Source organism: Hypanus sabinus, chromosome 7, assembly GCF_030144855.1.
Source record: "Hypanus sabinus isolate sHypSab1 chromosome 7, sHypSab1.hap1, whole genome shotgun sequence".
In the NCBI taxonomy this organism is placed as follows: Eukaryota; Metazoa; Chordata; class Chondrichthyes; order Myliobatiformes; family Dasyatidae; genus Hypanus; species Hypanus sabinus.
In genome coordinates this window covers 92,623,627-92,684,574 of record NC_082712.1, presented here as the reverse complement: position 1 = coordinate 92,684,574, position 60,948 = coordinate 92,623,627, and the positions used below count along the sequence as shown (strand labels likewise).

Here is a 60,948-nt window from a genome sequence, read left to right as displayed (position 1 = left end):
CTATTGCCTCACTCCCCTTAATGACACTCTTGTTGCCTTTTTATTGTTCTCCTGTTGTCCCTGACTGTGGCCATTGACTCCTCCTTTAGTCCCTCTCGCCACTCTAGTTGCCCCTCTTTTTCGCCTCATTCTGCTCCTGCCCACTTTCCGATCGGATTACCTCTGCGCCACCCGTGAACTCCCATTGGCCAATCGAAGTTCCTCCTCTTCGGGGAAACCCCGAGCGGGGATACAACCCAGTCTCCGTCCGGCTGTACCGGGTGGTCAGTGATTGCTGATCCGCGCTGCCGCGCCCGCCTCGAAGGACATGGCACCTCGGAGGGACAACTTCTACCTGTCCGCCCTCCTGGGATCGCTGCTGTCGTGGTCGGGTGAGAGACAGAGTTTAAAGTTAACTTGTTCCTGTCAACCAGACGCCAGAGGGTGTCCGAGTCGAAAGCAGAATATTTACGGGAAGGGGGAGGATTGTAGGGGGTTACAGAACAGGGAGGGGTGTAGGGGCCAGAGGGGGGTTACTCAGACAGGGAGGGGTGTAGGGGCTGGAAGGGGTCACAGAGATAGGGAGGGGTGTAGGAGCTGGAAGGGGTCACAGAGACAGGGAGGGGTGTAGGGACTGGAAGGGGTCACAGAGATAGGGAGGGGTGTAGGGGCCAGAGGGGGTCACAGAGACAGGGAGGGGTGTAAGGGCTGGAAGGGGTCACAGAGACAGGGAGGGGTGTAAGGGCTGGAAGGGGTCACAGAGACAGGGAGGGGTGTAAGGGCTGGAAGGGTTCACAGAGACAGGGAGGGGTGTAAGGGCTGGAAGGGGTCACAGAGACAGGGAGGGGTGTAAGGGCTGGAAGGGTTCACAGAGACAGGGAGGGGTGTAAGGGCTGGAAGGGGTCACAGAGACAGGGAGGGGATGGAGGGGGTCACAGAGACAGGGAGGGGTGTAGGGGCTGGAAGGGGTCACAGAGATAGGGAGGGGTGTAAGGGCTGGAAGGGTTCACAGAGACAGGGAGGGGTGTAAGGGCTGGAAGGGGTCACAGAGACAAGGAGGGGTGTAGGGGAAGGTGGGGTTTACAGTTAAAATCAGAGTATGCCAGTTCAGTGCAGGAACTCGCAAGGGTTGGTGCCCACTCAGAAACTCTGGGTTAGATGAGACTGTGACAAAAGGGGACCCCTGTCCAGGAGGGGATCTCCCGATTCCTGCCTCAGTTACCACACCAGATCTATGTATCCACAGCCATGGCTTTTAAAGCGGAGGTTCAAGATGAAATATGCTGCAACAAATTCCTTGCCATGAGGTGGAAGAAAAGTGATTATGGACAATTTTTACCAAATTACAGGACCGTGAGCCTGTGCAGCAACCGTCAGTCAGCCTTTCTGTGAGTATGTCTTGCCTGTTTCTCATTAGTGTGGGTTGAATCAAATCCCTCGCCACACATCTGTATGAATCAGCTAATATTCTTTGGTCTGGTTAACCAGTGCCCTTGAACCTGTATCGTCCCAGCCCGAGAGCATGTGTACAGCAGCCTTTCTCAACCTTTTATGCCCTTGGAGGAACCTTTGAAATAACTTTCCGGTTTCGGGGAGCCCCTGTGTTCATTATTATTATAATTAATAATAATATTATACCTAGAGCACACGGTACATTCACTTGATCAGTAAGTTTTAGGTATATTAATACAAAAAATGTTGTAAATGCTCTTTAGAATTAATTAATAATTAATGGCTCCGTCTGTCTAACGGACGATGGATGGGCTCGGTTGGGTGTGGAACAGCGTCGGCTGTGGTTGAATAAGCTGGTTCTTGAGCGGCAGTCCTTGGCACGGCTGCTGATGGCTGTGGCTGGGTAGTCACTCAGCTTTCCTTCTCTCTCTCCTGTCCGACCACAGTCGAGTTCGTTTTTCCTCTGCATTGGTAATGCCTGGACGTGCAGCCTGTCGCCAGGTGCAACTCTCTTATCGGCAGACTTCAGGTCGCGTTTACAAACGTCCCTGTAACGAAGCAGTGAGCACCCTATGGGCCGGGATCCGGCGGCGAGGTCTCCGTACAGGATGTCCTTGGGGATGCGGCCACCCTGCATGCGACGGACATGGCCAAGCCAGCGCAGTCATCACTGTGTGAGAAGGACATACGTGCTTGGCATGCTGGCCTGGTCCAGGACATCCTTGTTTGGCACGCGGTCTTTCTGGGAATTGCCCAGGATCCCACACAAGCACCGTAGGTAGAAGCTGTTGAGGCGGTGCTCTTGGCGGGCATAGGTTGTCCAATTCGTCGGTGAAGGCCCCAGCTTCAGTATCCGCGACCACACCCTGAAAGAGGTAGATGAAATCACCTGCCTAGGATCGACAGTCTCCAGCAACCTGTCTCTCGATCCAGAGCTCAGCAGGCTAATAGGGAAAACCGCCGCTGCTATGAATAGAGAATGAACTTTCAGCCAACATTTCTTGGAGAAAAACAGGTAGTTAAGCTTAGCTTACCTTTCCTGAAATTAATCTATTTCTTTCCCTTTCATAAACGTTAAAAACTCACAAAGCAAACATAATAAATTTTTGCTAAGTATCTGGCTTAAGCCAAAATGGGATTTAATTTTTCTAAAGGTAGGCTTGGTAGATTTACTTTAAATAAAAGTTGTAAATTTATTTTAATTAAACTTATTTACAATATGGAAGTTTATTGAGTAGTAAAGTTACTAAAAACCATAAGCCAAAGCAATATGAATAAAAATATAACCTAAGTCACAAATTTATACAAGAGTTTGAAAAAATATTTTCTTACTAAGTGACACAGTCAGGCTCAAATATAGGCCTAGCACATGAAATCTGTGCTTGTTTTTTGCTGCACAAGTTCACAGATTTCCCATTCCATTGAAATGAAACATTTTCTATCCTTGCTCTTAAACAAGAAGAAGTTTGCTCACATGTAAGAAATTGAAAACTGCAGTAAAATGTTCATTGCTTTTCAATGAATGGTAGGATACTCTTCTGTCACAGAAATCCAGAACTTGTCCAGGACAAGTCAGTAAATCTTATCTTGAGTGCACGATCACAGAGTTCTTTCCCTTTTGTCAAAGGCTGAGCGGAAGATTTAGAGAAGATTCCCTCACCCAGTCTCGTGGTGAAAGGAAGGGAGAGTATTGTTCAATTTTGTTCTTCCAGGGGGATTTCAATAAGACTCCAGACTTTCTGATATCCTTCCTCAATCTCAAGCCCAAGCAGCAGTAGAAACATTTCAAGATTTCCTTTCGCAATATGACTTTTCCAAAGACTGGGTTTCCGTTTACATCCAAGAATCTTGTCTCTTGAGGTCAAGACATCTTTTGCAGGGCCTTGAAGAGACTTGTTCAACTGGTTCATATGATGAAAAATGTCTGCTAAGTTGGCTAGTCTCTGCAGCCATTCGTCATCTTCAAAGCACTCAGCAAAAATTTTCTTGAAAGTACTCCTGCAATTCACCTTTCAGCTCAAACACCCTGTTGAGAACTCTTCCTCTGCTTAGCCACTGGATTTCTGCATGTACCAGGGGACTGGTGTGCCTTTGTCAGGGTATTCACAGTTTTTTAAACATTCTTGAGTGAACTGATCTTTGTTTAATAAAGTTAACTATTTTTGTAGTAACTTTTTTCAATCCATCTCTAAGAGTTTTTGAGATCAATACCTCCCTGTAAAGAAAGTGTGTTGTGACAATGTCAGGATTTTCATTTTTACAAGAGAGACGAACCCTCTCATGGAGTCAATCATTGATGGGGCACCATCAGTACAGATGCCAACACAGTTCCTCCAAGACAGAACTTTTGTTTCCAGATATGAAGACAAAACATTAAATATATCTTGGCTTTTGCTTGTTTTGCACAGCTCTTCACATTAGAGAAAAAGTATTCTTGAATTTCACCGTCATTTACACATCTTACAAACGCCACAAGATGACCTTTATTGGTGAACTCTGATTCATCAATCTGGACAGAGAAGCTGTTTTTCAGATTATCTCACAAAAACTCTTCAGCATCATGTGACATGTCATCAATGCAGCTTATCGTAATGTTTGAGAATGAAACCTTTTCAATTTCTCATTCTGCATCTTGTCCTAGCATTTTATCTGCTATAAATTTACACGCTGGCACCATTAGGTTCTCACGAACTGTGTGACTTCTCCTTTTCTGGGTAATAAGTTCTGCTTTTTTTATTGACTGTTACTTTATTTCCAAAAGCTGTTTGTTTTGAGACTGTAATAACCATTAAAGTAATCAGCACTTTTGCATGTCATATGGCTGTGATTTGTGGTTAAGTGTCTTTTCAATTCTGCTGGAGCCATTGCTGCATCTATAAGTTGTTTGCTACAGACGAGGCACGATGGAACAGGACAACCTGGCTCACCAGTCTCTGTAAAACCCATTGATAAGTAACTTTCATTGTAAAGACGGACTTTTTTGTGTCTGTTGTTGCAGTAGTGCAGTGGAAGGACTCAGAATTCTGTAATTGTTCATCATTAACCTTACATGAATTGTCCATGCGCCTAGAATCCTCCCTTCTTATCTCACATCTCCTAATCAAAAATCACCATATTGGACTGTCAGACATGTCTGCAAAACACATGTATTAATAAAATACCCTGTGTATTTTGCACAGGGACATCACAGCCCAAATTAGGCGAGTCCATTCAATGCTTGGAAAATGCACTTCACGTTCCTATTCAGCCTATCGTCCTCCCCTACGTACAATACAGCCCTCACTAATTATCAGCCTACCGTCCTCCCCTACGTACAATACAGCCCTCACTAATTATCAGCCTACCGTCCTCCCCTACGTACAATACAGCCCTCACTAATTATCAGCCTACCGTCCTCCCCTACGTACAATACAGCCCTCACCAATTATCACCCTACCGTCCTCCCCTACGTACAATACAGCCCTCACTAATTATCAGCCTACCATCCTCCCCTACGTGAAATACAGCCCTCACTGATTATCAGCCTATCGTCCTCCCCTATGTGCAATACAGCCCTCACCAATTATCAGTCTACCGTCCTCCCCTACGTACAATACAGCCCTCACCAATTATCAGCCTACCGTCCTCCCCTACGTACAATACAGCCCTCACTGATTATCAGCCTATCGTCCTCCCCTGTGCAATACAGCCCTCACCAATTATCAGCCTACCGTCCTCCCCTACGTACAATACAGCCCTCACCAATTATTAGCCTACCGTCCTCCCCTTCGTACAATACGGCCCTCACTAATTATCAGCCTACCGTCCTCCCCTATGTACAATACAGCCCTGACCAATTATCAGCCTACCGTCCTGCCTTTTGAACTCAATCAAATAAACACGGTCCAACTGCACACTGTCATACTGGGCTGAGGTTGCTACGGGGCACACTGTCCACCACTGTGAGCACTACCATCATGCAAAGTTAAAAAAAAACATTGTTCACTTTCTTTAATCACAACCTCTCAGTGAATACCCTGGTTGAGAAACCCTGGGGTAGAGGGAGCTTCACGCTGTGAATAACTCTGAGGGTGTGTGATGGGTCAGTGTGAAAGAGATTCCCAACTATTTTTATGTAATGGATCCCTACCATTAATTAAGGCCAGGTTGCAATCTCCTGGTGTGGAGTGAGCTTCACTCTGTGTCTGACCCTGGGAATGTGTGATGGGACAGTGTAGAGGGAGCTTCACTCTGTGTCTTACCCTGGGAGTGTGTGATGGGACAGTGTAGAGGGAGCTTCACTCTGTGTCTGACCCTGGGACTGTGTGACGGGATAGTGTGGAGTGAGCTTCAATCTGTGTCTGACCCTGGGACTGTGTGACGGGATAGTGTGGAGGGAGCTTCACTCTGTGTCTGACCCTGGGACTATGTGATGGGACAGTGTGGAGGGAGCTACACACAGCCCTGCCCTCTGTTTAAAAGACCGTATTCCATTGGGGTGGCTGGCAGTGCCCACCTGACCACTCCGGTGGGTCAATAGACCCTTCGCCCTGGTTGCGGATGGGAAGGGTTGTACCATTTTGACCCCTGTCCGCAGTGCTAATCTTCACCTGTTCTGTCCACAGCGTCGTCCATAAGACACTGGGAAACATCTGCCTGAACCTTGATCGTCTCTGGGTGAAGGATCTTAAGGATTATATCGATAAAGGTAATCATAGCATTACAGCGCAGACAGAAGCCTTTCGGCCCATCGAGGACATCCCAGCTGCTGGTAGAGCTCCACCTTTACCACTGCCCTATGGATAGTTCCTGAATGTGACCATTGTTTTCCTTCCTTCTCGAGCAGGGGTTCCCAACCTGGGGTCCGTAGACCCCTCAGTTAATGGTAATACTCCAAAGCGTAAAAAGGGGACTGAAATGGTTATCAGATTGTTGCTGGAGTTTGGTAGCATGCGTGGGCTGAATGGCCTAATTCTGCTCCTATGACTTTTGGCCTTATTGAAACCTACCAAATATTGAAAGGCCTAGATAGAGTGGACATGGAGATAATGTTTCCAATACTGGGGGAGTTTAGGGCCAGATGGTACAGCCTCGAATGGAAGGACATCCATTCAGAATGGAGATAGCCAGAGGAATGTGGAAGCCAAGTCATTGGGTATATTTACAGTCGACAGAGTCTTTTTCTGCGCTCTGAGTTCCAGTGCAGATAACTGAATCAGCCCACTAGTTACTGGATGGGAATCGGGAATGGTTCGTGTATCTTTTCTGTGCCGTGCTCCACTGCACCAGTCAGTGATGGGGAGCCACATTCCCTTCATGTATGAGATGCGTGGAATGGCCCAGGATGCTAATGTGCGTGCTGAGGTAGGGAGTGTCGCTCCGCGGGAGGGGCAGTGAGGAGGGAGTGTCGCTCTGCGGGAGGGGCGGTGAGGAGGGCGCGGCGCTCTGCGGGACAGGCAGTGAGGACGGGGAATCGTTCTGCGGGAGGAGCGGTGAGGAGGGAGAGTCGCTGTGCGGGAGGGGTGGTGAGGAGGGAGAGACGCTCTGCGGGAGGGGCGGTGAGGAGGGAGACTTACTCTGCGGGAGGGGCGGTGAGGAGGGAGTGTCACTCTGCGGGAGGGGCGGTAAGGAGCAGGAGTTGCTCTATGGGAGGGGTGGTGAGAAAAGCACTGTACTGTGGGTGAGATAGTGTCAGGCTGACCCAATTTGTCTTCCGCAGCTCGGAAAAGTGCCAGTCGTCCGACAGCAGTAAAACAACTTGGCAATAACCACATAACCACGGAGGCACATCCGAGATCCCTGCACTCCACAGCTGACTGGGGTTCCACTCACCCTACCGAGACAACACTGGGTAAGGCCTGGTGCTGTGTGGAGGCCATGGTCACCAGGCATGGTTACGTTCTGGTTCGATGCCCACCACTGTGCCAAGGGAGTTTCTATGTTCTCACTGTTATCGCGTGTTTGATCGGAATGCTCTGGTTTCCTCTCACGTTTCAAAGGCGTGCTAGTTAGCGTGGCGGGATGGCAATACGTCTCTACCAAATGAGGTGTAAGGCACTCCTTTCCCTCCTCTAGCCTGCAGGTCACCCTTGGGCAAGGTGTAGCACCCGATTAGCTCACCCTCCCGGATCAGGGTCACATGAATCCATGGGAGCAGGTGGTGGATGGACATATGAGCAGCCAGTGTAGATCACAAGTCCTGGGTATGCGACCACTGACACCAGGCAGACAATCTCTGAAGAGTGTTGATAATGGTTGGGATCTCCCGTCTTTATAGACACTGCCCAGAGGTCAATGGCAAACCACTTTTTTAAAAAAAAATTGCCAAGAGCAATCATTATCATGGGATCATGTAGAAAGATTCTCTGTTGCACGTAACAATTTTGTTTTATCAGTCAGGGTTGTTAGCCCTCAGCTGAACCCCCGAACCTGGAGTACTGGCCTTTGTCTGGCCTCTACCCCTTTAACCCTCAAGAGCCAAAGCTTAAGGCCCTTACTCCAGCCACCATATTCCTTGGAACATAAAAGACTGAGATGAGATTTGGTATACAAAATTATGAGGGGTATAGATAGAGTAAATGCAAGCAGGCTTTTTCCACTGAGGTCAGTGGGACTAGAAATAGAGGTCAAGGTTTAAGGGTGTAAGGTGAAATGTTTAAGGAGAACATGAGAAATTTCACTCAGAGGGTGGTGAGAGTGTGGAACGAGCTGCCAGTGGAAGTGGTGCATGCAAGCTCGATTTCAATATTTAAGAGAAGTTTGAAGAGGTACATGGAGGGCTGGAGTCCTGATACAGGTCCATGGGAGTAGGCAGTTTAATGGTTTCAGCATGGAGTGGATGGGCCAAAGGGACTTTTATGACCATACAAAATTTGCAAGTAATGTCCTTTTTTAAACAGAAGACAAACTGTGCAAATGAAAATAATACTGAGAACACGAGTGGTAGGAAGTCCTTGAAAGTAAGTTTGCTGGTTGTAGAGCCAGACTGCAGGTTTGACCATCTATCACTTCATCCTTTTCCGGTTTCAACTCCATCTGCCAATTCTCAGCTCATCCTATCAATATCCCAGTGTAACCAATGGCAGCATTGTCACCACCCACAACACTACCAATCTTCGTGTCTTCAGTACTCTGAACAGTGATGAGGAATTGTTTTAAGCTAGTGAATCAGTGAAATTCATTGCCATGGGGTGGGGGGGGAGTGGGCTATGGGTGTCAAGTGCATTTAAAGCAGAGATTGATATGTCCCTGATTGGTAAGGGGGTTAAGGGGAGATGGTAGAGCAGACTCGATGGGCCAAATGGCCTAATTCTCTATCTCTGTTTTATGAACCCCCTGTACAGGCAGTACAGAAACTCCGACGTGGACCCTGCTGGATCGTCAGCCAGTGACTGCGACCTCTGACCAAACCCCAGCAGTGAAACTGCCAACACCAGTGGTGGAGACATCTGAGGGGATCTCCCCAGTATTCCCTGGATCCACCCAATCTTTGGGAAAGGCAGGACAGAACTCCGGATCCGAGATTCCGCACAACAGTAGCTCCGTGCCGCTCACATCTCCTTCCCTCGCCTCCGGTCAGTATTCCATTCTGGAGACTTCTTCCTCCTCCCTCGCCGCCCATCTCGCCACCCCACGGTGCTTGCTCCTCAGTGCCTTGCGCAATTACTTGGCATGGCTTTCCAATTCAGAGATTTGAGATAGGGAGGTGGGGGTGGTAGAGAGGGGGAGAAAGAGAAAAAGAAGAGAAAGTGTGCGGGGGGAGATAGGGAGAGAAAATGTGGGGTGGGGAGAGAGAGTAGAGGGACTGAGTTGGGGAAGAGAGAGGGAGGGAGAAAGTGACAGAGAAAGAGGGAAGGGGGAGGAGTGGAACATTAATGTACTGCTTAGCACAACACTTTAACGTACCTGTGACCTGGGTTCAATTCCCGCTGTAGCATATAAGGAGTTTGTACATTCTCCCTGCGATCGCATGGGTTTCCTCCCATAGTCCAAGGTCTTACTGGTTGGTCACTGTATATTCTCCAGTGATTAAACTCCAGATTAAATTGGGGTCTGCTGGGCAGCACAGCTTGAAGTGCAGAATAGGCCCTTCCAGACCTCTATCTCAATAAATAAATAGTGTTTCTCTGTGTCTCTCACTCCATTCCTGCCTTTTTCTTTCTATTTCTTTCTCTAATTTTGCCCCATTCTCCTTATTTTTGTCTATCCTGATCTCTTCCTCCTGCCTCTCTTGCTTCATTCCTTATTCCCTTTCTCACACTTTCTGTCACTGTCACTGGCCCAACTCCCGGAGTTCCCTCCCTGGCAGCGGTGCAGGAGAACCCTCACTGGAAATACAGTAGTGGCTCAGCCTCCCTTCCCAAGGGGGGAGGGGGAGGTTAGGGGTGGGCCTGCCAGAGGCCGTCCTGATCCCTGAGATTATAAACCAAACACTAGGTAGAGGGAGCAGAGACAAACACGAGGAACTAAACAAAATTTTGATAGTAGCATCTGCAGCAGGCTTCAAGGCAAGTTGTGCCGAGTTCAAATCCAGCCGGCTCCTTGCAAGCTTACCATCCATGCTAGGTTAAGCGTTGAGCTAGCACTCGTTTTTAAAAAAAGACAAAAACGCCAAAGAAATGGCGGGTGTTATCCTTGCATGCCAACCATTTTAATTCCGATTCCCATTCCCATTCCAACATCTCGGTCCACAGCCTCCTCTACTGCTACAATGAGGTCTCCCTCGGGCTGGAGGAGCACCTCATATTCTGTCTGGGTAGCCTCCAGCCAAAAGGCATGAACGTCGATTTCGTTAACTTCTGCTCAATTTCCCCACTCCCTCTTCCATTCCCCACTCCAGTTCACCTCTTGCTTCTTCTCTTCTCCTCACCTGTATATCACCTCCCTCCCACTTCCCTTTCTGCCATGGTCCACTCTCCTCTCCTGTCAGATTCCTTCCACTCCAGTCCTTTACCTTTTCCACCTCTTCTTCCCCCTCTCCTTCCAGTCCTGACGAAGGATCTGAGCCCACAACATCAACTGCTCGTTGATTTCTGTAGGTGCTGAGTTCCTCCAGTGTTTTGTGCCGGTTGCTCTGGACATCTAGCCTCTGCAGAATCTCTTGTGTTTATGATTTACCCCTATGCCTACCTTCCATTCACAGGATGCAACCATTCTGAGGAGGGATGTTTGGAGAAAAGGGCATTTTCTACTGTGATTTCACCAGAGATTCCTGAGAGACACATGGGACAAATGAACCAAAAGATGGTTATCCTGATCCTCATCTCCATCATCATCATCCTCTCTCTCTTGGCCTTTGCCATCTATAAAGGCTGTAAGAAGTCCACATCCGGAGGTGAGGGGCAACTTTTTATTCAAAGTACATTTATTATTATCAAAGAATGTATTAATTATATAAGCTTGAGACTTCTTTACTTGCAGGCAGTCACAAAGCAAGAAACCCGAAAGAACCCAATTATAGATAAATAAAATAAAGACCAACACACGATACGGGGGGGGGGGGGGGGGGGGTGGGCAGGATGGTGGGGCAGAAAACAAATCATGTAAACTTCAGAAGCAAACAACAACATTTCAACCCAAAATATGTCCTTAGCTCCAAACCCTGGAGTAGGCCCAAAGCCTGGGTATCACAGACATCCCACCTCTCCCGGGAATTCCAGGAGTCTCCCACATATTGATAGCGGCTCCCTGATGCCCACAAATTATATACAACATCATGGAAATTGATTTTTTTTGAGTGAGAGTGAGTGAGAGAGAGAACCAATTGGTCTCTCTTTGTGCTAAATAAACCTATCAGTTTTCTCTGTGTACGGGCTTTAGTCAACCTCTCTGTCATTCATTGCCCATCAGTTCAGTTTAGTGTCCTGCAGCGCCATGGCAGAGTTTTCCAAAACAAGAGAATATAAAACGTACTTCACCCCAGACTACGCTAAAGTGTAACCCTGCCTAACAGGGGTCAAAAATGATGAGTGTTGCCATGAGGGGTGTGTGTGTGTGTGTGTGCGTGTGTGGTTTCAATATAACCATATAACCATATAACAATCACAGCACGGAAACAGGCCATCTTGGCCCTCCTAATCCGTGCCGAACCCTTAATCTCACCTAGTCCCACCTACCCGCACTCAGCCCATAACCCTCCACTCCTTTCCTGTCCATATACCTATCCAATTTTACCTTAAATGACACAACTGAACTGGCCTCTACTACTTCTACAGGAAGCTCATTCCACACAGCTATCACTCTTTGAGTAAAGAAATACCCCCTCGTGTTTCCCTTAAACTTCTGCCCCCTAACTCTCAAATCTTGTCCTCTAGTTTGAATCTCCCCTACTCTCAATGGAAACAGCCTGTTCACGTCAACTCTATCTATCCCTCTCAAAATTTTAAATACCTCAATCAAATCCCCCCTCAACCTTCTATGCTCCAATGAATAGAGACCTAACTTGTTCAACCTTTCTCTGTAACTTAATTGCTGAAACCCAGGTAACATCCTAGTAAATCGTCTCTGCACTCTCTCTAATTTATTGATATCTTTCCTATAATTCAGTGACCAGAACTGCACACAATATTCCAAATTTGGCCTTACCAATGCCTTGTACAACTTTAGCATTACATCCCAACTTCTGTACTCAATGCTTTGATTTATAAAGGCCAGCGTTCCAAAAGCCCTCTTCACCACCCTATCTACATGAGACTCATTATCCTCATTATCCACACCTCCTACCTTAGTATCATTCGCATACTTACTAATCCAATTTACCACCCCATCATCCAGATCATTTATGTATATTACAAACAACATTGGGCCCAAAACAGATCCCTGAGGCACCCCGCTCGTCACCGGCCTCCATCCCGATAAACAATTATCCACCACTACTCTCTGGCATCTCCCATCTAGCCACTGTTGAATCCATTTTATTACTCCAGCATTAATATGAGATCAAATAAATTGTGTTCTTTCATAATCAAATGTCCTGTAGACACACACCCTTGGAGGTCGACCGAGGTGGGGGGAATATGGGTTGCAGGGGTCGGGGGTGGTGGTGCTACCTCCCTGAAATGAGTTTTTGCAGGGTGGGATGTCTGGTATCAGTCCATCTTATTAACGGGCACAGAGTATGGCAGCAGTCCCATGGCCTCGGTACCATGGAGAGAGGAGTGAACCCTGCGAGAGAGCGAGTGAAATCTGCTCTCATCTCCAATCCCAATACTCTCTCCATTTAGATCAGGGGTGGCCAACCTTTTACAATCCATGCGCCAATTTTTTCATGCATGACTTCATATGCGCCATTCAATTCTTATAAAAATATGTTAATATAGATATATTTAGCATTTTACATGATATTGTGGCGACCCACTTTCTGCGCAGGTGAACTGACTCACAAATAGCCCGCGCACGAGGAGAGATTTTGGTAATGCACCTCTGGCGTCATTTCCGCCTGGAGAGGGCGGGAGCTAGCGATTAAAAGCTAGTGCCACAAAGTTTGAATAAACTAGTCTCGCAACGACTTACCAACTGCGTGTCGTTGTTTCTAGCTCTGTATGTAGTACATTGCTTCAATATATTGATTTAATATAAAACAAGATAAACATTACTTACCTTATTGAGACTTTTAACAAATATATTTTGCCTTCTTTTGATTTCTCCCTTTTTCTTAATCACATATTCTTTCCATAACTCATATCCACGCACTAGCTTTAGTTTTCCTTCTATTTCAGTCCGATGTTGTGATTTGTAGTGTCTATTAAGATCATGTCTTCTATTATGTGAGAAAGTCGTTTCACAAACAATGCACAACAGTTTTCCTGTTATAAACTGTTATAGAACTCATTTTCCCACTGTTCATTGAATTCACACTTACTATCACTTTCTGATCTTTTGGTTATTTTCTTTTGCACTGTGATGGGTAACTGAATGTAAAAACAAGGCTTAATTTTCAAAAGAGTACAAAACTACAAATGTTCACAAAGGACGAACAAAGCACAAGTCTGTTGCGAACGAGTGTCAATTGTAAACTGACTGGCAAAAACCTGCGATGCAGCACTGGTGCAGACGCCTGGCAAATCAGGATCATACAAGTATCAAACGTGTATCGAACAGTTATGGAACGACTGCAGAACAAAAGTCTTTCTTTCCTAGTTTGACTCATTGAACATTTTTTAAAATTGAAAAGAGATTAATATGAAAGAAGAAAACATTCACCAAAAGGTGTGCACGAAATAATAAAATTGCTAAAAATAATTGCTAAGTTTTAGATTTATTCTCAGTAAAACCCATTTCTAGCTCTAAGCTACTTGAATTCCTGTTTTAGATTTTTTTTCTACAAATCGGTTTTTGGTTAATACTTCTGCATGAGTAGGCTTACTTTTTTATTATCATCACTGTGGTGCAATGCGCCGCTTCTCGTTATCCAGTGCGCTACTTTTGCCGCATGCACCACAGGTTGGCCTGGTCTAAATTGTCCAAGCAGCATATCATTCCTCGCTCGAGGACCCGGGCACTGCTGCAGCAAAAGGCTCTGGGCCAAGAACATACCACCCAGAGACACATTCCGGGTGCAGGTTTCACTGCTCAGCCCAAAGCCGCTCTCAATTTCTCCCAATCAGCTCAGCACCCAGAGCAATCCAACCTCACACCGGGCCAATTGCATGGGTAACGAGACTCCTCAGCCTCAACTTCTTCACTCTATCTGCATAAAAGTTGCGAACAGTTCTCTCTCTACCACATGCCGAAGGCGCAGGACAGTCTGCCCATTCCCCCCCCTTCCACAGACCTGACCCATTTGGCCCCATTGCTGCCTGATGTCGAGTACCCTTCACCTAGGTCTTGTAATGTACAGAAACAACCTCCAACCAATTCAGAGTAGGTCACATTTTGGACACATTTCTTATTTTCCTTGCAAAGGAAGTTCTATCTGCAGGCAAATGTCATGAAAATATCTTCAATTTTGTGTCTCAAACGAAACACTCATAATTTTTACAGAATTGGGGGGGCTCCTTTCCATAACATTCCTCCATTATCTTGTTTTGACATTCGTTCTTTAAAAGCTGTATCCTGTTTACCTCTGTTGTCAAAACATCCCCTTCCATAAAGCACGCATTCTTCCTGTCATAAAATTGTTCTATTGAGAAATAACACAACTAAAACAAGTTCAAAGTAAATGTATTATCAAAATCCATATGTCACCACATACCACAAAACCATAAGATATAGGAACAGAGTTAAGCAATTTGGCCCATTGAGTCTGCTCTGCCATTTCATCATGGCTGATCCATCATCCCCCTTAGCCCCAATCTCCTGCCTTCTCCTCGTATTCCTTCATGCCCTGACTAATCAATAATCTATCAACCTCTGCCTTAATTATGCCCAATAACTTGGTCTCCAAAACTTCCTGTGGCTACAAATTCCACAGTTACCCCACTCTCTGGCTGAAGATTCCTCCTCAGCTCAATTCTAAATGGATGTCCCTCTATTCTGAGGCTGTGTTCATGGGTATTGTACTCCCTCACTGTAGGAAGCATCCTCTCCACATTCGCTCCATCGCTTTCAATCAGATCAAATTGAGATTCATTTTCTTGCGGGCATACTCAATGAATCCATAATAGAGTAATAGCCATAACAGAATTATTGCAAGATCGCACCAACTTGGGCGTTCAACCAGCGTGCAAAAGACAACAAACTGTGCAAATACAAAAACAGAAATAAATAAGAACAGTGGCTGCAATGTCTAAAAATGCACCATGGTTCCTCACTACTCTGAGAGCCCCTCCCGGAGGGGGTGGGGGGAATATCACCCTCCGGATCCCATACTGTCCCTATCGTATAATATCTCACCAATCCTCCGCCTCACTGGGTCCAAATTCGAGACCACCCTCCCCAGAGCAGGCCACCCACTCCACACCTTCTCAGGGGACAGTTGGGGACGTGTGACAAATGCTGGTATTCTCAGAATAAATATTGATAATCAGTGGGAGAGTGGGCGGCATACTAAAACTATTCCCGTTCCCTCTCCACAGGCTTCAACTACCATCCCACGCAGACCAGCAGCGATGAGATGGGGGTACCAAGGTGGACTCAGCCGGTGTGAGACTCAACACAAAGTGTACGCCGTCTCAGTCCTTGTTCACTGCTGCCCACCTTCATCCCGTCCCTGTGACCTGCGCCAGCCCTCCCTACTCAGCAGCGCGGCCTCCCTCGGTCCTGCGTCTTCTGCGTGGTGCAGCCATCTTGGTACTACCACTGTAACGAGTTGCATTCCCTCCTCACTAACCCTCCAGCAATGAGGCACACTCCCCTCGCCGTCCCCTTCCGCACTTGCAGTCCTCCCACCCATCGTGTGGACCGCCCTCCCTCACTGCCTGTACCCCAATTCAGCATTACTTCCTCATCTTCCCTCCCATGCCATAGCGCTCTCTCCTCACTTCCCTACCCACAGTGAGGTGCTGCCTTCTTGAAGTCCTTTCTCAGCACAATACTCTCTCTCACAGTGTGTCGCTCCCTGCATATGACACCTCCCACAGCATGATGCTCCCTCCTCATTGAACCCCCCAAAGTGCAGAGCTCCCTCAACACCCCTCCTGTTATGCATGCTGCCTCCTCACCGCCTGACCACCAGCACTTCCTCACGGCTTCACCAATCTACTGTTGTGCAATCAAGCTCGGATCCCTGGAGAGGAACTCAGATCCTCGACCTCCATCCTTCAGGGCAGTCAGCCATCACGTTGGGCCCTGCCAAGTTTTTGATTGCTTGAAACCATATAAAAGGAAGTTTTGAAATTACTCAGCAATTGAGCAGAAACTTTCCCTTTCTGTGTAGAGAGAGAGAGTAAAACAGTCACCATTTCTGATAAGGGACCTTTCCTTGTGAGGAAAAGGGAGAGGGAAAGAGAGAGAGGGGAAAGATAAAGAGAAAGACAGCAAGGGAGAGGAAGGGCAAAAAAAAGGCTGGGAGGGGGAGAGACAAACAAAGAGAGGAAAGATAAACGAGAAAGGCAGGGAGGAGAGAAGTGACTCCAACAAAATGCTGGAGGAACTCAGCAGTCCAGGCAGCATCTATGAAGAGGAATAAACGGTCCATAAATAAGCCGATTTGGGTAGGGAATCGGGTAGAACAGAGGGAATTTCTTAGTAATGGCACATAATGACTTGTTAAATGTGAACGTGTGTATAGTTTGATACTGACAGAGTGGGATCGAATTGAACACAGGGAGGGGTAAATAAACAAGGACAGTTGTCTACAATTTTACAATTCAACATGGACTCCTGAAGTCTACAATGTGTTTGGACAAATGAGGTGTCGTTCCTTCAGTTTGTTATTGACCATCGCTAACAGAGCAGGGAGACATGGAGAAACAGGTGGGAGTGGCAATTAAAGGGAGAGTCAAAAAGAGTGCTGAGGATCGCTCCTGTGGACTGAACACAAAGCGATCACGTGGTCTGTATGGGGTTTCTGCTGTGTGGAGGAGGTCACCGTGTGACACAAGCTCCTGGATACTCTGAGATGAGGGGGAGATTTTAAGGTGGGAGGTGAGTAAGACTCAGCAGGAATTTGAGGGGCAGAGATCGGGTGAATGTGACATTTCCAATAGGAAAGAAATGGAATACTGGAGGGCACAGGCTGAAGGTGAGAGGGGAGAGATTTGAAAGAAGCCCAAAGTGTAACTTCAGCCAGAGGGTGGAGGGATAGGGGGCAAATGCAGGTAATGGGTCTGGAGTCAAAGGTCATTTTGGTTCATGCTCTGTAATGCCACTGGGGGGAGACTAGACTGTAGTAGATCATCTGCAGGCCTGGAGCTCTGCAGTTGTTTAAATCTGTAAATGTTGTGCAATATTTTGTCATTAAATGATTATTTTTGAATGACTTTACCGTGTGGGTGTACTTTCTTTAAAATTTTCTTTTGTTTCCCTGTCCCATTGAATACGGGCTCTTCTGGTGCCCAGCGCACCCCCACAAACTTTGTCGTCCCTTGTGCTGACTCACACTGTTTATCTTGGAAAGGGCACTTTGTATACGGTCCCTCGTTTTGATCAAGGACGGGGCACTTTAAACACAGTATCTCTCCTCCTTCGAGAAGGGGCACTTTGACCCTACCCTCACTTTGTGTGGTCCATGAGGTAACTCGTGTAACTCCATTTCCACCCCAGAAGAAATCAAACACAGGCACCTTCTGTTCTGAGGCTGGCAGTGACTTCTCAATCCCGGGGGAATACGAGGAAGCCATTTCTACAGAGAATGTCTGATTCTGAGCTCTGGTAAAGGTCAGAATTCCACTTGTAAAGACATTGCCCAGAAGAAAGGAAACCATTTCTGTAGAAAAATTTGCCAAGACCAAACATGATCATGAAGACCATGGTCACCCACGCCTTATGACATACACATGAATGAACAAATGCCAGTTTGGTGATTTCAAGGGTTGAATCAACATGAGACTTAACAACAAATGTTGAACTTGTGTCCAAACTCTGGGGATCCAGAGATTCATCAAACCGAGAGCCTTTGTGCTTTATATTCCAGTAACATTAGATGAAGTTAATCTCTGGATTTGATAGAATGCTTCCAACCTGATTTCCTGTCCAATGTGATTTCTGATCCAGCACAGAGTTTGGCCTGGCGTGGTTGGCCAACAGCCCTCACACATCTGCACTGTGTGATATTCTCAGGGCGGGACTTCAGCCCTGACAAGGAGAGAGCTGCCACAGATATGTGTTCAATCCTGACCTCTGGCGCTCTGTGTCTGTTTACTTGTTTACTGACAAGCCCTGACAAAGCCGATTTAACCCAAACTAACCACAGGACTGTTGATAATGGCCAATTAACCACACGTTCCACGGGGATGACGTACAGAGGTCACTGACATTGAACTCTGAGCTGTAATAGGACTGCGCTAACCACTACTCAAATGTGTGTGTGAAATTTGCACACCCTCCCTGTGACAGGTTCAGATTTGTACTTATTTCTTACGTGTACACTGAAAGGTGCGCTGTTTGTGTTAGCACAACGCAGGGAAGCGCTGGGGGTGAGAACAGCCCACAAGTGTGGCCGCACACTTGGACTACATGGGTTTCCCCTAGAAACAGGCCCTTTGGCCCATCTGCACCATGCTAGACTGGTTTTACCTCCTCCCATCTCCCTGCAGCCTCCATACCCCTCCCATCCAGGCACCTATCCAAATTGCTCCTAATTCTTACAATTAAACTTGCATCTTCCACTTCTGCTGGCAGCTCATTCCACAGTCGCATCAGTGAAGAAGATCCCCCTCAGATTCCCCTTAAACGCTTCAGCTTTCACCTGAAACCTCTGCCCTCTATTTCTACTCTCACCCAATCTGAGGGAGAAAAGCCTATCTGCACCTATCCTATCTATACCCCTCAACCAGTAGCGGGGCGGAGCCACATCCCTACCAAAGGAGATGTGAGGTACTCCTTCCCTTCACCAGCCTCACCCTTGGGCGAGTTGTAGCCCCTGCCCAGCGCCCTCACCCCCCATGTCAAGGCATGGGAGGTGTTGTATGAATCTGTCCTGCTTGCTCATGTTTTTTTCCCTCCAAAAAACTCAACGGGTTTGTCTTTAAGTGCAGGGCGCTTGGACTCAAGGTACCGAAGCAGTTCTGAGGCTTCATTGCCTCATTCGACAGCCTCCCGCCCGCCGCCCGAGGCCTTGGCCAGGTGCGGCTGGTCGTGGGTGGGGTGAGAGGACGAGGTCAGGGCCGGAGCCGCAGCGATCGCAGTCCGGAGAGAGTGACCGACCGAGCGGGGAGAGCGGCAGGGCGCCCGCCCGACCGCCCGCCTCGCTTGTAGGATCTACCGGCCGAGGGGTGACTTTCAGTCCATCGCAGCGAGGTAGCTGCTCTGCTACTTCCGAAACCCTGAGCCCGAATTCGGTCGTCTGCGAATATTTTAGCACCGGGTTCCCCACGACCATTCGGTGTGGTGAAGAGGTTTGGAGGCGGCGCCACCCGTCCGCGCTCCGGGCCGGTACCAACGGCGCTTCCCGCCGGCCGCGCGAGGCGCCGGTTGCCCGAGGCCGACCGGTGATCCTGGCGCGAGGGTGCCGCTGCGGTTAGGCGGGTAACGACCTGGCGTGACCGGCAATGAGGGAAGGTGTTGCTGACTCGTACCGTTTCATATCAACAAATCATATAGCTGACCATCATCCCATTCCTGCCCTGACTAGCCTGTGTGGATAACGACCTGCTGTGAATAATGTCCTAGTGTGTATTTACCAGTGTGACAGGGAATGAGGGAAGGTACAGCCTTCCTCGGGGCCTGGTAGAACATGCTCTGCTTTGTTCCTCCAACATTTTGTGTGTGTTGGTCTGGATTTGCAGGATCTGCATAAGTTTGTGTGTTTATGAGATGTAAACTCCTTGGAAGTGAGTCTGTAGGTGGTGGAATCCGTGTAGAGTTGTGGTAAGTGAAGTTATAGCCTGATGGTTCTGGGGTAATTGTGTTCCTGAGGCTCCTGTGCCGGGACATCTCAGATCGGGTGCAGGCTATTCTTGAGAATGAGGGCATGAACCCAGATGTAGTGGTCCATGTAGGGACCAACGATGTAGGTAAGGTGAGTGAGGGGGTCCTGCTTAGAGAGTTCAGGGAGTTAGGAGTGAAGCTGAAAGGCAGGACCTCCAGGGTGACAATCTCGAGATTGCTACCTGTGCCACGTGCGAGTGAGGCTAAGAATAGAATGATTATGCACATTAATACGAGGCTGAGAGCATGGTGCAGGAAGGAAGGGTTCAGGTTTTTGGATAATTGGTCTTTGTTCCAGGGACATTGGGATCTGTTTCGAAGGGACGGTCTACATCTGAACCGGAGGGGTACTAACATTCTTGCAGGAGTGTTTGCCAGTGCTGCTCGGGGGGGTTTAAACTAGATGTGCAGGGGGCAGGGATCCAGATCCAGAGGGTTGGTCAGAAGGAGCATGGGGTTAAATGTGTAGAAGGTTTGGGTGATCTTGAGAAGGTCATCAAAATTCAGGGTGCAATTAGCCCGATGGAAGTTCAAGGAGCTGGGTTAGGTACAGTAGACAGTGTTTTAAGCAAAGAGAGGAGGAATGGGCTAAGAATTCTATACTTGAATGCGCGTAGTGTCAGAAATAAGACAGATGAGCTTGAAGCTCAGATGAAAATGGGGAACTACGATATTGTTGGGATAACGGAGACATGGCTGCAAGGGGATCAGGCCTGGGAATTGAGTGTACCAGGGTATACATGATATCGTAGAGACAGAAATATGGGAAGAGGGGGTGGGGTGGCCCTGTTGGTGAGGAATGAGATTCAGTCCTTAGCAAGAGGTGACTTGGGAACAGGGGAAGTAGAGTCTGTGTGGATTGAGCTGAGGAACAGTAAGGGTAAAAAGACCCTAATGGGTGTTGTGTACAGGCCCCCAAACAGTAGCGTGGATATTGGGTACAAGTTGATTAGGGAGTTAACATTGGCATGTGCTAAAGGTAATGCAGTCGTTATGGGAGATTTCAACATGCAGGTGAACTGGGAGAATCAGGTAGGTGCTGGACCCCAGGATAGGGAGTCTAAGGGATGTATTTTTGGAACAGCTTGTGCTTGAGCCAACCAGGAACGAGGCTATTTTGGACTTGGTGATGTGTAATGAACAGGAATTGATAAGTGATCTTGAAGTAAAGGAGCCATTAGGAAGTAGTGATCATAACATGATAAGTTTTTATCTACAATTTGAGAGGGATAAGGGCAGATCAGAGGTGTCAGTGTTGCAATTAAATAAAGGAGACTACGGAGCCATGAGGGATGAGCTGGCCAAAGTTAAATGGGCGGATGCCCTGGCGGGAAAGACAGTGGATCAGCAGTGGCAGATATTCTTGGGCATAATACAAAAGATGCAAAAGCAGTTCATTCCAATGAGAAGGAAGGATTCAAAGAGGGGGAAGGGGCCACAGTGGTTGACAAAGGAAGTCAGAGATTGTATAGCATTAAAGAAAAAGAAGTATGACAGGGCTAAGATGAGTGGGAATACAGATGATTGGGAAAGTTTTAAGGAACAGCAGATCTTAACTAAAAAAGCAATACGGAGAGAAAAAATCAGGTATGAGCTCAGTCTAGCCAGGAATATAAAAGGGGATAGCAAAAGCTTTTTTAGCTATGTGAAGAGAAAGAAGATAGTTAAGAACAATGTTGGCCCCTTGAAGAATGAGTTGGGAGAAATTGTTATGGGAAACAGGGAAATGGCAACAGAATTTAATGCATACTTTAGATCTGTCTTCACCAGGGAGGACACAAGCAATCTCCCAGATGTATAGATGGGCCAGGGTCATAAGATATCAGAGGAATTGAGACAGATTGACATTAGGAAAGAAACTGTGATGAGTAGACTGGTAGGACTGAAGGCTAATAAATCCCCGGGTCCAGATGGTCTGCATCCGAGGGTTCTAAAAGAGGTGGCTCAGGAAATTTTGGATGCATTGGTAATCATTTTCCAATGTTCCTTAGATTCAGGATCAGTTCCTGAAGATTGGAGAGTGGCTAATGTTATCCCACCTTTCAAGAAGGGAGGGAAGGAGAAAACGGAGAACTATCGCCCTGTTAGCCTAACATCAGTCGTGGGGAAGATGCTTGAGTCCATTATTAAGGACGAAATATGTGGCACATCTAGATGGCAGAAATAGGATTAGGCCAAGCCAGCATGGATTTACCAAGGGCAAATCATGCTTGACTAATCTGTTGGAGTTTTTTGAGGGTGTAACAAGGATGTTAGACGAGGGTAAGCCAGTGGATGTTGTGTACCTAGATTTTCAGAAGGCATTCGATAAGGTGCCACATAGGAGATTGGTGAGTAAAATCAGAGCTCATGGCATTGGGGGCAGGGTTTCAACATGGATAGAAAACTGGTTGGCAGATAGAAAACAAAGGGTAGCAGTGAATGGGTGTTTCTCGGACTGGCTGGAGGTGACTAGTGGGGTACCACAGGGCTCTGTATTGGGACCACAGCTCTTTACAATTTATGTCAATGATTTAGATGAGGGCATTGAAAACTATATCAGCAAGTTTGCTGACGATACTAAACTGGGTGGCAGTGTGACATGCGAAGAGGACGTTAGGAGAATACAGGGAGACTTGGATAGGCTGAGTGAGTGGGCAGATACTTGGCAGATGTCATTCAATGTGAATAAATGTGAAGTTATCCACTTTGGAAGCAGGAACAAGAGGGCAGAGTATTGTCTGAATGGTGTAGAGTTAGGTAAGGGAGAAATGCAAAGAGACCTAGGAGTCCTAGTTCACCAGTCAATGAAGGTGAATGAGCAAGTGCAACAGGCAGTGAAGAGGGCAAATGGAATGTTGGCCTTTGTTACAAGGGGAATTGAATACAAGAGCAAGGATGTCCTTTTGCATTTGTACAGGGCCCTGGTGAGACCACACCTGGAATATTGTGTACAGTTTTGGTCTCCAGGTTTAAGGAAGGACATTCTGGCAATTGAGGAAGTGCAGCGTAGATTCACTAGGTTGATTCCTGGGATGGCAGGGCTGTCTTATTCAGAGAGATTGGAGAGATTGGGCTTGTACACGCTGGAATTGAGGAGATTGAGAGGGGATCTGATTGAAACGTTTAAGATAATTAAAGGATTTGATAGGATTGAGGCAGGAAATATGTTCCAGATGTTGGGAGAGTCCAGTACCAGAGGGCATGGATTGAGAATAAGAGGTCAGTTATTTAAAACAGAGTTGAGGAAGAGCTTCTTCTCCCAGAGAGTTGTGGAGGTGTGGAATGCACTACCTCGGAAGACGGTGGAGGCCAATTCTCTGGATGCTTTCAAGAAGGAGCTGGATAGATATCTGATGGATAGGGGAATCAAGGGAAATGGGGACAAGGCAGGGACTGGGTATTGATAGTGAATGATCAGCCATGATCTCAGAATGGCGGTGCAGACTCGAGGGGCCGAATGGTCTACTTCTGCACCTATTGTCTATTGTCTATTCTCCAGGAGGACAGCAGTGAGAAGAGAGCCTGGCCTGGGTGGTGGGGTCACTTGATGGTGGATGCTGTTGTACGGGAGGTGCCTAATAAAGTGGCCACTGGCTGTTTATCACCATAGACTTGCTTGAGGTTCATTTCCTTGCCGGCATTCATGGGAATGCAGAGAAAAACATTAGCACAAACAGAAAATGACAAAGAACCAATGTAAAAAAGAAGACAAACTGCACAAAGAGTTAAGTAGATAGACAGATAAATAGATAGATATAAGTAATGCCTAGAACATGGATTGTATAGTCTTTGAAAATGGGATCAGAGGTTGTGGAATCTGTTCAGAGTCGAGGTGAATGAAGTTACCCAATCAAAGTTCAAAGTAGATTTATCATCAAAGTGCGTATACAGAACCTCATCATACACTGTACCTTGTCATTAATTTTCTTGCAGGCATTCACAGTAGAACACAGGAATAATGGGAGCTAAGTCCTCTGATGCCATTCCAGAGATCTCACATCTGCCCGGGGAAGCCAGATCCTTGGTCACTGAGGCTCAGAAGAACGAGGGGGTGAGAAGTGCCTGAGGGCAGATCTTTTCACCAGTGGAAGTTTCTTCACTGAAGGGACAGAGTTACAAGTTAGAGACCTGAGATTTATTTTACGCAGAGGTACAGCACGTTAACAAGCCACTCTGACACAACGAGCTGACACCGCCCAATTACACACATTAACCGACTCACCCTATCAGGGAGGAAACCTCAGTAATCAGAGGAAACACGAGTTCACAGCAAAAACGTACAAACTCCTTACAAACAGCAGCAGGAATTGAACACAGGTCACAGGCCCTGTAATAGCATTACAAACAGCGGTGAGAGTTGAACACAGGTCACATGCCCTGTAATAACATCACACTAACTGGCACACTGGTATTGCGCCCATCAACCTGGGCGGGTAGGAACCTCAGTGCAATATGTGATACAGCATAGAAACAGGCCCTTCGGCCCATCAGGTTTGCACTGAGCATCAGCTGCCCATTTCTGCATAAACCCCACATTCCCATCGACTCCTCCTAGATTCCCAGATTCCAAACTGCTGACTCATTCCAGCTCTCTCCCCCTGGACTTCACACATAAGTATACATTTGTGCCCTTTCCAATTCCTAAAATAAAGCTACTGAAAATTCTTTCAATGGTCCAACAAGTCACTGCTAGAAAGCCCAGAGCTTTAACTCTATGCAATCTCCATCACACAGCCATGCCACTATAAAAGGTGCTGTGATTTGAAAGTGCTTTCTTTTCTTTTCTTTTTTTTTGACAGAACAGCTAAATTCTCCTCTGAACTTTTCCAGGGTTTTTCCCTTTGGAAATTCCGGAGATTTTGCCTGGAGGTTAAATAAGGGGATACGTGTCATGATAGAAACATTCAGCACACTCTGCTGTTGCTAGCTCACATTCCCGTTGCAAGAGTCAGGTTTGTTATCACTGACAGGTGTGAAATGTGCTGTCTTTAAGATTTGGGAACATTCAAGATTGTTTATTCTCATTTCCTGTATAGAAAGAGAACAAAGTAATTGTCACTCTGGTGTCCAAAGGTGGCAAAACAACATTGTAAGATAAAGAACACAATAATAAACAAAAACAGAATGAATATAGAAATACATAAGATAGCTGATATACCTACACAGACTGATTGTACGTACACAAAGTGACATTAGGCTCAGGAGTCTAGTAAGAGACTCGAACAGGAAATGATAAAGTGGTGGAGGCACAGAAGTGGTTAAATTACTGCCTGTTTTGCCACTGGTGTTTAGGACAGCAATGTGTGTTCTCCATCTCTGTCTGTCCTTGGCCGTCTTCTATATTGTGCCCCAGGTGTGCTTCAAGATCCTCATTTCTACCTCTATGGCATGGCGCCGTTGCCTTTGGTCTCCCATGTTTCCTCCACCATTCAGGGGTCCAATGAAGGGCTGACCCAAGGACACAGTTAGCCTCTCTTCTCATCACGTGCCCAATCCTTCTCCAACGTTTCCTCACGATGATTGCGGCCATGTCCTCTTGGTGACACTGAAGGAATACGGTGTGGTGGGAGATCTTTCTTGGCCAGAAAATACAACGGACCTTCCAGAGGCTCACGAAATGAATTGACGACAGCGTGACAAGGTTACTTTCAGTCATTCTGACCCATACAGGAGTGTGGACAGAACACAGCACTGGTATCGATTCACCGTGGTGTGGACAGAACACAGCACTGGTATCGATTCACCGTGGTGTGGACGGAACACAGCTCTGGTATCGAGTCACCGTGATGTGGACACTGTCCTGGCTTTTTGAGTCAGGTGATCGTGGCGTTGATGCTATGTGGCCTCCTCCCCGATGGGACTGGGACAGATAGTCCATGAACAGGGTGGGTGGGATCTTTCATGATATTGCTGCCATTTTCCTCCAGCACCTTTCAGTATCTATGCCCTTGATGGCATGTCGGCTGGTGATGGTGATGGACTGGGCAGTGTCGACGGCCTCCTGTCTGGCTCAGTACAGTAGCAGAACAGTGCAAGGTATAAAAATGAGGTGGTACGTTCATGGACTGGTTAGAAATTGGATGATGGAGGGGTAGAAGCTGCTCCTGAATCGATGAGTGTGGGTCTCCTGAACCTCCTCCCTGATGGTAGCAGTGAGAAGAGCCATGTCCCTCATGGTGGGGTCCTTTACAATGGCTGTTGTTTTGTGCGTGGTGGGGGTTGAACGGCTTCCAGTATTTACTTTGTTGTATGGCTGTCTGTAGGAAGATGAATCTCAGGGTTGTATACTGCCTACACACTTTGACAATAAATGTACCTTGAACCTTAATACTGGAGTTTTGATACTCGTAAAAATGTGGCTGACTAACTCAGTGACCGCACACGTCTACCGGATTTGGGAAGGAACAGCAGCCACACAGTCACAGAGAGAATGTGCAATCTCCACACTGGCTCGCTCTCTCTCTCTCTCTCACACACACACACACACACTCAGGGTGAGAGGGGTACATTCAAAGGAACACATAAAAACAACTTGCTGAGTTCATCCAGCTTGTTTGTGCGTGTTGATTTGACCCCAGCATCTGTAGTGTACTTTGTGTTTACAAGCCCATTGAGTCTGCTCTGCCATTTCACCAAGGCTGATCCATTTCACTCTTAACCCCAATCTCCTGCTTTCTTCCTGTACCTTTCATCCCCTGACTAATCAAGAAGAGCTGTTAGAACGAAACTTGAATATGCAGGGAATGGAAAGATACATATCACATGCAGGCAGAGGGTCTTAGTTTAATTTGGAATCGTGTTATGGACTAGCATTGAGGGCCAAAGGGCCTGTTCCTGTGCTGGACTGTTCTACGTTCAGACTGGGGAGGGAGACGGGCAGGTACAACCAGAAGGGTTTTAGATGACTGGATGAATTGGGCTGGTGGGGTGCAGATGTCTCAGAGTGGCTGCCGAAGATTATCAAGAGGGAGGATGAGCAGTCAGAGGTCATGGGGCACATTGGCACCAACGTCAGAGGGAGGAAGGGGGGAGGAGGTCCTGTGTAGTGAGTGTAGAGAATTAGGGAAGAGGCTAAAGAGCAGCAACTCAATTCTGGATCACTCTCTGTACCATGGGCTAGTTAGGTCAGGAATAGGATGATAGTACAGATGGACGGGTGATAGAATGGAGATACATCTCTACCAAAGGAGGTGTAGGTGCTCCTTCACTGTAGGTAACCTTGGGCACCTGCTTAGCCCCTCCCCGCCCCCCGATCAGGGTCAGGTGATGGATGGTCGTATGAGCAGCCGGTGTGTGTTACAAGTCCAGGTTATGCGACCACTGACACCAGGCAGACAATCTCTACAGAGTATTGGTAATGGATGGGGTCACCCATCTTGTAAAGACACTGCCCAGAAGAAGGCAATGGAAAATCACTTCTGTAGAAAAATTTGCCAAGAACAATCACGTTCATGGAAAGACCGTGATCGCCCATGTCCTGAATTGTCCTGCTGTTACCTTTTGATCTTCAGCATGTAAAATGCTGTGTAATACTGGGTCAGGGATGCCTCTTCTTCGTAGAGTGATACCTGCTTGTTGTGCTGAACAAAGACAGATACAAAACAAATACCCATCAGCTTCAGTGTCTCTTCGTTCACAGTCACCTGATACACATGTGCCTCATTTAAACTCAAAGTACACCTGTATTCCTGGACTCCCGATGTCTTCCTTTCGATTAACTTAATATTTTGAAGTTACAAGACATTGCGATACTGTCCATGGGTTCACGGATCATTCAGCAATCTGATAGCAGAGTGGAACAAGCTGTTCCTGAAATGTTGAGTGTGGGTCTTTCAGGCTCCTGTACTTCCTCCCTGATGGGGGCAGTTAAAACAGCATGGGGGAGGGGGGTGGTGGTAGCAACCTGTGTTCTATTCCCACCGCTGTTTGTATGTTCTCCCCTTGGCCACGTGGGTTCCCTCCGGGTGCTCCGGTTTCCTCCCACAGTCCAAAGACTTAATGCTTGGTAGGTTAATTGCTCATTGTAAATTGTACCATAATGATTAAATCAGCTAGGGTTAAATCGGGGGTTGTTGGGCAGTGTGGCTTAAAGGCCAAACGGGCCTATTCCGAGCTGTATCTCAATAAGTAATTTAAAGAAAAGTATGTCCTGGATGATGGGGGTCCTTAATGATGATTGCCCCTGCTTGAGGCACTGCCTCTCTTCAGTGGTGGGGAGACTGGTGCCCATTATGTTGCTGGCTGAGTTTATAATCTTCTGCAGCTTTATTCGATTCTGTGCAAAGTTCCCTCCATACCAGACGGTGGTGTAACCAGTCAGAATGCTCTCCATGGTACATCTGTAGAAATTTGTTAGTCTTTGGTGACAAACCAAATCTCCTCAAACTCCAGATGAAATATCGCCTCTATTGTTCCTTCTCCGTAATTGTGTCAATACGTAGGGCCTAGGATAGATCTTGAGTGATGTTGACACCCTGGAACCTGAAACTGCTCACCCCTCAAAGAGGACTAGAGTGTGTTGTCTTGACTTCTCCTTTCTGAAGTCCACAGTCAATATCTTGACATTGAGTGCAAGGCTGTTATTGTGACACCACTCAACCATCGAGCACATCTACATGAAACGTTGCTGTAGAAAATCAGCGTCGTTATCAAAGATCCTCACAACCTGTTGCTGCCAGCAGGTAGAAGGTACAAGAGCCTCAGGACTTGGACCACTAGGTTCAGGAGAAGTTACTACCCCTCAAGCATCAGGCCCCTGAACAAAAGGGGGTAACTACACTCATTTAAAGACTCTTTTATTCTGTTAATACATGCTCATTATTTATTGCTATTTATTTATTATCTGCATTTGCACAGTTTACAGATCCTGTTTACAGTTACTGTTTTACCGATTCGCTAAGTATGCCTGAAGATAAAGAAAGAATCTCAGGGATTTGTGTGATGACATGTATGTGCTTTGATTATAAATTTCACTTTGATCTGTCTTGCTACTACACGCCTCCTTGTCACCATCAGAGATTCCGCCCATAACAGTTGCATTATCGATGAACTTTTGGATGCCGTTAGCCACACAGTCATGAGTGTAGAGAGTCATGGTTTTGTGCAACTACCATTGGGGAGGAGGTACAAGAGCCTGAAGACACACAGTAAAATTGAAATCTAAATGGTTCTTTACACCAAGGAAATTAGAATCCAATATTGGAATTAGATATTATTACAAGTAGTATTATTATTCGAACTAGAATAGAATATATCTTGGTATTAATTTTGGCATTGATATTAATTTTGTTGCTGAGGCCTCTATTACTCATGGCCAATCGTGGATGCTATGTCTCAGCTGTCTAGATATGCAAGTCAGGGCAGTACATTATGGAGAGTAAGCTGTTGCCCCTGTAGAAATCTTACCCTCCACGCATTTGATGAACCTAAAGAAACAACAGTTTGGCACCAGCAGCATTGCCAGGCAACAGTGAACTCAACATTGACTGCCTTAGGGACTTCAGCTCTGAAATTTTTCCCTCAAGGTTTACTCCTGAGACCTTCCCATGAGAGGATACTGCCCAACAGCAGCAGAAGTTTGAGATCAGAGTTTTCCTTCTCCAAAATGGCCTGCCAACCACGGCTGACGAGCCCCATCTACCTGAAGCGACCGGCTTTAAGGCACAAGTAGCCTACCTTTGCCCCTTCTCCAGTCAGTAGCTTAGTAGCTAATCCAGACATGAAAGTCAGGAGCTGGAGTTGGTTGTCAGAGGCCATTTGAGGCCATTTGAGTCTCACACCATTGGGAGCATTTAATAGGTAGTGGGATCTTAAAGAATGAGATATTATTACAATTAGAATTTTTATTAGAATGGAGAATATCTTGGTATTGGTAGTGATAATGGTTTATTACAGTCTGATGTACCGAGATACAGTGAAAAACTTGTCTTACATACTGTATACAGATCAGATTATTACACAGTGCATTGAGACAGGACAAGGTAAAACAGTAACAATTCAGAATAAAGTGTAACAGCTACAGAAAAAGTGCAGTGCGGTAAACAATAAAGTGTAAATAATAACAAGGTGGATTGTGAGGTCTAAAGTCCAGTTTATTCTGCTAGGGCAATATAAAACTATTAAATATTAAATAGTTTTATAACAGTGGGATAGAAGCTGTCCCTGAGCTGCTTTCGGGCTTTGGTCTCTCCTGTGCAAAGGGAGAGGGGAGAAGAGACTCAGTTCAGGGTGGGTGGAGTCTGTGATTCTGTTGGACGCTCTACCAAGGCAACGAGAAATGTAGACAGGGTCCTTGGAGGAGATTTTCTTTCAAGCATAATTTTATCTTTCCTGTAGGCCGGTGACTAGAACTGTACACAATACACCAAATTTGACCTCACCAATGTTGTATACAACTTCAACATAACATCCCAACTCTTGTACTCAATACTTTGATTTATGAAGTGGGTGTCGGTGTGGAGATACGTCTCTACCAAAGGAGGTGTGAGGCGCTCCTTCCCTCCGCTAGCCTTCAGGTCACCCTTGGGCAAGGTGTAGCACCTGCTTAGCCCCCCAATCAGGGTCAGGTAGTGAATGGTTGTATGAGCAGCCGGTGCAGATCACAATTCCTGGTTATGTGACCACTGACACCAGAGAGACAGTCTCTGAAGAGTATTGATAATGGCTGAGGTTACTTGTCTTGTAAAGACACTGTCCAGAAGAAGGCAATGGCAAACCACTTCTACAGAAATATGCCAAGAACAAGATCGCCCACATCATACAACATGGCACAATTGGTGATAATGAGTATGCCAAAAGCTCCCTTTAAGACCCTACCCACTGTATGTGTGACACAACTTTCAAGAGATAATGGATATGTTCCCAGATCTCTTTGTTCTACCACACTCCTCAGTGCCCTACCAAGTGTCTAGGACTGGTGGATATGTGGATGTTGAGGTGTGTTCAGGAAGGTGGGGCTGAGGTGGGCAGGTCATCCCTGACCTTGCCGAGTGACGGGACAGTTTCGAGGGGGCAGAACAGCCTGTGGGTGCTTCACTTTCGTAAGTTCTCCAGAAAGAGGAAGGTGGTGTCAACAGGTACCAGGACATGAAGCATTGTGAACCTCAATGCCACCTTAATCCGAAGCTCAGGCCCAATCTCGGGAAAGGGAAGGGTCCAAGATGGAAACCTTTGCGTGGGTGTGAAGGACAGGTCCGTGGAGGACATCCCCGGATGTCCCAAAGCCACTAGGACACAGGACCTTAGATGGACATACAGAGCAGAGTAGGCCTTTCAGCCCCAATTTAATCCTAGCCCAATCATGGAATCTATCAACCGGTACATACTTGGAATGCACCAAGAGGAATCCCACGTGGTCACAGGGAAAACGTAAAGCTCCTTCTGGGCAAGGGAATTGAACCCAGGTCGCTGGTCTGGTAAAGCATCATCCTAACCGCTACACTACCTTGCCGTCCATTAAAAAGGTAGCAACATTATACTGTATATATTGTACATTATACTGCATTTTTATTGTATATGCTCTTTATGTCAATTTACTGTTTTATGCTCTTTATGTCAGCTCACTGGTTTGAAATATTCTGTTAACGTTATTGTGTTAATTTATTTTGTGAGCTGTATGTGATATACGTATTGTGTTTTGGCCTTGTATCGTTTGGCCCTATGTGTTACTATGATTGCACATTCAGACGGAGATGTACCGTAAGGATTTTTTTGTACTCCTCATGCATGTGAAGGACGTCAGAAACGAAGTCAATTCAATAAAACTGAACTTTGGGGAGTGGGCTCAGAACTAAGGGGTCCAAGTCCCCGGCATTCCCCTGATGTTCACATCCCGTGTGGGCATCTGTGGCGTGTTGTCCTGTAAAATGCCTGCAGCCAGTGAGTTCATAGCAAGATCCCAAAGATACCAATTATCAGCTGACAGATCTCAAATAACGGAGTGTCGGCACAGGATGGGAAGTTTGTCTGAGATGGCAGTGATAGGTTTGTGTGTGTATGTGTCAGCGTTGGGGGGTGGGTGTAGATCTCACCGAATGTTACAGAGAGCACTCTCCGCTCCCACGTCGCCTCCTCAATGTCATTCCGATAGAGAGGGAGTTAGCTGGAGTTTGTGCTCACCTTTCCAAGTCCACACCACAGTAGGGTGTGGTTCCTTCCCTCTGGGATCTCAGCACCAATAAGCGTTCGGTTCTGATTAGGTATTTCCCTCCCAGCTCCTGCCCCTTTCGTTTCTGTAAAACATTGACAAATACAAGTAAGTAAATCCCCCGTTCTGATGTAACTGCAAACTCTGGCTGGAAGATATGGGTAAGGCGGAAGGTGAAGATCTGCCTCAGTCACTCTTCGCTCAGAGTCCGTGCGTCCACTCCGTGTTCACCCGACTGCGTGGATCGACGGTTCGGCGACCACTTCACCACCTCGGCGGTTCACCGACTGCCTGTGCCCGCTTCCCAGACTGAGAGCTTCCTCTCCCCCGTCTCTCTGTCCGTGAATCTCACCGGGGGAACTCTCCCTCCAGACCCTGGGAGTCTCTCTGCTCCTGTGTTCTCAGCGTGTCGGTTCACTCGGTCACTCTCCGAAATCTCTCTGCTTCAGGGCTCCGTGTTTGGGGAATCTCTCTCTCTCTCTCACTCGCTCTCTCCCTATCGGGACTCTGTTTCTGAACATTTTCTCTTCCTCTTCCCCATCTCTCTCCCTCTCTCTTCCCCTACATCTCTCTTTTTCCCGTTCGTTCTCTGCTCCCTTGTCTCTCATTCTTCCTCTTTATCTCTCCACCTCCTCTCCTTCACTCTCCCCGTTCTTTCTTCCTCCTCTCTTTTACCTCTCTTTCTCTCTCCTCCTCTCCTCCCCTGCACTGTGTGAGAAATCTACCCACCCTGTGCCCGAAGTCCCCATTGCTCTGAGTCGAGGGTCTCTCCCTGTGTCCCGACACAGCATCTCTCTGCAATGGAGCCACTCTCCTGGATCCTGCTGGCCTGCCTTCTGCTTACCTGCCAGGTGACAGGTAAGTGAATCTTCCCCTCCCTCAGAGGCTGGAACTCTCCTCTGTGGATGTTTTTAAGATGGACTGAAATTGATTCATGATTTGTGGAGGAGGCACGAAAGGTCACAAAAGGTGGGAAAGTTGAGATCAATCAGGATTAGATGGTAGTATGGAATTGATGAGCCGAATGTCCATAATCCCTCCATGTTGCCACCTGAGCCTTTAGCCTGTACCCTCTACAACCCTCCGAGATCCCTGACCCAGTGATGTTCCCACCTCTGGAGATACGTCTAAAAGACATAGGAACAGAATTAGGCCATTCAGCCCATCAAATATGCTCTGCCACTTGATCATGGCTGATTTATTTCCCCTCTCAAACCCATTCTCCTATCTCCTCCTAAAATTTGAAGCTCTTACTAATCAAGAACCTATTAACTTGCACTTTAAATAAAGCCATAGACTCGGCCTCCACAGCCTTTTGTGGCAATGAATTCCACAGCTTCACCAACTTCTGGCTAGAGAAATTCCTCCTCGTCTCCTTCTATTCTGAGACTGTGCCCTCCAGTCCTAGACTATCCATCTATTAAAATTATCCTCCACATCCACTCTATTGATATTTGGTAGGTTTCAATAAGGTCCTCCCTCATTCTTCCAAACTCCAGTGAGTACATTTTTGTAAACCTCGGACTCTCTCCAATGCCAGTACATCCTTTCTTTGATAAGGGGTCTAAAACTGTTCACAATGCTCCAATTGCAGTCTGCCCAATGCCTTATAAAGCCTCCACATTACAGCCTTGCTGTTATATTCTAGAAAGACATATTGGTCTTCCTGAGACCCATGCCCCTGATGAAGGGCCTCGGCTCAAAATGTTGACTTTATATTCCTCTCCATAGATGCTGCCTGACCTGTAGAGTTCCTCCATTATTCTGTGTGTGTTGTTCTGGATTTCCAGCATCTCAGAATCTTTTGTGTTTACCATTACATCTTTGCTTTATCTTCTCAAAATGAATGCTAACATTTCATTGGTCTTCCTCAAACTCAACCTGCAGGTTAAGTCTGGTTGAGTTAACTTGCAGACTTAACTACAAGTCCCTTTGTACCTCTGATTTTGAACTTGCTCCTGTCTATGTCCTTGTTCCTTCTATCAAAGTGTGAGATCATACACTTCCCAGCACTGTATACCATCTGCCACTTATTAGTTTATTCTCCTTTAGCTCCCACCCATAAAGTTCTCCTGTAAAATCGAGTGAGATTCCCCAACCATTCTGCACCTGTTAATATTTGGTAACAGAATTTAAGATTTAATCACCAGTTCTGTGGTTATAATGAAAGTTGAGAGTAAATTTATTATCAAAGTACGTATATGTCACCATATACAACCCTGAGATTCATTTTCCTGTAGGTATTCAGAGTAATTACAAAGAAACACAAGAGAGTAGACAAAGAGTTAGATAGAGTAGACAGGGAGATAGATAGAGTAGAGAGGCAGTTAGATGGAGTAGACAGGGAGTTAGATAGAGTTAACAGGGAGTACCTGTTTCCCATGGTTGAAATGTCTAATACCAGAGGGCATGCAATGAAAGTGAGGGGGGTAGGTTCAAGGGGGATGTGAGGGGTATTTTGACTCAGAGAGTGGTGGATGCCAGGAATGTGCTGCCTGGTATGTGGTGTAAATACATTAGAGGCTTTTAAGAGATGTTTGGATAAGCACATGGATGTGAGGAAGATGGAGGGATTGTGTAGGGAGGAGGGATTAGTGTTTGAGTGTTTATGATGTGCTTTTTAGCTGGTTCAGCACAACATTGTGGGCCGAATGGCCTTTTTCTAAGCTGTACTCTTGTATGTTCAATCATGAAAATCTTCTCACCAGGACTGACAGACAACCAATGTGCAAAAGAAGACAAATTGTACAAATACAAAGAAAAGCTGATAATAATAAAGTAAATAAGTAATATTGAGAGCAGGGATTGTAGAACATGAGTCCTTGAAAGTGAGTCTATAGGTTATGGAATCAGTTCAACACGGTGGGACCCAAGGCTCCGGTACCTCCTTGCCACAGGCAGGAGCGAGAAAAGGTCATGGCCTGGATGGTGGGGGTATTTGATGATGGATGCTGCTTCCTTGTGGATGTGCTCCATGGTGGGGAGAGCTTCTCCTGAGGTTTACTGGGCTGTAACCACTAATTATTGTCGGCTTTTCCTTTCTTGGGTATTGGAAATGTGAGGCGTGGAGTGGGTGCTGGATGTGTTAGGGAGTTGTAGTAATTCAGGCAACACTTCAAACCTATTATGGGATATTTGAAACCAAGAGTTGGGAAGATATTATCAAGGTTCATATATGTCGCTACCCTGAGATTCATTTTCCTGTGAGCATACTCAGCAAATCTATAGAATAGTAACTGTAACAGGATCAATGAAAGATCAACCAGAGTGCAGAAGACAACAAACTGTTCAAATGCAAATATAAATAAATAGCAATAAATAATGAGAATATGGGATAGTGAATCCTTAAAGTGAGGTCATTGGTTGTGGGAACATTTCAATGATGGGGCAAGTGAGTGTAGTTATCCCCTTTGGTTCAAAGACTGATGTTTGAGGGGTAGTAACTGTTCTTGAACCTGGTGCTACGAGTCCTGAGGCTCCTGTGCCTTCTACCTGATGGCAGCAGTGAGAAGAGAGTTCGCCATGGGTGGTGATGGTCCCTGATAATGGATGCTGCTTTCTTACAACAGCATTTCATGTAGACGTGCTCACTGTAGGTGGATAATCACAGTCCTGGAGTTAGGCAATCTAAAACCAGAAGGCACAGATTTAAGGTGAGAGGGAATGAAGGGCATCAGCCCAAATTATTGACTGTTTATTCATTTCCATAGATGCTGCCTGATTTGCTGAGTTCCTCCAGTTTTTAGTGTGTGTTGGTCAAGGATTACAGGGGATCTGAAGGGGAAGATTTTCTGTGACGATGATTGTTCTTGGCAAAGTTTTCTACAGAAATGGTTTGCCATTGCTTTCTGCTGAGCAGTGTCTTTACAAGATGGGTTACCCTAGCCATTATCAATACTCTTCAAAGATTGTCTGCCTGGCGCCAGTGGTTGCATAACCAGGACTTGTGATGTGCACCGGATATACACTTGTGTAAGGAGCTCCTTACACCTCCTTTGGTAGAGATATATCTCCACTCCACCACCCACATACCCAGGTAAGATGTAACACAAATGCCAGTGACAACCTATCACCACATTCAAGTGGTGTGAGACCTGCTACTGCAAACTAAGAAACTTCTGGAAAAATGCAGAAGCAACTATTCTGTAATTGCTGTAAAATTCAATGAACAATTAACTGCTCAGCAATTATATAAAAATACATGCAAACGTAACAATTCTACACCCTAATTCAACCTGGTGGCCAGAACTACACACAATACTCCAACTGCAGTCTGACTAAAGTTTTATATAGCTGCAACAACATTGAAGTTCGAAGTAAATTCATTATCAAAGTACATATGTATCACCATTATACATCCCTGAGATTCATCCTCTTGCAGGTGTTCACAGTAGAACAAAGAAATACAACAGAATCAATGAAGAACTACACACAAAGACCAACAAACTACCAATGTGCAAAAGAGGACAACCTGAGTAAATACAAAAATTGAATTACAGCAATAACATTTGATGGTATGATTCAGAACTGTACGTATGTGTCACTTTCCCGATGGTGCCCCAGAAGGAGAAAAAGGGGGCGTACAGGACCGAGATATACCAGCTCGTGGAGTGGTGTCGCAGCAACAACCTTACACAACATCAGTAAGACCAAAGAGCTGATTGTGGACTTCAGGAAGGGTAAGACGAGGGAACACACACCAGTCCTCATAGAGGGATCAGAAGTGGAGAGAGTGAGCAATTTCAAATTCTTGGGTGTTCCTGAGAACTTAACCTGGATCCAATATATCGATGCAACTACAAAGAAGGCATGACAGCAGTTATATTTCATTAGGAGTTTCAAGAGATTTGGTTTGTCACCAAAAACACTCGCAGATATACTGTGGAGAGCATTTTAACTGGCTGCATCACCGTCTGGTGTGGGGGAGTGCTGGGCCTGGGGGATGCGGCACAGGATCGAAGTAAGCTGCAGAGAATTGTAAACTTAGTCAGTGCTGAGGTGAGTGAAGTTATTCACACTGCTTCAGGAGCCTGATGGGTGAAGGATGATCCTGAACCTGGTGGTGTGGGTCCTTCCTTATTCTTGACATGACTTCCTCACTCTATACTGTAGTGTATATGGATTTTAGCAAAGCATTTGATAAGGTACCCCATGCAAGGCTTATTGAGAAAGTAAGGAGGCAAGGGATCCAAGGGGACATTGTAGATCTAGAACTGGCTTGCCCACAGAAGGCAAAGAGTGGTTGTAGACGGGTCATATTATGCATGGAGGCCGGTGACCAGCGGTGTGCCTCAGGGATCTGTTTTGGGACCCCTTCTCTTTATGATTTTTATAAATGTCCTGGATGAGGAAGTGGAGGGATGGGTTAGTAAATTTGTTGATGACACAAAGGTTGGATGTATTGTGGATAGTGTGGAGTGCTGTCAGTGGTTACAATGGGACATTGATAGGATGCAAAACTGGGCTGAGAAGTGGCAGATGGAGTTTAACCCAGATAAGTGTGAGGTGGTTAATTTTCGTTGGTCAAATATGATGGCAGAATATCGTATTAATGGTAAGACTCTTGGCAGTGTGGAGGATTAGAGGGATCTTAGGGTCCAAGTCCATAGGACACTCAAATATGCTACGCAGGTTGACTCTGTGGTTAAGAAGGCATACAGTGCATTGGCCTTCATCATTCATGGATTGAGTTTAGGAGCCGAGAGGTAATGTTGCAGCTACATTGTACCCTGCTCACACCCCACTTGGAGTACTGTGCTCAATTCTGGTTGCCTCACTACAGGAAGGACGAGGAAACCATAGAAAGGGTGCAGAGGAGATTTACAAGGATGTTGCCTGGATCGGGGAGCATGCCTTATGAGAATAGGTTGAGTGAACTCAGCCTTTTCTCCTTGGAGTGACGGAGGATGAGAGGTGATCTGATAGAGGTGTTCAAGATAATGAGAGGCATTGATCGTGTGGATAGTCAGAGGGTTTTTCCCAGGGCTGACATGGCTGGCATGAGAGGGCTTAGTTTTAAGGTGCTTGAAAGTAGGTATAGAGATGTCAGAGGTAAGTTTTTTTACGCAGAGAGTGGTGAGTGCGTGGAATGGGCTGCTGGCGATGGCTGTGGAGGTGTAAATGATAGGGTCTTTTAAGAGACTCCTGGATGGCTACATGGAGCTTAGAAAAATAGAGGGCTATGAGTAAGCCTAGGTAGTTCTCAGGTAGGGACATGTTCGGCACAGCTTTGTGGGCCAAAGGGTCTGTATTGTGCTGTCGGGTTTCTATGTTTTTGTACTGAACTCCCCTACCACTGGAGGTGAACATGCCATACAGCTTCATCAACACCTTGCCCACTGTCAGTGAACTATGGAACTGGCCCCTGGTCCCGCTGTCCTTCAGTACTATTTACGATTAAATGTATGTTTTTTTTTAAAAGAGTTGCAGAGTTCTACAGGCTTTGCAGATATTGAAGAAAACGTTGCAGAGGTGTTGCAGGAAGTAACACATTTTCCAAGCTCAGTCTGCTGACACTCAGCCTGTGATTGAAGAGATCATGAGACCAGATTCCATTTAACTGCTAATGTGGGTGTTTGATCTTCAGTTCTAGGTAATCGGCTGTCAGGGCAGGTGGGGGTCCAGCAGTGTGACAGGATCCTGAAAGATGCCTTCCCCGAAAAGATGTACCCCTGGTTGCACAGTTACCGGACGATTCCAAGCATTGGAAGCCAACCAGAATACGTGGAGTAAGTAACGAGCAGCTCACATTATTTAGAGATACAGCACAAAACAGGCCCCACTGCCCAGCAACCCACCTACTTAACACTAGCCTAACCACGAGACAATTAACAAAGACCAAATAACCTACTAACCAGTATGCTTTTGGACTTTGGAGCTCCCAGAGGAAATCTTCACAGTCACAGGGAGAATGTACAAACTTCTTAAAGGTGGCGCTGGACCTGAACTCGGACAGCCCGAGATGTAATAGTGTCACACTAACCGATATGCTATCTTTGTGTAAATACAGGATATAAGGCTGTACAACACCAGGGCACAGAACCAGTGGGGACGGGTCTGTCACTGTATAACACCGGGGTAAGGTACTGGTGGGGATGGGTCTGTCACTGTATAACACCGGGGTGCGGTACCGGTGGGGATGGGTCTGTCACTGAATAACACTGGGGTACGGTACTGGTGGGGATGGGTCTGGCACTGTATAACACTGGGGTACAGTACCGGTGGGGATGGGTCTGTCACAGTATAACACCGGGGTACGGTACCGGTGGGGATGGGTCTGTCACTGTATAACACTGGGGTACAGTACCGGTGGGGATGGGTCTGTCACTGTATAACACCAGGGTACAGTACCAGTGGGGACGGGTCTGTCACTGTATAACATGGGGGTATGGTACTGGTGGGGACGGGTCTGTCACTGTATAACACCGGGGTACGGTACCGGTGGGGAAGGTCTGTCACCGTATAACACCGGGGTACAGTACCGGTGAGGATGGGTCTGTCACTGTATAACACTGGGGTGCGGTACCGGTGGGGACGGGTCTGTCACTGTATAACACCGGGGTACAGTCCTGGTGGGGACGGGTCACTGTATAACACCGGGGTGCAGTACTGGTGGGGATGGGGATGGGTCTCTCACTGTATAACACGGGGGTATGGTACCGGTGTGGATGGGTCTGTCACTGTATAACACTGGGGTACGGTACCAGTGGGGATGGGTCTGTCACTGTATAACACTGGGGTACAGTACCGGTGGGGATAGATCTGTCACTGTATAACACCGTGGTACGGTACCGGTGGGGATGGGTCACTGTATAACACCAGGGTACAGTACCGGTGGGGACGGGTCTGTCACTGTATAACACTGGGGTACAGTACCAGTGGGGAAGGGTCTGTCACTGTATAACACCGTGGTACGGTACCGGTGGGGATGGGTCACTGTATAACACCAGGGTACAGTACCGGTGGGGATGGGTCTGTCACTGTATAACACTGGGGTACAGTACCAGTGGGGAAGGGTCTGTCACTGTATAACACCGGGGTACAGTCCTGGTGGGGACGGGTCACTGTACAACACTGGGGTGCGGTACCGGTGGAGATGGGTCTGTCACTGTATAACACTGGGGTACGGTACCGGTGGGGATGGGTCACTGTATAACACCAGGGTACAGTACCATGGGGATGGGTCTGTCACTGTATAACACCGTGGTACGGTACCGGTGGGGATGGATCTGTCACTGTATAACACCGTGGTACGGTACCGGTGGGGATGGATCTGTCACTGTATAACACCGTGGTACGGTACCAGTGGGGATGGGTCACTGTATAACACCAGGGTACAGTACCGGTGGGGACGGGTCTGTCACTGTATAACTCCGGGGTACAGTCCTGGTGGGGACGGGTCACTGTAAAACACTGGGGTGCGGCACCGGTGGGGATGGGTCTGTCACTGTATAACACTGGGGTACAGTACCATGGGGATGGGTCTGTCACTGTATGACACCAGGGTACGGTACCGGTGGGGAAGGGTCTGTCACTGTATAACACTGGGGTGTGGTACCGGTGCGGATGGGTCTGTCACTGTATAACACTGGGGTGCGGTACCGGTGTGGATGGGTCTGTCACTGTATAACACTGGGGTACGGTACCAGTGTGGATGGGTCTGTCACTGTATAACACTGGGGTGCGGTACCGGTGTGGATGGGTCTGTCACTGTATAACACTGGGGTACGGTACCGGTGTGGATGGGTCTGTCACTGTATACCACTGGAGTACGGTACCATGGGGACAGGTCTGTCACTGTATTGCTCTGGACTACAGTGTCCTACCTGCTGATCTGCTGTTTCTCATCACAGGTTCACGACGAAGAGGAGGCAGAAGTTCTGTGTGAATCAGCAGAAGGCCCGGCTGATGAAGGAGTATGTTGATTCACAATCCAGAGGTGAGGGCTTCAGTCCCACAGTGATGTGGTGTGGGAAGTCTCCCACAAGTGCCGGCTACTCAGGGCTAAACTTTATTTTACATTCCCAGGCCATCACTGTGGTGCAGTGAGTAGAGACCAGGGTTCAATTCCGACCTCTGGCGTTGTCGGAGTTTCTCCACACACACCATGTGATGGTGGTCAGCGTGGACTCGCTGCCCCTTTGGGCCTGATTCTCGGCTCTTCAACAAGCTTTAACTGCCCCTTTAGAAGAAGGTCAGCTGGGATGAAATGCCTTTGGAACCCAATATGGGCCCATGGGTGAAGGTGGTGTTCAGGGGTTCATTCCTGGGCTGTAGCCATCACCTACTGTAGGCTGTTCTGTTCCAGGTCTTGATGTATCTAGTCAGGTACTCCCCAAAATTCAAAGTAAGTTTAGTATCAAAGTCATCATATACAACTTGAGATTCATTTTCTTGTGGGCATACTCAATAAATCCATTAACCATAAAAGAATCAGTAAAAGACCGTACCAACTTGGGCAATCAACAGCGTGCAAAAGTCAACAAACTTTGCAAATGCAAAAAGAAAGAAATTACAGTAATAAATAAATAAGCAATAAATATTGAGAACCAGAGATGAAGAGTCCTTGAAAGTGAGTCTATAGGTTGTGGGAACAGTTCAATGATGGGGCAAGTAAAGTTATACCCTCTGGTTCAAGAGCCTGTTGGTTGAGGGGTAGTAACTGTTCCTGAACCTGGTGGTGCGAATCCTGAGGCTCCTGTACCTTCTTCCTGTTGGCAGCAGTGAGAAGAGACCATGGCTTGGGTGGAGTTATGTCTCTACCAAAGCAGGTGTAAGGTGCTCCTTCTTTCCACTAGCCTGCAGGTCACCCTTGGCAAGGTGTAGCACCCGCTTAGCCCACCCACCCGGATCAGGGTCACATGAAGACATGGGAGCAGGTGGTGGATGGTGGTACGAGCAGCCGGTACAGACCACAAGTCCTGGTTATGTGATCATTAACATCAGACAGACAATCTCTGAAGAGTATTGATAATGGCTGGGATCACCCCTCTTGTAAAGACACTGCCCAGACATCAATGGCAAACTGGTTCTCTTTTTAAAACAATTGCCAAGAGCAATCATGATCACGGGATCACGTAAAAAGATTCCCTGTTGCTGCTAACAATTTTGTTTTACCAGTCAGGGTTGTTAGGCCTCAGCTGAACCCCCGAACCTGGAGTACTGGCCTTTGTCTGGCCTCTACCCTTTAACCCCCAAGAGCCAAAGCATAAGGCCCTTACTCCAGCCACCATATTCCTTGGAACATAAAAGACTGAGATGAGATTTGGTATACAAAATTATGAGGGGTATAGATAGAGTAACTGCAAGCAGACTTTTTCCACTGAGGTCAGTGGGACTAGAAATAGAGGTCAAGGTTTAAGGGTGTAAGGTGAAATGTTTAAGGAGAACATGAGGAGAAATTTCACTCAGAGGGTGGTGAGAGTGTGGAACGAGCTGCCAGTGGAAGTGATGCATGCAAGCTCGATTTCAATATTTAAGAGAAGTTTGAAGAGGTACATGGAGGGCTGGGGTCCTGATACAGGTCCATGGGAGTAGGCAGTTTAATGGTTTCAGCATGGAGTGGATGGGCCAAAGGGACTTCTCTGACCAAACAAGTAATTTTGGAAGTAATGTCTTTTTTTTAAAAAAAGACAAACTGCAAATGAGAATGATACTGAGAACACAAGTGGTAGGAAGTCCTTGAAAGTGAGTTTGTAAGTTGTTGAGTAGTGGCCAGACTGCAGGTTTGACCTTCTACAGTGAATCACTTCATCCTTTTCCAGTTTCAACTCCATCTGCCAATTCCCAGCCCATCCTGTCCATATCCCAGTGCAACCGATGGCGACATTGTCATCTCCCTTCGTGTCTTCAGTACTCTGAACAATGATGAGGAATTGTTTTAAACTTGTGAATCAGTGAAATTCATTGCCATGGGGTGGGGGGGAGTGGGCTATGGGTGTCAAGTGCATTTAAAGCAGAGATTGATATGTCCCTGATTGGTAAGGGGGTTAAGGGGAGATGGTAGAACAGACTCGATGGGCCAAATGGCCTAATTTCTATCTCTGTTTTATGAACCCCCTGTACAGGCAGTACAGAAACTCCGACATGGACCCTGCTGGACCGTCAGCCAGTGACTGCGACCTCTGACCAAACCCCAGCCGTGAAACTGCCGGTGGTGGAGACGTCTGAGGGGATTCCACATGCCCACAGCTCCGTGCCGCTCACATCTCCCTCCCTCGCCTCCAGTCAGTATTCCAATCTGGACACTTCTTATCCTCTCTCGCCGCCCATCCCACAACGGGGTCACCAACCCCCACTCCCCCCCCACGGTGCTTGCTCCTCAGCGCCTCACGCAATCACTTGGCATGGCTTTTCAATTCAGAGATTTGAGTTAGGGAGGTGGGGGTGGTAGAGAGGGGGAGAAAGAGAAAAGGAAGATAAAGGGTGGGGGGGAGTTAGAGAGAGAAAATGGGGGGAGAGAGAGAGTAGAGTGACCGAGTTGGGGAAGAGTGGGGAGAGAGAGGGAAGAGAGAGAAAGTGACAGAATAAGAGGGAGAGGGGGAGGAGCGGAACGTTGATGTACTGCTCAGCACAACACTTTAATGTAACTGTGACCTGGGTTGAATTCCCACTGCAGCATACAAGGAGATTGTATGTTCTTCCTGTGACCGCGTGGGTTTCCTCCGGGTGCTCCAGTTTCCTCCCACAGTCCAAGGACTTACTGGTTGGTCACTGTATATTCTCCAGTGATTAAGCTCGGATTAAATTGGGGTCTACTGGGCAGCACAGCTTTAAGTGCAAAATAGGCCCTTCCAGCCCTCTATCTCAATAAATAAATAGTGTTTCTCTGTGTCTCTCACTCCATTCCTGCCTTTTTCTTTCTATTTCTTTCTCTAATTTTGGCCCATTCTCCTTATTTTTGTCTATCCTGATCTCTTCCTCCTGCCTCTCTTGCTTCATTCCTTATTCCCTTTCTCACACTTTCTGTCACTGTCACTGGCCCAAATCCCGGAGTTCCCTCCCTGGCAGCGGTGCAGGAGAACCCTCACTGGAAATACAGTAGTGGCTCAGCCTCCCTTCCTAAGGGGGGAGGGGGAGGTTAGGGGTGGGCCTGCCAGAGGTGTTCTGATCCCTGAGATTATAAACCAAACACTAGGTAGAGGGAGCAGAGACAAACACGAGGAACTAAACTAAATCATTGATAGTGGCATCTGCAGCGGGCTTCAAGGCAAGTTTGTCCCGAGTTCAAATCCAGCCGGCTCCTTGCACGCTTTCCATCCATGCTGGGTTGAGCGTAGAGCTAGCAACTTGGCCTCATTTAAAAAAAGATAAAAACGCCAAAGAATTGGCAGGTGTTATCCTTGCATGCCAACCATTTTAATTCCGATCCCCATTCCCATTCCGACATCTTGGTCCACAGCCTCCTCTATTGCTACAGTGAGGTCTCCCTCGGGCTGGAGGAGCCCCTCATATTCTGTCTGGGTAGCCTCCAGCCAAAAGGCACGAACGTCAATTTCATTAACTTCTGCTCAATTTCCCCACTCCCTCTTCCATTCCCCACTCCAGTTCACCTCTTGCCTCTTCTCTTCTCCTCACCTGCATATCACCTCCCTCCTGCTTCCCTTTCTGCCATGGTCCACTCTCCTCTCCTGTCAGATTCTTTCCACTCCAGCCCTTTACCTTTTCCACCTCTTCTTCCCCCTCTCCTTCCAGTCCTGACGAAGGATCTGAGCCCACAACATCAACTGCTCGTTGATTCTTTAGGTGCTGAGTTCCTCCAGTGTTTTGTGCCGGTTGCTCTGGACATCTAGCCTCTGCAGAATCTCTTGTGTTTATGATTTACCCCTGTGCCTACCTTCCATTCACAGGATGCAACCATTCTGAGGAGGGATGTTTGGAGAAAAGGGCATTTTCTGTTGAGATGATGCACGTCATCCTCATCTTCGTTGTCATCATCTTCCTCTCTCTCCTGTCCTTTGCCATCTACAAATGCTGCAAGAAGTCCACATCCAAAGGTGAGGGGCAACTTTATATTCAAAGTACATTTATTATCAAAGAATGTATTAATTATATAATGAGATTTGTTTACTTACAGGCAGTCACAAAGCAAGAAACCCAAAAGAACCCAATTATAGATAAATAAAATAAAGACTAACACACAACACGGGGGTTGAGCGGGATGGTGGGGGGAGAACATAAATCATGTAAACCCATGACTGTACTCGAACCACATCATCAGGCTTGCTGAAGACACGATCTTGATGGGTCTCATCAGCAAGAACGATGAGTCAGCATACAGAGACGAGCTGCAGCGGCTAACGGACTGGTGCAGAGCCAACAACCTGTTTCTGAATGTGAACAAAACAAAAGAGATGGTTGTTGACTTCAGGAGGGCACAAAGCAACTACTCCCCGCTGAACATTGACGGCTCCTCGGTAGAACTCGTTAAGAGCACCAAATTTCTTGGTGAACTTGGTAATCATGTCAAATTTCTTGGTGTTTCCTGGCGGAGAATCTCACCTGGTTCCTCAACACCAGCTCCATAGCAAAGAAAGCCCAGCAGCGTCTCTACTTTCTGCGAAGTCTGAGAAAGTCCATCTCCCACCCCCCCCCCCCCATCCTCATCACATTCTACAGGGGTTGTATTGAGAGCATCCTGAGCAGCTGCATCACTGCCTGGTTCGGAAATTGCACCATCTCGGATCGCAAGACCCTGCAGTGGATAGTGTGGTCAGCTGAGATCATTGGGTCTATCTTCCCACCATCACGGACATTTACACTACACGCTGCATCCGCAAAGCAAACAGCATTATGAAGGACCCCACGCACCCCTCACACAAACTCTCCTCCCTCCTGCTGTTTGGGAAAAGGCACCGAAGCATTCGGGCTCTCATGACCAGACTGTGTAACAGTTTCTTCCCCCAAGTCATCAGCCTCAATATCCAGAGTCTGGACTGACACCAACTTACTGTCCTATTGTCTTGTTTATTATTTATTGTAATGCCTGCACTGTTTTGTGCACTTTATGCAGTCCTGGGTAGGTCTGTAGTCCAGTGTAGTTTTTTTCTGTGTTGATTTTTATGTAGTTCAGTCTAGTTTTTGTACTGTTTATGTAACACCATGGTCCTGAAAAACATTGTCTCGTTTTTACAGTGTACTGTACCAGCAGTTACAGTCAAAGTGACAATAAAAAGTGACAACTTGACTTTATAAGCAAACAACAACATTTCAACCCAAAATGAGTCCTGAGCTCCAAACCCTGGAGTAGGCCCAAAGCCTGGGTATCACAGAAATCCCACCTCTCCCGGGAATTCCAGGAGTCTCCCACATATTGATAGCGGCTCCCTGACGCCCACAAATTATATACAATATCCTGGAAATCAATTTTTTTTGAGTGAGATTGAGAGAGAACCAATTGGTCTCTGTGCTAAGTAAACCCATCAGTTTTCTCTGTGGGCGGGCTTTACAGTCAACCACTCTCTCTCTTTCATTGTCCATCAGTTCAATTTAGTGTCCTGTAGCGCCATGGCAGAGTTCCAAAAAAAGAAAATATAAAACGTACTTCACCCCAGACGACACAAAAGTGTACTCCTGCCTAATAGAGGTCAAAAATGATGAGTGTTGTTATTAGCATTTAGCTATTAGCATTGAGACTGCTCAATAAAGTGTGTGTGTGTATATAGTTTAAATATGTGATCAAATAAATTGTGTTCTTTCATAATCAAATGTCCTGTAGACACACACCCTTGGAGGTCGACCGGGGTGGGGGGAATATGGGTTGCAGGGGTCGGGGGTGGTGGTGCTACCTCCCTGAAATGAGTTTTTGCAGGGTGGGATGTCTGGTATCAGTCCATCGTATTAACGGGCACAGAGTTTGGCAGCAGTCCCATGGCCTCGGTACCATGGAGAGAGGAATGAACCCTGCGAGAGAGCGAGTGAAATCTGCTCTCACCTCCAATCCCAATACCGTCTCCATCTAGATCAGGGGTGGCCAACCTTTTATAATCCATGCGCCAATTTTTTCACACACGACTTCAGATGTGCCATACAACTCTTGTACCCCCATTCAATTCTTGTAAAAATGTTAAAATAGACATATTTAGCATTTTTACATGAGATATTGATTTAATATAAAACAAGATAAACATTACTTACCTTATTGAGACTTTTAACAAATATATTTTGCCTTCTTTTGATTTCTCCCTTTTCCTTAATCACATATTCTTTCCGTAACTCAGTCCCAAGCACCAGCTTCAGTTTTCCTCCTAATTCAGTCCAATGTTGTGTTTTGTAGTGTCTATTAAAATCATGTCTTCTATTATGTGAGAAAGTCTTTTCACAAACAATGCACAACAGTTTTCCTGACGGACCTGCTATAAATAAGAACTAATTTTCCCACTGTTCATTGAATTCAGACTTACTATCCCTTTCTGCTTTTCTTTTGCTCATTTTCTTTTGCACTGTGATGGGTAACTGAATGTAAAATCAAGGCTTAATTTTCAAAAGAGTACAAAACTACAAATGTTCACAAAGGACGAACAAAGCACAAGTCTGTTGCGAACGAGTGTCAATTGTAAACTGACTGGAAAAAACCTGCGGTGCACCAATGGTGCAGATGCCTGGCAAATCAGGATCATACAAGCATCAAATGTGTATCGAACAGTTATGGATCGACTGCAGAACAAAAGTCTTTCTTTCCTAGGCAACACGAGTGAATCTGCAGATGCTGGAAATAAATAAAAAAACACGAAACGCTGGCAGAACTCAGTAGGCCAGACAGCATCTATGAGAGGAGGTAATGACAACATTTCGGGCCTGTTCAGGAGACCTGTTAACGATCTCTATCGAGGAGCAATCAATATTTAGTGGGGAGTGGTTGCTTCGTGCCCTCCAGAAGTCAACAACCATCTCTTCTCTTTTGTTCACATTCAGAGACAGGTTGTTGGCTCTGCACCAGTCCGTTAGCCGCTGCAGCTCGTCTCTGTCTGCTGACTCGTCGTTCTTGCTGATGAGACCCATCAAGATCATGTCATCGGCAAACCTGATGAAGGGTTTCGGCCTGAAACGTTCTATTACCTCCTCCCATAGATGCTGTCTGGCCTGCTGAGTTCTGCCAGCATTTCGTGTCTTTCCTTCCTAGTTTGACTCATTGAACATTTTTTAAAATTGAAAACAGATTAATGTGAAAGGAGATAACATTCGCCAAAAGATGTGCACAAAATAATAAAATCGCTAAAAATAATTGCTAAGTTTTAGATTTATTCTCAGTAAAACCCATTTCTAGCTCTAAGCTACTGCAATTTCTGTTTTAGATTTTTTTTCTACAAATCGGTTTTTGGTTAATACTTTTTGCATGAGTAGGCTTACTTTTTTATTATCATCACTGTGGTGCAAGCGCCGCTTCTCATTATCCAGGGCGCTACTTTTGCCGCATGCACCACAGGTTGGCCATCCCTGGTCTAAATTGTCCAAACAGCATATCATTCCTCGCACGAGGACCTGGGCACTGCTGCAGCAAAAGGCTCTGGGCCAAGAACATACCACCCAGAGACTCATTCCGGGTGCAGATTTCACTGCTCAGCCCAAAGCCGCTCTCAATTTCTCCCAATCAGCTCAGCACCCAGAGCAATCCAACCTCCCACCGGGCCAATTGCATGGGTAACGAGACTCCTCAGCCTCAACTTCTTCACTCTATCTGCATCAAAGTTGCGAACAGTTCTCTCTCTACCCCATGCCGAAGGTGGAGGCCAGTCTGCCCATTCCCCCCCCTTCCACAGACCTGACCCATTTGGCCCCATTGCTGCCTGATGTCAAGTACCCTTCACCTAGGTCTTGTACAGAAACAACCTCCAACCAATTCAGAGTAGATCAGATTTTGGACATATTTATTATTTTCCTCGCAAAGGAAGTTCTATCTGCAGGCAAATGTCATGAAAATAGCTTCAATCTTCAATCTATGCCCAGTAACTTGGTCTCCAAAACTTCCTGTGGCTACAAATTCCACAGTTACCCCACTCTCTGGCTGAAGATTCCTCCTCAGCTCAATTCTAAATGGATGTCCCTCTATTCTGAGGCTGTGTTCATGGGTATTGTACTCCCTCACTGTAGGAAGCATCCTCTCCACATTCGCTCCATCGCTTTCAATCAGATCAAATTGAGATTCATTTTCTTGCGGGCATACTCAATGAATCCATAATAGAGTAATAGCCATAACAGAATTATTGCAAGATCGCACCAACTTGGGCGTTCAACCAGCGTGCAAAAGACAACAAACTGTGCAAATACAAAAACAGAAATAAATAAGAACAGTGGCTGCAATGTCTAAAAATGCACCATGGTTCCTCACTACTCTGAGAGCCCCTCCCGGAGGGGGTGGGGGGAATATCACCCTCCGGATCCCATACTGTCCCTATCGTATAATATCTCACCAATCCTCCGCCTCACTGGGTCCAAATTCGAGACCACCCTCCCCAGCCTTTACCAGGAGGACGGCAGTGGGTCGAGCAGGCCACCCACTCCACACCTTCTCAGGGGACAGTTGGGGACGTGTGACAAATGCTGGTATTCTCAGAATAAATATTGATAATCAGTGGGAGAGTGGGCGGCATACTAAAACTATTCCCGTTCCCTCTCCACAGGCTTCAACTACCATCCCACGCAGACCAGCAGCGATGAGATGGGGGTACCAAGGTGGACTCAGCCGGCGTGAGACTCAACAGAAAGCGTACGCCGTCTCAGTCCTTGTTCGCTGCTGCCCACCTTCATCCCGTCCCTGTGACCTGCGCCAGCCCTCCCTACTCAGCAGCGCGGCCTCCCTCGGTCCTGCGTCTTCTGCGTGGTGCAGCCATCTTGGTACTACCACTGTAACGAGTTGCATTCCCTCCTTACTAACCCTCCAGCAGTGTGGCACACTCTCCTCGCCGCCCCCTTCCGCAGTGCGATCCTCCCACCCGTAGTCAAAAAGGGTGCTGAGGGTCGCTCCTGTGGACTGAACACAAAGCGATCACGTGGTCTGTATGGGGTTTCTGCTGTGTGGAGGAGGTCACCGTGTGACACAAGCTCCTGGATACTCTGAGATGAGGGGGAGATTTTAAGGTGGGAGGTGAGTAAGACTCGGCAGGAACTTGATGGGCAGAGATCGGGTGAATGTGACATTTCCAATAGGAAAGAAATGGAATACTGGAGGGCACAGGCTGAAGGTGAGAGGGGAGAGATTTGAAAGAAGCCCAAAGTGTAACTTCAGCCAGAGGGTGGAGGGATAGGGGGCAAATACAGGTAATGAGTCTGGAGTCAAAGGTCATCTTGGTCGGCATACGCAAGTTGGGCCAGTTCGTGCTCTGTAATGCCACTGGGGGGAGACCAGACTGTAGATCATCTGCAGGCCTGGAGCTCTGCAGTTATTTAAATCTGTAAATGTTGTGCAATATTTTCTCATTAAATGATTATTTTTGTATGACTTTACTGTGTGGGTGTACTTCCTTTCAAATTTTCTTTTGTTTCCCTGTCCCATTGAATACAGGCTGTGCTGTCTTTACGACAGTTATTTAGTTTATAATATTTTCGCTTAGTAATTCATTCAATAGTATTTTCTAGTTAGAATTAGAAGTGTTTAAAGTATATTCATTGCATGTAAAATATATCGGCATGCGATGACGTCACATCCGGTTTCGCCGCGTCTTGTGGGAAAACACCGGTTTGAAATTAGCGCGAGGGTGGGGGCTCACCACGAGGCTCACCTGAGCAGAAGCAGTTTTGCAGGCATGAGAAATCACAGTGAGAGCAACGCTGTAAGTTAATAGATAATCGATATATTGAACTAAGATGTTAATGCCGATCCTGTTAGAAGTAACGACGGTAGATAATGTTTATGCTTTCGTTAGTTAAAGAGTCGCGGATAGTTTGCATGGAAGTGTATTTAAAGTAGTCAATGGAGCAGGTAAACTCTCCCTGTATACTGCACCTTAGTGTAATGTAGTTATAGTCACCTTTGCAAGTATTTACACTTGAAATGTGATATTAAGGAAGGAACAAATACTGTATCAATCTTGTATTGTTTTATCAACAGTTTTCACCATATGTTAATGTGAAGAGTGAACAGTAAATGGTTAATCTTACTGCGATCTGGTTTCATTGACTGTGGTTTATCCGGACGTTAAATTCGGCGTTTCGTTACACCCGAAGGAGAACGTGACAGTGAAAAAGCGGCATTATCAGGTGTTTCAAGTGCTGCAATGTCAGCTCAATCCAGCATCAAGTCGACGCCGCCCAGCGACAAGGGCGGTAAACCGACATCAAGTAAGCCCACCCGGGCGTTATCAGGTGTTCCAAGTGCTGCAATGTCAGCTCGATCCGGGATCAAGTCGATGGCGCCCAGCGACAAGGGCAGTAAACCGACATCAAGTAAGTCCACACAGGCAAGAGCCAAGGCAGAAGCCGCCAAGGTGCGACTGCATTACGCCAAACAAGAAGCAGTTTTGAAAATGAAACAGGCCACCAGAGAAGTCGAAATCCAGAAAGAAAAGGCTGCCAGAGAAGCCGAAGCGGCCGCCCGAGAAGCCGAAATCCAGAAAGAAAAGGCTGCCAGAGAAGCCGAAGCGGCCGCCCGAGAAGCCGAAATCCAGTTGGAAATGGCAAAAATATCGACAGAGTTGCAAGTGCTGCAGCTAGAAAGAGAAGAAGAAGCTGCCATGGTGGAAGCAAAGTACATAGAAGAAGCTGAAGGGTCGCGTGATCTGACCGAAGCAAGATCTACTTTAGAAAGGACCAGACTGGAACGCACAAGCGACTATGTACAATCTCAAATAGACAGGCAGGCTCGTCTCCCCTCTCCATACCTATTCGATAACTTCCCCAGCTACGAGGAACCTCAGAGAGTCACGATTGCATCACATCCATACGAGGAAGGAAATTTACCCTCACGGCTCCGTGATGAAGTCAAGAATGAAAGAACTGACAACGCTCCTTCACCCCCACAACAGGACGGCGGGGAGGGAGAGGTTCACTCCAGGACAACAATTGTCAGCTCGAACTGTACAGAAGTTTGCGGTCAAACTCAGTCAAGCCGTTCTTGTTCCAAGATCTGCCTCACTGAGGTGTACCCTAAAGAAGCACAACAATACATTACCAAGCGTAAAGTAACCGACGAGACGCTAGGTCAGTCAGTTTTCGTTCAAACCGAGCACGGAAACAAACTTGCACAATCAGCTCAAGATACCATTTCTTTAAAACCCAAAGACACCAAGGTCTTCAGAGATGAAGCAAATAATGGGGTTGCCCCGTTGCCTTTCAGAGAACCACGCCAGCGCTCACCAGATAACAAAGAGCAGGCAGTCAAACGGTTCACGTCCTTAAGGAAAACCCAGAAAAGGAAACCTGAGATGCAGCAACGCACCCGATTGGCCCACGAGGTACTGTGCACCCTAATGGCAGAGGTCACAGCCATTATAAACGCACAATCATACCTACCTGTGTCTTCTGACCCAGAATACCCCTTTATACTTTCGCCATCAACGCTCCTTACGCAGAAGGCAGGAGCACCTCCTCCACCAGGAGACTTCTCAGACAAGGATTTGTACACAAAGCAATGGAGACAAGTCCAGGCTCTGGCAAATCAGTTCTGGCCTCGCTGGAGACAAAAATATCTACCTTTGTTGCAACAGAGACGAAAGTGGACAGAACCCCGCAGGAATCTTCAAGTTGGAGATTTAGTCCTGCTCAGGGACAAGCAGATCACCCGCAACAGCTGGCCAACAGCCAGAATCACTGCTCCATTCCCCAGCGGGGATGGACATGTCAGGAAGATCGAATTGAAGACTACCGACCAAGGCGATGTGAAACTTTACCAAAGGCCAGTTACAGAAGTTATTCTACTTCTACCCAATGACTGATTAAGAGACTAAGTTTTGTACTCTGCTCATTGTGACCTTACGAAGGTCAAGCGGGGAGTGTGCTGTCTTTACGACAGTTATTTAGTTTATAATATTTTCGCTTAGTAATTCATTCAATAGTATTTTCTAGTTAGAATTAGAAGTGTTTAAAGTGTATTCATTGCATGTAAAATATATCGGCATGCGATGACGTCACATCCGGTTTCGCCGCGTCTTGTGGGAAAACACCGGTTTGAAATTAGCGCGAGGGTGGGGGCTTTCCACGAGGCTCACCTGAGCAGAAGCAGTTTTGCAGGCATGAGAAATCACAGTGAGAGCAACGCTGTAAGTTAATAGATAATCGATATATTGAACTAACATGTTAATGCCGATCCTGTTAGAAGTAACGACGGTAGATAATGTTTATGCTTTCGTTAGTTAAAGAGTCGCGGATAGTTTGCATGGAAGTGTATTTAAAGTAGTCAATGGAGCAGGTAAACTCTCCCTGTATACTGCACCTTAGTGTAATGTAGTTATAGTCACCTTTGCAAGTATTTACACTTGAAATGTGATATTAAGGAAGGAACAAATACTGTATCAATCTTGTATTGTTTTATCAACAGTTTTCACCATATGTTAATGTGAAGAGTGAACAGTAAATGGTTAATCTTACTGCGATCTGGTTTCATTGACTGTGGTTTATCCGGACGTTAAATTCGGCGTTTCGTTACACCCGAAGGAGAACGTGACACAGGCTCTTCTGGTGCCCAGCCCACCCCCACAAACTTTGTCGTCCCTTGTGCTGACTCACACTGTTTATCTTGGAAAGGGCACTTTGTACACGGTCCCTCGTTTTGATCAAGGATGGGGCACTTTAAACACAGTATCTCTCCTCCTTCGAGAAGGGGCACTTTGACCCTACCCTCACTTTGTGTGGTCCATGAGGTAACTTGTGTAACTCCAATTCCACCCCAGAAGAAATCACACACAGACACCTTCTGTTCTGAGGCTGGCAGTGACTTCTCAATCCCGGGGGAATACGAGGAAGCCATTTCTACAGAGACTGTCTGATTCTGAGCTCTGGTAAAGGTCAGAATTCCACCTCCCTCCACCAATCACTTGAGTGAAGTTCAAAGTAAATTTTATCATCAATGTACACATATGTCACCATATACAGCCCTGAGATTCGTTTTCTTGCAGGTGTACCTAACAAATCTATAGAATAACAGCCACAACAGAATCGATCAAGCACCGCCCAACTAGGGTGTTCATCCAAAGGACAGAAGACAACAAACTTGCAAATATAAACAGAAAAAAAAAACAACATACATAATATTGAGAAGATCCAGAAGCCTCAGGACTGACACAACCTGCTTCAGGAACAGTTATTACCCCTCAACATTCAGGCTTTTCAACCAAAGAAGATAACTCAACTACACTTGAAACCAAAGGGGATAACTTCACTCAACTTCACCTGCCCCATCATTGAAATGTTCCCACAACCAATGGACTCACTTTCAAGGCCTCTACGTGTCATTTTCTCGATATTTATTGCTTATTTTTTTATTATTATTTATTTCTTTATGCATTTGCAGAGATTGTAGTCTTCTGCTCTCTGGTTGAGCTTCCTATTTGGGGGGGTCTTTAGTGATTGTTATAGTTACTATTCTATAGATTGAGTATAACTGGATGAAAATGGATCTCAGGATTGTATATGGTGACATAGATGTACTTTGAAAATAACTTTACTTTGAACTTTGCCCTCTATTAGACATCTTGACCCTGGGAGAGAGATACTGGGGGATCTTATTTATTTTTATCAAGAGATAAATATGTCCCCATCCCTAGTTACACCCTTGTGACCATTTAATCTACTAACCTGTACGTCTTTGGAAATTGTGAGGAAGCTGGAGCTCCTGGAGGAACTGCTTTTGGTCATGGGGAGAACGTACAGATTCTTCACAGGCAGCAGTGGGAATTGAACCTGGATCACTGGCACTCTAATAGTGTTATGTAAACTGCTATGCTACGGTGCTGGCCTCTCGGCTGTTGCCACTCCAGAGAAAACAGCCCTAGTTTGTCCAACCTCTCCTTACAGCTCATGAACCTCTTCTGCACCCTCTCCAGAGCCTCCACATCCTTCCTGTAGTGAGGCGACTGGAATTGAATGCAGCGGCAGGCTGGAGATGCGTCTCTACCAAAGGAGGGGTGAGGCACTCGTTCCCTCTGCTAGCCTGCAGGTCACCCTTGGGCAAGGCGTAGCACAACACCCACTCCCCGCCCCGGGTCAGGGTTATGTGAAGCTGTGGGAGCAGGTGGTGGATGGTCGTATGAGCAGCCGGTGCAGATCACAAGTCCTGGTTATGCGACCACTGACAGCAGGCAGACAATCCCTGAAGAGTGTTGATAATGACTGGGGTCACTTGTCTTACAAAGACACTGTCCAGAAGAAGGGAAAGCATTTCTGTAGAAAAATTTGCCAAGACCAAACATGATCATGAAGACCATGGTCACCCATGCCTTATGACACAGCACATGAATGAACAAACTCCAGTTTGGTGATTTCAAGGGTTGAATCGACACGTCCAAACACTGGGTTCCAGAGATTCATCAAACTGAGAGCCTTTGTGCTTTATATTCCAGTAACATTAGATGAAGTTAATCCCTGGATTTGATAGAATGCTTCCAACCTGATTTCCTGTCCAATGTGATTTTTGATCCAGCACGGAGTTTGGCCTGGCGTGGTTGGCCAACAGCCCTCACACATCTGCACTATGTGATATTCTCAGGGCGGGACTTCAGCCCTGACAAGGAGAGAGCTGCCAGAGATATGTGTTCAATCCTGACCTCTGGCGCTCTGTGTCTGTTTACTTGTTTACTGACAAGCCCTGACAAAGCCGATTTAACCCAAACTAACCATAGGACTGTTGACAATGGCCAATTAACCTACCCAGTACGTCTTTGGAGTGTGGAAGGAAACCGGAGGGCCTGGGGGAAACCCACGCGTTCCATGAGGACGACGTACAGAGGTCACTGGCATTGAACTCTGAGCTGTAATAGGACTGCGCTAACCACTACTCAAATGTGTGTGGGAAATTTGCACACCCTCCCTGTGACAGGTTCAGATTTGTACTTATTTCTTACGTGTACACTGAAAGGTGCGCTGTTTGTGTTAGCACAACGCAGGGAAGCGCTGGGGGTGAGAACAGCCCACAAGTGTGGCCGCACACTTGGACTACATGGGTTTCCCCTAGAAACAGGCCCTTTGGCCCATCTGCACCATGCTAGACTGGTTTTACCTCCTCCCATCTCCCTGCAGCCTCCATACCCCTCCCATCCAGGCACCTATCCAAATTGCTCCTAATTCTTACAATTAAACTTGCATCTTCCACTTCTGCTGGCAGCTCATTCCACAGTCGCATCAGTGAAGAAGATCCCCCTCAGATTCCCCTTAAATGCTTCAGCTTTCACCTGAAACCTCTGCCCTCTATTTCTACTCTCACCCAATCTGAGGGAGAAAAGCCTATCTGCACCTATCCTATCTATACCCCTCAACCAGTAGCGGGGCGGAGCCACATCCCTACCAAAGGAGATGTGAGGTACTCCTTCCCTTCACCAGCCTCACCCTTGGGCGAGTTGTAGCCCCTGCCCAGCGCCCTCACCCCCCATGTCAAGGCATGGGAGGTGTTGTATGAATCTGTCCTGCTTGCTCAAGTTTTTTTCCCTCCAAAAAACTCAACGGGTTTGTCTTTAAGTGCAGGGCGCTTGGACTCAAGGTACCGAAGCAGTTCTGAGGCTTCATTGCCTCATTCGACAGCCTCCCGCCCGCCGCCCGAGGCCTTGGCCAGGTGCGGCTGGTCGTGGATGGGGTGAGAGGACGAGGTCAGGGCCGGAGCCGCAGCGATCGCAGTCCGGAGAGAGTGACCGACCGAGCGGGGAGAGCGGCAGGGCGCCCGCCCGACCGCCCGCCTCGCTTGTAGGATCTACCGGCCGAGGGTGACTTTCAGTCCATCGCAGCGAGGTAGCTGCTCTGCTTCTTCCGAAACCCTGAGCCCGAATTCGGTCGTCTGCGAATATTTTAGCACCGGGTTCCCCACGACCATTCGGTGTGGTGAAGAGGTTTGGAGGCGGCGCCACCCGTCCGCGCTCCGGGCCGGTACCAACGGCGCTTCCCGCCGGCCGCGCGAGGCGCCGGTTGCCCGAGGCCGACCGGTGATCCTGGCGCGAGGGTGCCGCTGCGGTTAGGCGGGTAACGACCTGGCGTGACCGGCAATGAGGGAAGGTGTTGCTGACTCGTACCGTTTCATATCAACAAATCATATAGCTGACCACCCATCCATCTGTACCATGTAGATGTAGTGATAGGAAGACTGTCAGGTACTCCTCAATCACTCATCTCACAGGAGGAGCATTCTGCCGCCTGAACTACCACCCTGCCTAATTATCATGCCTCTAACTTCTTAAGCTTAAGTTCAAACCTGTGTCTGTTCTTGCCCGAGCCCGCTGAGCCAAAGCCTGACCATTCTAACACAGGCCTGCTCCACTTACACCTTCCTTCCTTTCATTGACCCCTATAGAGTGCGTAAACGATCATGACGATTGCAGTCCGTCCTGTCCGAGTAAAGCCATGGAGTACCGGCTTGTTCAAGGTTAATCCCCAGATTTAAGTTCCTTTTTAAACAGTCAAAGTTTGATGTTTAAAGTAGATTTATTATCAAAGTATGTATATGTCCCCATATATAACCCTGAGATTCATGTTCTTGTGGGCATACACAAGTAGAACAAAGAAATACAATAGACAATGAAAAACTACACGAATAAAGTGGAGAAACAATCAATGTACAAAAGAGGGCAAATGTGCCAACAAAATAATAAAAAATAATGCAGAGTAAATGAATAATATTGAGAATATGAGTTATAGAGTTCTTGGCCCATGGCTTCCTCTTGTGCCCTGATGAGGCCACACTTAGAGCAACACTTCATATTCTGTCTTGGTAGCTTCCAACCTGCTGGCATGAACATCGATTTCTCCTTCTGGTAAAAAAACATCTCTCCCCCTCCCCTCTTCTATTCTCCACTCTGGCCTCTTACCTCTTCTCACCTACCTATCACCTCCCCCTGGATACCCTCCTCCTTCCCTTTCTCCTCTGGTCCACTCCCCTCTCCTATCAGGTGCCTCCTTCTCCAGCCCTTTACCATTCCCACCCGCCTGGCTTCACTGATCACCTTCTAGCTATCCTCCTACCCCTCCCCATCGACGCTCCCTTTACGGTGTGCACGTGCAGCAACACACATAGGAAGGGGGAAGATGCTACTAGTGCACAAACGAAGTTAAACTGCACACAAAAGGTCATCATCCTCTACCCCGTTAACACGTATCACAATCACATTTCCTTTTCCTGTCTGATGCAAACGGTGTTGACAACGTGGAGTTTCCAATAATTTGTCTGCAGATTTTAGAACTAGCTTATTTGTTGAAGAAATTATTCAGTGCACGCATGTTGTCACTGGGCAACTATTACACAGCACAAGATTTTTACGCGTACTGGTCTTCACAAATTAGAAGGAACTGCCCCCATCTTGTCCTTCTAGCATCTTCCCCCTTCCTTTCCTGTCCTGAAGAACTGTTTATTCCTTCCCACAGATGCTGCCTGATCTGCTGAGTTCCTCCAGCATTTGGTGTGTGTTGGTCTGGATTTGCAGGATCTGCATAAGTTTGTGTGTTTATGAGATGTAAACTCCTTGGAAGTGAGTCTGTAGGTGGTGGAATCCGTGTAGAGTTGTGGTAAGTGAAGTTATCCACACTAGTTCAGAGCCTGATGGTTCTGGGGTAATTGTGTTCCTGAGGCTCCTGTGCCTTCTCCCGGAGGACAGCAGTGAGAAGAGAGCCTGGCCTGGGTGGTGGGGTCACTTGATGGTGGATGCTGTTGTACGGGAGGTGCCTAATAAAGTGGCCACTGGCTGTTTATCACCATAGACTTGCTTGAGGTTCATTTCCTTGCCGGCATTCATGGGAATGCAGAGAAAAACATTAGCACAAACAGAAAATGACAAAGAACCAATGTAAAAAAGAAGACAAACTGCACAAAGAGTTAAGTAGATAGACAGATAAATAGATAGATATAAGTAATGCCTAGAACATGGATTGTATAGTCTTTGAAAATGGGATCAGAGGTTGTGGAATCTGTTCAGAGTCGAGGTGAATGAAGTTACCCAATCAAAGTTCAAAGTAGATTTATCATCAAAGTGCGTATACAGAACCTCATCATACACTGTACCTTGTCATTAATTTTCTTGCAGGCATTCACAGTAGAACACAGGAATAATGGGAGCTAAGTCCTCTGATGCCATTCCAGAGATCTCACATCTGCCCGGGGAAGCCAGATCCTTAGTCACTGAGGCTCAGAAGAACGAGGGGGTGAGAAGTGCCTGAGGGCAGATCTTTTCACCAGTGGAAGTTTCTTCACTGAAGGGACAGAGTTACAAGTTAGAGACCTGAGATTTATTTTACGCAGAGGTACAGCACGTTAACAAGCCACTCTGACACAACGAGCTGACACCGCCCAATTACACACATTAAACGACTCACCCTATCAGGGAGGAAACCTCAGTAATCAGAGGAAACACGAGTTCACAGCAAAAACGTACAAACTCCTTACAAACAGCGGCAGGAATTGAACACGGGTCACATGCACAGTGATAGGGTTACAGACAGCGGCAGGAATTGAACACGGGTCACGCACAGTGATAGGGTTACAGACCGCGGCAGGAATTGAACACGGGTCATACGCACAGTGATAGGGTTACAGACCGCGGCAGGAATTGAACACGGGTCACACGCACAGTGATAGGGTTACAGACCGCGGCAGGAATTGAACACGGGTAACAAGCCCTGTAATAATATTATGCTAATTGCCACACTACCATTGCGCCCATCAACCTGGGTGGGCAGGAACCTCAGTGTCATATGTAATACAGCACAGAAACAGGCCCTTTGGCCCATCAATTTTGTGCTGAACGTCAGTTGCCCATTTCTGCATGAATCTCACATTCCCATTGACTCCTCCCAGATTCTACCCCTCACCCACCTACTGACTCTTTTATGGCAGTCAGTTAATCCACTGACCCTGCACATCATTGGGTTGTGGGACAGAACCTGAGTACCCAGGGGAAACATACACAGGTCACAGGGTGAGCATGCAGACTCCCCGCTCTCTCTCTCACACACAGTCAGGATTCCCACTTCCCACTGTGCACTGGACATTAACATAATGACTTACATTTCCTTTTCAACGTTTCCAGTTTCTGAACTGCTGACTCATTCCAGCTCTCTCCCTCTGGACTTTGCACATAAACATACATCAGTGCACTTTCCAGTTCCTAAAATAAAGCTACTGAAAGTTCTTTGAATGGCCCGACAACTCACTGCTGGAAAGCCCAGAGCTTTAACTCTATGCAATCTTCATCACACAGCCATGCCACTACAAAAGGTGCTGTGATTTGAAAGTGCTTTCATTTCTTGACAATACAGCTAAATTCTCTTCTGAACTTTTCCAGGGTTTTTCCCTTTGGAAATTCCGGAGATTTTGCCTAGAGGTTAAATAAGGGGATACGTGTCATGATAGAAACATTCAGCACACTCTGCTGTTGCTAGCTCACATTCCCGTTGCAAGAGTCAGGTTTGTTATCACTGACAGGTGTGAAATGTGCTGTCTTTAAGATTTGGGAACATTCAAGATTGTTTATTCTCATTTCCTGTATAGAAAGAGAACAAAGTAATTGTCACTCTGGTGTCCAAGGTGGCAAAACAACATTGTAAGATAAAGAACACAATAATAAACAAAAACAGAATGAATATAGAAATACATAAGATAGCTGATATACCTACACAGACTGATTGTACGTACACAAAGTGACATTAGGCTCAGGAGTCTAGTAAGAGACTCGAACAGGAAATGATAAAGTGGTGGAGGCACAGAAGTGGTTAAATTACTGCCTGTTTTGCCACTGGTGTTTAGGACAGCAATGTGTGTTCTCCATCTCTGTCTGTCCTTGGCCGTCTTCTATATTGTGCCCCAGGTGTGCTTCAAGATCCTC

General features: G+C 46.8%; 1 protein-coding gene across 4 annotated transcripts; it reads left to right on the top strand.

The window, feature by feature from the left end:
• The first annotated feature begins 218 nt into the window (after positions 1-218).
• On the top strand, positions 219-50,435 carry LOC132397001 (uncharacterized). Of its 4 annotated transcripts, none has more exons than XM_059975196.1 (7): positions 219-371; positions 1,226-1,367; positions 6,036-6,118; positions 7,130-7,261; positions 8,754-8,984; positions 10,553-10,744; positions 49,624-50,429. In XM_059975196.1, the coding sequence occupies exons 1-7, from the start codon at positions 308-310 to the stop codon at positions 49,692-49,694; spliced, it is 915 nt and encodes a 304-aa protein (XP_059831179.1). In that variant the 5' UTR covers positions 219-307; the 3' UTR covers positions 49,695-50,429. The 4 variants fall into 4 exon arrangements, with proteins under 4 accessions (XP_059831179.1, XP_059831178.1, XP_059831180.1 ...); XM_059975195.1 differs by lacking the exon at positions 49,624-50,429 and adding an exon at positions 15,426-17,270; XM_059975197.1 differs by lacking the exons at positions 219-371; positions 1,226-1,367; positions 6,036-6,118; ... (1 more) ...; positions 8,754-8,984; positions 10,553-10,744 and adding exons at positions 31,391-32,863; positions 38,592-38,733; positions 40,858-40,943; positions 43,072-43,230; positions 44,854-45,000 and having other exon boundaries at positions 49,624-50,435.
• Positions 50,436-60,948: the final 10,513 nt, after the last annotated feature.

Excerpts from the sequence above, each read along its gene's own strand:
- LOC132397001 (XM_059975196.1), top strand. The coding sequence starts at position 308 with ATGGCACCTCGGAGGGACAACTTCTACCTGTCCGCCCTCCTGGGATCG. Across the intron at positions 6,119-7,129 it reads TAAGGATTATATCGATAAAG|CTCGGAAAAGTGCCAGTCGT; the intron begins GTAATCATAGCA and ends TGTCTTCCGCAG. Across the intron at positions 8,985-10,552 it reads ATCTCCTTCCCTCGCCTCCG|GATGCAACCATTCTGAGGAG; the intron begins GTCAGTATTCCA and ends TTCCATTCACAG.